Source organism: Helianthus annuus, chromosome 9 (genome assembly GCF_002127325.2).
Source record: "Helianthus annuus cultivar XRQ/B chromosome 9, HanXRQr2.0-SUNRISE, whole genome shotgun sequence".
In the NCBI taxonomy this organism is placed as follows: Eukaryota; Viridiplantae; Streptophyta; class Magnoliopsida; order Asterales; family Asteraceae; genus Helianthus; species Helianthus annuus.
Genome location: NC_035441.2, coordinates 63,317,527 through 63,389,615, shown reverse-complemented (window position 1 = coordinate 63,389,615; position 72,089 = coordinate 63,317,527). Strand labels below are relative to the sequence as shown.

The 72,089-nt window shown below is 39.2% G+C and overlaps 2 protein-coding genes and 1 long non-coding RNA gene across 30 annotated transcripts; 2 read left to right on the top strand and 1 right to left on the bottom strand.

Annotated features, from left to right (window-relative positions):
* The first annotated feature begins 16,652 nt into the window (after nt 1-16,652).
* On the top strand, nt 16,653-22,826 carry LOC110877876 (stromal 70 kDa heat shock-related protein, chloroplastic). Its single transcript, XM_022126097.2, has 8 exons — nt 16,653-17,258; nt 19,033-19,285; nt 19,370-19,449; nt 19,537-19,679; nt 19,769-19,867; nt 19,957-20,146; nt 21,054-21,452; nt 22,229-22,826. The coding sequence occupies exons 1-8, from the start codon at nt 16,746-16,748 to the stop codon at nt 22,619-22,621; spliced, it is 2,070 nt and encodes a 689-aa protein (XP_021981789.1). The 5' UTR covers nt 16,653-16,745; the 3' UTR covers nt 22,622-22,826.
* Nucleotides 22,827-41,933: 19,107 nt separating this feature from the next.
* On the bottom strand, nt 41,934-44,093 carry LOC110877875. Its single transcript, XM_022126096.2, has 2 exons — nt 43,812-44,093; nt 41,934-42,925 (listed from the first exon to the last, which is right to left on the bottom strand). The coding sequence occupies exons 1-2, from the start codon at nt 43,981-43,983 to the stop codon at nt 42,150-42,152; spliced, it is 948 nt and encodes a 315-aa protein (XP_021981788.1). The 5' UTR covers nt 43,984-44,093; the 3' UTR covers nt 41,934-42,149.
* A 677-nt stretch (nt 44,094-44,770) lies between these two features.
* On the top strand, nt 44,771-50,837 carry LOC110877874. Of its 28 annotated transcripts, none has more exons than XR_004866745.1 (15): nt 44,773-44,901; nt 45,029-45,082; nt 45,192-45,243; nt 45,649-45,767; nt 46,570-46,594; nt 46,660-46,722; nt 46,802-46,937; nt 47,046-47,196; nt 47,286-47,350; nt 47,605-47,781; nt 47,850-47,896; nt 49,505-50,251; nt 50,341-50,412; nt 50,496-50,567; nt 50,650-50,837. It is a non-coding gene; the product is annotated as an uncharacterized LOC110877874 (long non-coding RNA). The 28 variants fall into 28 exon arrangements; XR_004866747.1 differs by having other exon boundaries at nt 46,655-46,722; XR_004866742.1 differs by having other exon boundaries at nt 45,192-45,240; nt 46,570-46,722.
* Nucleotides 50,838-72,089: the final 21,252 nt, after the last annotated feature.

Below are 72,089 nucleotides of genomic sequence, written 5' to 3'. Positions count from 1 at the left end.
AGAATTGTCGGGTTGAATCATGCTTAGACATGTTCAACTAATATTTACCAAGTCATTAAGTGACAAAACTGATTTTTATAACTTTTATATCATTAGTTATGAATTTTATTTAAAACAAACCCGATTAACTTTAATTTGACCCGACAATTAAACTAAGTAAACGTGGTAATTAGGAGGTGCCCTTTAGAGGGTTAAATACCTACCTAATTACGATCACGTAGCCACGTTCCACGCGAACAATGGCTCAACCGATTAAAAGTCAAAGTGTTTATTGATAACGCTTGACTTTTCGGTTCAAACGCTAAACAAATAACTAAGCATGAAAGGAATCACTTACATAAGTCCAAAGGACTTGGATGAGGTTCTCAAGAAGCTCAAGACCCTCAAGGAATGCAGAGAAATCAGAGAGCAATTCAGAAATGAGAAGAGGTGCAAGTGAAACCCAAAACAAGGGGGGTATTTATAGGATTTTGAGAGCCGTTAGGATCGTTCCTCGGTAAACGGGATTCGATCTCAGCCCTACAAGTATACCCACTGATTTAGAAAACCTTGGGTGTCCCTAAGTCAGCCCATAGAATCAAGAATTGTGAGAGGGAAGCAAAACCACAGCTGGTTTTTAAAATTCTGGAACTGGGCAAGCTATACGGACCATATGGTCCTGTATACGGTCCGTAAGGGACCTGCACAGCACATGCAATCTTTCAAACTTGACAGTTTTGGCCCCTGCACTTCCAAAAGTCATTTCCGACACTTCTAAGGCCCGATAAACCATTTTTAAGGCTCTATAATGATGCCTAAGAATAGGGAACATGAAACATGCTCAAAAATATGCTGGATGTCGGTTCGTTTGGTCGTACGGTCCCGTTGTTCGGCTAATTACGACGAAACACGGACGGACGCTAAAAACGAACCAAATTACGCGACGAACGGAATTTTATCAAGCCAAACACTAAAATAAAATATTTTAGTGCTTACATAAATTTTTGGTTGTCCGGGGATATTCAGAATGCAAGATATGCGCGAAAATGCAAACTTGTGCACTTTTTGACACTTTTAGTCCCTGCATGACATAAAAGTTTATTTTTGCGCACCAAACACCTCTAAGCCTATATCTAAGCTATATTAAGGTTAAATTGAGTATTCTAAACTCATGGTCATATTCCGGAAGGTCCGACACCTTACGAATTGACATACTTTTGCGGTTTGACGCTTTTAACCCCTCGCATACGAATATTGTCATAACTTTCTCATAATTCATCGAAACCTTGTGAAATTTTTATCACACATCCTTGTGAGTATAATTAACCATTACAAAGCTTTGGGTTTGCTAAAAGATCACTCAGAGGTATACTTTAAACATGTTGACACATTTAGCCCCTGTAGTTTGTAATTCCTCACTTTCTTTCACAATTAGCTTCGTATGATCCATGATTTATTCGTTTAAGGGTATAAACATCATGTAGGGTTATTGAAAGATATATTTACTCATTGTTGACATTTTGAATCCTTTTACGCACATAGATTTCTTGTTTGTCAACTTTAGTCCCTCAAAATCAATCCTTTACACGTTTTAAGTCCATGACACGTGTCGATACATTATTGGACATAAATTTTCGAGGTGTTACATCGAGCGTAGGAAAAAAATGAGGAAGTTGCAGCAGCAACGGGCCTTAGCAGCAGCAAATAGGGAGATGAATGCCCAAACTCAAGAAATACTCAATAGGCGATTAGCTAACTTTCACATATTAGCTACCACTACTACAGACCCAAACTTAGAACAAATCATTGCACCACAGCCACTACCACTGTTTCCAACTCAACCCATGGAAATCGAACCTAATCCAGGAGACCAGCTTCCCATACCTGCCTTCGACCCAAACGAAATCCATAGAGTCCCAGCACCAAACCCTCTAGCTTATGACCCATGGAACGATGAACATAGGGGTTATCGAGAACTCTACCCACCGGAAGAATCCATACCAAACCCAGTAGCACCATACCCTAACCTTGATCCTCTAGATCCATACTTGAATGCTGATCAGTATGTTCGGGAAATACTAGAAAACCTATACCCATATGAAGAACCCGTACCACCGTACCCTGACCCGATACCACCACTGTCACACCCCGACCACGTAAAACATCAAATCGTGGCGGAAACGTCAGGGAGTGTTGTAACAGAATTTTTGTTTCACAACCATGGCATACAAAGTCATATTTTATTCATCAAACCAAAGAGTTACATTGTCTTAAACAAAATGAAACAAAGAGTACATAACAAGTTTTAACTAGTCTAGCTTCATTTTATGTCACTAAGGCCCAAGTCCACCCTAGCGTGTCACAAACATCCTATGCATTTGCTCCTGAAACACATGTGAAAATAGGTACGTCAGCATAAAAATGCCTGTGAGATGCATAGGTTTTGTGAAAATAGGATTCATGACTTAAGTTTAAGAAAATGTTTAATAAAATTCAGTCATGAAACTTGTACATTGTTTTGTTTTGTAAATCATTTGAAAAGCGTTAAAATCAGATGATATGTATAAGTAACAAAATAATGTATGGTTAAATGAATAACCAAGTAAAATAAGTTGTATAAACTATTTTGTAAAACAAAGTCTTGTGAAAAATATGTTATTTGTGTAAAAATGTATAAGTCCAAATTGAATGATTTAAATAACGTTACGATATGTAATACAATACAAGCACTTATATATAGGAAGTACCAGCGGCGTATCCACCATGCTTGTATCACATTATACACGTCTCGTTACCTAAATCACTTACCCAAACAAACCACCAATGTAAAAATGTTTATGTAAAATCAAATGTCAAAGTGTTTGTGTGAAAAACCATGTTAAAATGTTTATATCAAAATGTAATCCATGAAATGTGTATATGTCAATATTAAAATGTCTATGTCAAATGTCAATCAAGTAATGTGTAAACAAAATGTCATGTATGGCAAGTGAAATATGTATCAACTAAACCATAGGTAAAAATGCACAAAACAATGTGTTGAAGTAAAACGTGGTTTAAATCAACGTTATGTTTTGTGGAAATGCATGTTATACTGATACAAACATCTATGCGGTATGTGAAAATGCATACATTCAAGCCTTGCGACTGTGGTGATTAACCTTTAAACAAATTAAAGGTTTATCTGAGTTATGTATATCGAATTCGGTCATTCCTTTCATCCAAACATACCTAGGATGTCAGGAATGGGAGTTGTCAATTCCTATGGTACCACTACCTACTAACGAACGACGTGATCAATGTTAATGAATGTATTTTTGTCCCATTTAAACAACCAAATGTTATACCAAAATGTAAGCATGTGAAAACAATGCACTAAGTATGCAATCAAATGAACATACATAGCGTGTAATGTAAAACAATGTACTAAGTATGCACACAATGGACATACATAGCATAAAATGTAATGTAAAACGATGTACTAAGTATGCACACAATGGACATACATAGCATAAAATGTAATGTAAAATGATGTACTAAGTATGCTACAAAGGACATACATAGCAAAAACACAATGAAATCATGTACTATAAGTGTACTATTGAACATAACAAGCATATGATATGAAAACATGGAAAGCATGAAAGTAACAAGTAGGCACATGTGTTTCACCCCAAAATGTTTGAAAAACAGTAAAAGAGGGGTCTATGTACTCACTTGAGATTGCTCAATAGACTTTAGATATCCACCAAGCAAAGCTAGAAGATCACGGATTCAAACGACACCTAATATAGGTATCTACATTAATAAACGGACCTAACGGAGGATCGGGTAGTATGAGGGTTCGTAAATCAAATGAGTGTAAGAACTCATGTAATATGGTTTAACAAAGCCTACATACTAAAACGAAACCTATCCTAAGTGCTTTTGACCCGTTACGACCCGTTTAGGTAGCTTATGCCACTTTAACGCGTCGTTCGCGTAAAACGCGTTCGGAATGCCTAACTAGTCCTATGACAAGTAAGATATGCCTTAACATGTTTAATATTGTTTCCAAATTAGTTTATATGTCAAAAGTTATGTTACATAGGTTTAAAATGAATTTTGGCGCAAAAAGGGTATTTTGGTAATTTTCCTAAGGCATAAGAACTAATTATCATACAACTACTTAAACGATGTGACCATAAGGTATAACATCGGAAGGTTATTCCCTATACAACTATGGTCACCTAAAGTGTTTGGTCGGATCCTAAAGATCGACCAAATGGGTCGGGTTTGAAAGTATAAGCGATGGTTTAGATCGCTTACCTTTATGACCCTAGACAAGCACAAATCTAAAAAAAAATGATGAGCTAAACATGCTAGAACATGTTTAGTTAAGTTAGAAAACAGGTTTGGTATCAAAACAAACGGTTTTGATACCCTAGAGTAGTTTGGTTACAAAATACGCGAGAAGACGCATTTTGGCCGAAACTACGACTCGTCACTGAGCCTAGATAACGTGGTAATCCGTAGGTATAGTCACTAGGGACTATAACCATCGTGATTACGCTTACGTTTTGAAGTTCAAACGAACTTCGCGTTGACCATAAACTGGTCAATTCAGAAAGTCAAACACAGTTTGACTTTAATACTAAAACGAATGAAAAGCATGAAAGAATACTTACAGAAGGTCCCCGCAAGATCGATTTCCAAGTATTTCTCAGGTATGAAGTGATAACCACTCCAACTTAGAGAAAATCTCAGAAATCAAGTGGGTTGGAAGTGAATTCATGGAGGGTATTTATAGATTTCGTAGAACCGTTAGGATCGTTTCTTGAAATCCGAGCTTCGATCTCAACCCTCCATGTGTGCCCATTGTTTTACAAACCTAGGGGCATCCCAAACCAGCCCACAAGATGCAAGAAACCATGGGTAAAGGTGGGTAACAGCTGGAAATGGCTGGAAAACACATTCTGCTGTTCTGGGGGTGCTTTACGGACCGTATGAGGTCCTTTACGGTCCGTAAGGACCCTGCAGACCAGCAAAGTTTCAATTTTGGCAGTTTTGGTCCCTGTGCGCGTATGGTCGTGTTTTGGCACTTCTAACACCCGTCAAACCCATTTTTAAGCTTCACAAGGATGTTAAAGTATAGGGAACATGAAACATGCTCAAAAATATGGCGGATGTCGGTTCCTTTGGCCGTACGATTGCGTTGTTCGGTTAATTACGACGGAAGTCGTAACAGATGCAAAAACGGTCCAAATTGCGCGACGAATGGATTTTTGACAAGCCAATCACTAAAACATAATATTTTAATGATTACATAAATTTTTGGATGTCCGGATGAATTCAGAACGTAAGTTATGCGCGAAAATGCAAACTTATGCACTTTTTGACGCTTTTAGTCCCTGAATGACCCAAAAGTTTATTTTAGCACACCGAACCCCTCAAAGCCTATTTCTAAGCTATGTAAAGAATATTTAGGGTGTGTTTAACTTATGGGCATGTTCCGGAATGTTTGTTACAGTTCAAATTGGCATACTTTCGCAGTTTGTCAATTTTAGTCCCTGTAAGCGAATAAACTTGATTTTGCCATACCAAAGCCTTAACTTATTTCTAAGTTATGTAAAGGTTATTTAAGGTATGTTAAGCATAAATTGATGTTCCGGAGTATTTGTCGCATTAAACTGAGTATGTTTACGCACCAGTTTGCGTATAATTCTCCAGAAAGCGATATAGAGTTTGAAATTGGATAAAAGTCAAAACATGAAAAACATCAAACACAAATAAACAAACATTGGGATCAAATAACTTTATTTCATTGATAACTGAATTGTTCACAATGATTACAAGCACAGATGTCACAACCACCACCACCACCACCCATGAATACCGAAAACGTGCAGGAACTCCGTAGCTTTGGTGAGAAGTTATTAGATGAAAGTGAAAGAATAAGGCAAATAGGGGAGAGGCTCGTTTGGAAGTACGACGAGCGCAATATGCAGCACTGGATGAACCCCTAATAATAGTAATATTAATAATATGTATAAATATATATATATATATATATATATATATATATATATATATATATATATATATATATATGCGAGTAGTTTGAAAAAAATATCAACTAAAAATAGATACTCCACTACCTACTGATGCATAGTTAGTATTGTTGTTGGTGCACTACATCTGTCGACTTCGTCTTGTATCGAGTCATAGTCTTAGATTGTTAGATCAGGGCACATCTTACGAGAAAACAGGAGTTTGTATGTATTTTAAGAGATAGTTTCGCTCATAGGGACACAGGTAGTTTCGCTTATGTGTCAACATAGTTTCGCTTATATGTCAGTCAGAGGATTCGCTCATACAACATGTCTCTTGGAGCGAAACCTCATGCCCTATATATAGTGTCATCATAAGCAAAACCAGAGAACAGTCTTGTAACTCTTACCGAAGTGCTGCCGGTTTGAGATTCGGATGTAATTGTTGTCAAATCAATACAGAAAGGTGTTTAAAGTGATTTGCTAGTTGTTCCTAAGTCAGATACTTATTTTCCGTATCTGTATTTGGTCAAAACTCCTCTGAACGACTCGTTTGGGTCGAAACACGATCCTACAATTGTATTTTAAATTTCAGTTGCAGCTTATAATATATAAATATATGAAATAGAGTAAATGTCACAATGTACGACGATTTTGATCAATGTGTTTGTTTGTGTGATTGTTCGCATTAAATATTGTTCTGTGATATTAATATTTGGTAAATGTTTATAATCCAGATGGACAATGAAGTGAATCAGGAAAACCCGAATAACGATAATAACGGGAACCAATTAGATAACAGTGTCATCCAACACATAGTGGCATAAGGGATTATAGACGCTATGCCATATATTATCAAAACGGTTAAGGAAGCAGAAAATAATAAAATACTAATGTAAGTAAGCGACCACCTACTGAACCCAGTCACAACGTAAACAATGGACCGTTACTTCAATTGCCTATTCCGAAAAGAAGAAGAACCATGTCATATGGTTGTTCTTACAAAGAATTATGGTCTTGTAAACCAATGGAATTCTCGGGCAATGAAGGAGCCATTGCAACTCTACATTGGATAGAAAAGACTGAAGCCGTATTAAAAATAAGCAAGTGTGCAGAGGAAGATAAAATCATGTTTGCTTCCAATTTTTTAAGACTGCAGCTCTAGAATGGTGGAACACTATTCTCCAGTCTAGGGAAAGTGACAGAGTCTATAGTATGGAATAGAATGAGTTTAAGAACATGGTTGAAAAGAAATTCTGTCCTCCCAATGAAAAGGAACAAATAGCTAATAAGTTCTTAAACCATAGAATGACTGGAGTAGACTGTAAAGTTTATACTACCGTATTCTTCGAATATGCTAGAATTGTGCTAACCCTAGCCTCACCAGAACCAGTATTAATCTCCCATTACATCTGGGGATTAATCAGCGAGATTAGACATGTAGTCAAGGCAGCTAGACCACAAACTAAAGAAGAAGCTATTGAACTAGCCAATACCTTGACTGATGAACTAGTACGTACACAAGAAGAAAACCAAAGGAAGAACCTAGACCAAAAGCTTACCCAAGAATTTCGCTACGGTAATTCCAACCGTGGGAAAAATATAGGCTCTACCTCTACACCTTATTGTAATGCCTGCAAGAAGAAACATTCAGGGAGATGTTCTACATACTGTAATTTCTGGAAAATACCGGGACACAAGGAAGAAGATTGCAGAAAGAAACCCAGCAATGGAGTATGCTTCAATTGTGGAGAAAAGGGGCATATTAAACCGAATTGTCCGAAACTAGCTCCAGCCATGAACAACAAGACTACTAAGAATGCTAGAGCATTTGTTCTGACTGCAGAAGAAGCCAAGATGATTCCGGACGTGATTGCCGGTACGTTTTTAGTTAATGATGTTTTTGCTAAAATATTATTTGACTCTGGTGCGAACCAAACTTTTAGTAATACTTCATTTTGCAAACTTCTCAATCAACCATTAACTAAACTCCAACAAGAATGTCTAGTAGAGACAACAAATGGAGAATCCATTAAGATTACTGAAATCTTGCAGGGAGCAAGAATAGAAATTTTACACCATAATTTTGTTGCTAATCTTTATCCAATGAACCTGGCTGGATTTGATATTGTATTAGGAATGGATTGGTTAATAGCCAATAAAGCCAGCATTCTATGTGATCAAAAGTCAATACAAGTAAATTCACCAAAAGGTGAAAAGATCACAATTAAAGGAAATAAGCCAACTCGATCCACAAAATTCATCTCTGTGTTGAAAACAACAAGTTGTGCAAGGAAGGGATCCCTAGTGTATATGATTTCCATAATCATTAACACTAAAAAAAAGGAAATTGAAAGATATTCCTATAGTATCTCAATTCTCAGATGTGTTTCCAGAAGAATTACCTGGATTACCGCCAGACAGGGAAGTTGAATTCCAAATTCACCTACTACCAGGGACAACACCGATTGCCAAGGCACCTTACCTTTTGGCACCCGCAGAGATGCAAGAACTGAAGAAACAGTTAGATGAACTTTTGTAAAAAGGATTCATATAGCCTAGTTCATCACCGTGGGGAGCACCAATCTTGTTTGTCAAGAAAAAGGACGGGTCAATGCGTATGTGCATCGATTACCGAGAACTGAACAAGGTCATGATTAAAAATCGGTACCCATTACCGAGAATCGATGATTTGTTTGATCAATTACAAGGAGCTTGATTCTTTTCTAAAATCGATTTACGTTCAGGATATCATCAACTGAAGGTAAAGGAAGAGGACATTCCTAAAACTGCCCCCAGAACAAGGTATGGCCATTATGAATTTACTATCATGCCATTTGGTTTAACCAATGCCCCAGCCGCATTTATAGACATGATGAACAGAATATGTAAACCATATCTGGATAAATTCATAATTGTCTTTATAGATGATATTCTCATTTACTCTAAGAGTAAAGAGGAACATGCAGCGCATCTGCATGCACTCCTTACATTATTGAGAAAAGAAAAGCTTTACGCTAAATTTTCGAAATGTGAGTTTTGGTTAGAAGAAGTGCAATTCCTTGGACATTTAGTTAATCATGAAGGAATTCATGTAGATCCCACAAAGATCGAGGCGATTACTAAATGGAAAACCCCTGAGTCACCAACGGAGGTGAGAAGTTTTCTAGGACTGGCTGGTTATTATAGATGGTTTATCCGAGATTTTTCTAGAATAGCCATTCCTTTAACAAAACTGACCTATAAATTTGTTAAGTTTGAATGGGGACCAAAACAGGAAGAAGCCTTTAGAATTCTTAAGCAAAGATTAACCAACGCACCCATATTAGCGTTACCGGAAGGAACTGAAGACTTTGTAGTCTATTGTAACGCGTCTAAGTTAGGTTATGGATGTGTGTTGATGAAACATCAAAAGGTTATAGCCTATGCCTCTAGAAAACTTAAGAATCATGAAGAAAATTACACAACCCATGATCTAGAATTAGGAGCCATAATTTTTGCCCTTAAAATTTGGAGACATTACCTTTATGGTAGTAAGTTTACCATTTTCACCGATTATAAGAGTTTAAGATATGTTTTTGGGCAAAAGGAGTTAAATATGAGACAAAGACGCTGGATGGAAATTCTTAGTGAATATGATTGTAATATCCAGTATCATGTAGGAAAGGCTAATGTAGTAGCTGATGCTTTAAGTCGAAAGTATCATGAAAAGCCAAAAATAGTACGTTCTCTAAAATTGAATCTGCAGATAGATTTAAATAATCAGATTAGAGAAGTACAAGAATCAGTAATCAAGGACGATACTGAAAAAATGAAAGGAATGGTTAAGGAATTAGAACAAGGAACAGATGGAATTTGGAGATTCCGTAAGAAAAGAATTTGGATACCCAAACAAGGAAACCTACGCCACCGAATATTAGAAGAAGCCCATAAGTCTAAGTATACGATACATCCTAGAAGTGATAATATGTATCAAGACTTAAGAAAGAATTTTTGGTGGACAGGAATGAAAAAGGATGTAGCAGCTTATGTTGCCAAGTGTCTAACCTGTTCACAAGTTAAAGCTGAACATAAAAAACCCTCAGGTTTATTACAACAATTAGAAATGCCAATATGGAAATGGGAATTGAAAACAATGGATTTTGTTACCAAATTACCAAAACACAAAAGGGTAATGATACAATCTGGGTGATTGTAGATAGGTTAACCAAGTCTGCTCATTTCTTACCGATGAAGGAAACTTTCAGTATGGAACAATTAGGCAAGTTATATGTAAATGAAATAGTTTCATTACATGGAATTCCTTTATCAATTGTTTCTGATAGAGATAGCCGTTTTACTTCTCATTTTTGGACTAGTTTCCAAAAAGCAATGGGAACCAAGTTAAATCTAAGCACATCTTATCATCCCCAAACAGACGGACAAAGCGAAAGGACAATTCAGACAATGGAAGATATGCTTAGAGTTTGTGTAATTGATTTCGGAGGAAATTGGGATGATCATCTACCATTAATAGAATTTTCTTACAACAATAGCTATCATACCATGTCACACCCCGATTTCCACGTGTATCACCGGTGGGCCCGGTGGGGGATTACCGTGACGTAGTTGGCAACAATATAGTCAAACCACACAATATATGAATGCACAGCGGAAGCATAAAGATAAATATATTTCAACTATCGAATGTAATATCCAAGTATCACAATCGTCGAAATATAATCCACAGGGGATCAAAATAAAATAGAAAAATAATTGTTCAACAGATATTGGCATCCCAAGCTTGCGAGACTCTAACGATGCTAAGGAGTGGCCAGCCTATTACGTGTAGAACCTGCATTAATCTTTTTGGGGAAAATACGTCAGTTTACACTGGTAAATACATTCAACCGACACTTTTATAAAATGTTAAAAAAATTGATTTGAATGCACAAGGCACAAACTCTTTATAACTTGGGATAATTTATAAATCAAATCATGTAAAAGAATTACATGTTCACTATGCGTTCGGTCGCCCGGGTCGTGCCGGGTTAAAGGTTAATAGACACACCACATAGCATAAAACCGTGGAGGGAAAACCAACGGCTATACTTTTATAATTATGGACACATTGTCGGGTGTACGCCTACACCCGCGTGTCAAGGTCGTGGCCATTTCGTAAAATGCTGCCAAGGATATCCGGGACATGGTCATTAAGCTCCCAAAGGCGTAAAGCCAACAAAACCAATTTTTAAACGGGTCACATTGATAATACCCAACTACTAATGAGTTGGGGTCAATTGCCCGACTAAGCGGTATTTTAAATACCGTAACCCAAGCCAGTATAACGAAAAATAAGTTAAAAGTATTTACCTGAGCAAGTAATAACCTCAATCAAATAAATGCAAGTATCTTTTACTGGTCTCCTATTCTGGAACGAAGGTTCATAACAACCTATTAGAATCCTAACGGGTCTTTAATTTAGCCTTAGCTTAGACCGGTCAGTTTCAAAGGATAATTACGGTTTAATCGCCTGAAAGGCGAAAACCGGGAATGGAATGTGGTTTGGACCCAACAATTTTGAAGACTTGTTTTATGTGGGTATAATAACCACACTCTGGATTTTGAAGTGAAAACGATAAGGTTTGACCCGTTTCGGCTAGTTTATGTAAACTAGTTACATAAACCGAACCGTGCGCGCAAAAGGCGTAACGGGTAACCGTAAGAGTCCTATACAGATTTCCTAAGTTAATATGCTCTAAAGAGGTTGTGGTATCAGTAGGATACCTTCCATAATGCCCGTAACGAGTTTAAATCCATTATATGCCCCGTAGGGGTATTTTGGTCATTTTAAAGATTATAAAAGAGGTTTCTGAGTTCTACAGGAAATCTGAGTTATTCCGAACAGTTTATAAAGTCCAAAATACTCTATTTATTATTTAAAATCAGTAGCAACTGGAATCGGCTCAAAATACCATGTAGAACTCAAGTTATGCCCGAAAAGGGTATTCGGTAATTACCGAACCGATGCCATAACCGCATGTTATGAGCAGGTTAAAAATAATTAAAAATCTTTAAAAATCTCAAAATATTATTTTACATCAGTGTGTAAAAGGTTTGGTGTCTAAATTTGGGTTTAGATAGGCTTTATGCTAATTGCACCGTTTAATTACTAAAGTTTCCGTAATTGCGCTATTTAGCATAACTCCCATTCTAGACCTCGGATTGACGTGAATTTTAGGGACACGCTTAGAAATCAGTAACTAAGGTTATTGTCCCTTCACATGTCCAAAATTCTCGTTTTAAAGTTAAAAGGGCGTTATGGTCAATTTTTAGGCGTTTAACGGAAATGTGCTAAAGACTCGGACAAACAATGAACCGGTCACAGAGGGTTATACCATCATGTAACCTGGTCCTAAGAGTGTCCTAAGGCATATCTAAATCATACCATAACGGGTCAGAACTTAAGTCAAAGCAAAAGTCAAAGTTTTGCGACTTTCGGTTCCGAACCGGGTCAAAACAGTAAATGGTCGGATCAAACAAGCTTAGACTAGTTAATATACTTATTATCATGTTGTATGAGTGTTAAAACAGGTTATACACCATCTACATTACTGATTATGCATAAAATCGCAAATTAGTATTCTGTTGACTTTTTCCAAGCAAGTTTGACTCGACATTCGGACTAGTTAGAGTGGGAATCAGATGGTGCCCTTTTAGGGGTTTAAAGCCCACATGATTACCAACATATAACTACCTTTGATTCGGCTAATCACTGGACCATTTGTGATTAACCGTTAAGTCAACCGTTAATTACGACGGTTTGACTTTTAAGCTATAACTAAGCAAAACTCAACTAAGAAAGGTTAAGGGTGCTTACCAAAGTCCTATGCACGACTAGGGATGGCTTGGTTCTGCTTTGGAGCTCCAGAAATGATCAGAAGTGCAAGAGAAAGGTGTGAAGAACTTGTTGCACATGAAGGCCTTTATATAGTGTTCATAAGGCACTAGATTGTTGACAACCAAGTCTACCCATGCTCATTGATCATCAACAAGTGTCCCTAAGGGCCCTAAAGCATGTAGGGGGCGCCCATGCTGCTATATTAATGGAACTAAGTCGGTTTAGAGTGAAGAGGCAAGCATGGAGCAAAAGAAAAAGACCAGACAAGCCCTCGCATGACGCGAAGGACCCCCCCTCGGGCCTCGCGTCGCGCGACCCCCTTTTGCACCAGATCTTCAATTTTTGATTTTTGCGATTTGATCCCTGGCTCTTCAAACTCTGATTGGCCATCATTTTCTTGCATATTGAGCCCTCAAAATTGATGTTTAGGGGCTTCAAGACTTATACCCATTTCGTTAAGTCCCCGGTTAACTTTATTGTTACCCGAAAAGTCCTAACTTTCAACGTTGACGTTTTAATCCCTCGCATACGAATTTGATCACAACTTGCTCGTACGATAACGAAACTTTATGAAATTTTTGTTGAGTATTCTAGTGAGCATAATTAACCGTTACAAACCTCCAGGTTTGTCAAAAGGTCACTCGGAGGTATAACTTAAACATGTTGACACATTTGACCCCTGTAGTTTGTAATTCCTCACTTTCTTCCACATTTCGTTCCGTACGATCCATGATTCATTCGTTTGAAGGTACGAGCATCATTTAGGGTTACCGTACAGTATATTTATCCCTTGTTGACATTTTTAACCCTCGAATTTGCATACTTTTAATGTTTGTCAACTTTAGTCCTTTATTTAGTATTTAACACCACGTGTAAACCTAAGACACGTGTCAATACATTATTGGACGCAAAATTTCGCAAAAATTTCGAGGTGTTACATCCTCACCCCCTTAAAAGAAATCTCGACCTCGAGATTTATTGAAATAAATGAGGGTACTTTTCTTTCATCGGGACCCCTACGGGCATCCCATTTTACCTTCACAATCGGTATATACTTCCTGCGAAGTTTCTTAACCTGTCAATCCTCGATCGACATAGGTTTTTCAACGAACTTTAAGCTCTCGTCGATATGTACATCTGTATGCGGTATAACCAGTGATTCATCAGCAAAACACTTCTTCAAGTTACAGATGTGAAACACTTTGTGGATACCACTGAGCTCTTCCGGTAAGTTTAGTTTGTAGGCAACCGATCCGACACGTTCGATTACTTCGAAGGGTCCAATATATCTCGGGCTTAACTTGCCTTTCTTACCGAATCGCATCACCCCCTTCCAGGGTGATACCTTAAGTAATACTTTGTCGCCTACTTCGAAATTGAAAGGCTTACGCTTCAAATATGCGTAGCTCTTCTGCCTATCTCGGGCAGCTTTCAATCGATCGCGAATTTAGACAATCTTGTCCGTTGTTTCAAAGATAATATCAGGTCCTGTCATCTGGACATCTCCAACTTCTGCCCAACAAACGGGTGTTCTACACTTTCTACCATATAGGGCTTCAAAAGGTGCAGCCTTAATGCTTGTATGGTAGCTGTTATTGTAGGAGAATTCGACTAACGGTAGATGGTTATCCCAACTGCCACCTAAGTCGATTGCATATGCACGAAGCATGTCTTCCAACGTTTGGATCGTACGCTCACTCTGTCCATCTGTCTGAGGGTGGTGGTAAGCCGTACTGAAGTTCAAAAGTGTGCCCAAGGATTGTTGGAAGCTTTTCCAAAAGTGTGACGTGTATCTGGTATCTCTATCAGAGATAATAGACACAGGCACGCCATGAAGGGCTACAATCTTGTCTACAAACAACTGGGCTAATATATCGGAGCTATGAGTCTCCTTTATGGGTAGGAAATGTGCTGACTTAGTCAGTCTATCAACTATTACCCATATTGTATCATTTCCCTTCTTTGTCTTTGGCAACTTGGTGATGAAATCCATCGTCACCATTTCCCATTTCCACTCGGGAAGTTCAGGCTGTTGTAGCAAGCCTGACGGCTTTTGATGCTCAGCTTTCACTTGTGTACAAGTCAAGCACTTTGCTACGTAGGTGGCTATAGACTTTTTCAAGCCTATCCACCAAAAGTTTGCCTTCATCCACCACCCACCACCACCATAACACCATCATCCACCACCATCATCCATTGTCCATCGTAGAGTGTGTGAGTCGTCTCGGGATCCAAGATTGATAGTAAGAGTTCTTGACAATCAAGGCCATGTTTGCCTAAGTCTCTTACATCACTTGGTGAAGACAAGTGTTTAGTATAATACTTTTTATTTTTAATCTTTTGCACTTTTTATTTGGTTTTGTATTAATGACTTTAATAACTAGTTGCTTATGTTGAAGGTGATCTTTCCTTATCGTTTGTCCGTGGTGTCTTGGCATTATTTTACTGTCTATATAAAATAAAAGATTTTCACCATTCATATCTCCACGGTCTATATGGAGGTATGTTGGCTACCTGGTCGGGGGTTAAGGGAACGGTTTGGTAAGGGTCTTGCCCTTGTTCAGCGTTTAGAGGTCCTGCAAGGGACCTGGGTCAAATTTAGTAGGATCTCCTTCAATGCCCATAGGTATTGGATGGCGGGGATCCAAACTCTTTGACCCCCTCATAAGTTAACTACTATTAATACTATAACCCGGCTATTTAGGACTGTATCCCTGCTGACTCAGACTACTCAGCCGAGGGTAACGTCACCGCCAAAAGCGGGGCCTACCATAATTTGCATTAATAACTTAATTCATTATCTTCCAATAATCCAACCTTTTAGGATTGTATCCTTGCTGACTCAAACTACTGGGTTGAGGGTAACGTCGCCTTCAAAAGAGGGGCCTACTACAATAACTAAGATAATCTCTTAAACAAGTGCAAAAGTGCGAAAATAATCAAAGGTTATACTAATACACGAGTCGGATCCAAGTGATTCATCTTGTCTATCTGTTTTTATTTTATTTTTATTTTTCAGCATTTAGTTAGTTTTTATTTTCTTAGTTTAAAAACATTTTCTAACCTTTTGATTTGATTAGACGTTGAGGATAAACCGGTACTAAAAGCTCTTGTGTCCTTGGACGACCTCGGTATCTTACCAACACTATACTACGTCCACGATGGGTGCACTTGCCCATATGTGTGTTTAGTGTTAGTAAATATCGTGTTTTATAAATTTAAAACTTGGCTAAAGGTGTAAAAAGGGCTTAATTATACATTAAAAATATATACACACCGACACACATCATTCGCCAAATTTATTTGTGTTCGTTTGTGTTCGTGAACCGTTCGTGAACACGCTCATTTCCTTAAGGAACGAACACGAACATAAAATCTCGTTCGGTAAGTGTTCATGAACCGTTCGTGAACGCATTTATTTCCTTAACGAACGAACACGAACAAGGCTTTGTTCGTGTTCGTTCGGTTTGTTTACAGCCCTACTTGCAGGACTGGGAAGGGCTACAAACGATACCACCTTGTGAGAAGCTTTTAGCGTATATGAGTAGCACCGTCTCTTGACGTAGCTGATCGGTCCAACCTGTTCGACCAGTAAACCAATGGAGCGTGGATGACCGGTCTGTTTTGAAAACATTGCTTTTGAGTAATAACTAATAAACTTTTAAAAATGAGAAAACCAACCCATTATCCTGACCACACAAAACAAAGAAGAATCTAGAGCCGTTAACGTGTCCCCACCTAACCCTCTCCTCCCAATCTCCGTCTCCCTTTTTATCCCCAAAACCTCACCACTCCCAATCTTCGTAACCCCCTTCCTTTTATACTTACCGAAACCTCAACCTCCATTTCTAGCAACAATGGCGTCTTCCACCGCTCAGATTCACGCTCTCGGATTCGCTTCAAATCAAAATTCACCTAAAACCGTCTTCTTCGGCAAAGGATTAACCAAATCCATTTCCTTTTCACACCAAAAATCCTTCGTAAAGTTGAAAAACAGTAGAAGAAATAGAGTAGTGGCGGAGAAGGTGGTCGGAATAGATCTAGGAACGACGAACTCTGCGGTGGGAGCGATGGAGGGAGGGAAGCCGGTGATAGTGACGAACGCGGAGGGGCAGCGGACGACGCCGTCGGTGGTGGCGTACACGAAGAACGGGGACCGGTTGGTAGGGCAGATAGCGAAGAGGCAGGCGGTGGTGAATCCGGAGAATACGTTTTTCTCGGTGAAGAGGTTTATTGGGAGGAAGATGGCGGAGGTGGATGAGGAGTCGAAGCAGGTGTCATATACGGTTGTTAGAGATGAGAATGGGAATGTTAAGATTGAGTGCCCGGCTATTGGGAAGCAGTTTGCTGCTGAAGAGATTTCTGCACAGGTATATTTAGTGACTGAATTATGGTTTGTTGGTGACCGAATTAGTAATCCTGTAGTTGCCTCCTATTATTGTTGCTAACTTATGGCTTAATTATCATTGAGTATATTTATTTAGCAGAGCTGTCCCCGAAAACTCTTGAAAAAGTTTAGGCCTCGGTCAACAAAAAGAATTGGGCCCAAAATTATGGTTAAGGGTAAATGAATTACAAAAGTAAAAACTTAGTGATAGAGCAAAGACTCGTGCTTGAGAACTTTACATTATTTTGAGATGGTTTTTGCCACTACACCATTACTTTTTTGCATAATAAACGGACAAATATACTAAATATATAATTTAATATATATATATGTATATATATATATATATACACACACAGATACATATATAAGCTTATAAAGACTTTTCGGGCCCTTTGAAATTTTGGGCCTCGCACGGGTTTGCCGGCCCAGAGCCGGCCCTGTTATTTAGGATTGTGAACAAACCGAACTTTTAATAAATAAATAAAATGAACATAAACAAGAATTTTTCGTTCAGTTAATAAGTGAATGAGCATGCACATATGTTTCGTTTTAAGTATTCTTTCATATTTTTGTATTACTTATGTTACTTCAAAATTTATTCATTTTCACATTTCAGAGCCTTTTGTTTACTTTTGTTTTGTTGGTTTAACTATCCGTTCATATTTATTTACTTTAAAGTTAATTTGATTTTCACAGTTTAAAATCCTTAGTTTATCGTTACTACTATTCCTATTTTAGTACGCCTCTCTATTATCTGGGACAATAGAATGGTTTGCTCTCATACCACCCTCCCGGATCCTACAGAGAGCTTGCTATGAGCTTGGTTTTAAAAAGCGAGAAGCGCACAAAAGCGATGAGGTCTAAAAATGAGGCGCAAAGCGCAAAAGCGGTGGGCTTTTCGTACCCGGGGCGCAAGAAGATTATATAAATTTTTATATATATCCCATAGGTTTTTAGCATCCCTTATCCAAAATATAGTTGTAAATAAGGTTTGTATATCATATTACCTACATGTACAAGCCAATAAACCCATTGTAGAACACTTTCATGCATAAAAACAACATAAAAACGCCCAAAATACATAAGGCGCGCGCCTCAGACCTCAAAAAAACCCAAAAAAAAGCACTTTTCTTGCGCTTTGTGGAAAAAGCGCGCCTCGGTGCCCTGAGGCGCTGAAGCCCGCGCCTTAGTGCGCCTCGCGCCTAGGCGTGCCTCAGGCGCGCTTTTTAAAACCCAGGCTATGAGTGGGATTTTACTGGTTACAGTTGCAAGTTATTTACCTTTGTAATATTGGATGTAATGTTGACGGTGTTTTAGACTTTAATTTGGATATTCTTGTTTAATCTATTTGGTGTTTGTTTATGTTCGTGAACTGTTTATTTAGAATATTAACGAACGAACATAAACAAATACGAACACATTTTTCTTGACAAGTAAACATGAACGTGACAAGCTTTTTGTTTAAATGTTCTTGTTAGCTCTTTTGTTTGGCTAAAGTTAAACAAACATACATGAACAAGCCCTTTTGTGTTCGGTTCGGTTCGGTTTGGTTACATGCCTAACTATATTTGCAGTGTTAACACATGTTCATGGTTTATTGCTGTTTTTACAAGTATCGTGATTAGGGTCGTGTATATGTATGAAGTGTACATCTAAATGTAAAAAATATGTTATTGCTTCTAAGTGAGGTTTAGTGTGTGTGGAGTGTTTTGTACATTTTGTTGGGTATGATTGATCATTTGGAATCTAAACAGGTTTTGAGAAAACTTGTGGATGATGCTTCCAAATTTCTGAACGACAAGGTCACTAAAGCTGTCGTGACAGTTCCTGCTTATTTCAATGATTCTCAAAGAACAGCAACCAAGGACGCCGGTCGAATTGCTGGTCTGGAAGTTCTGCGAATTATCAACGAACCTACAGCTGCTTCGCTAGCTTATGGTTTTGAAAGGAAGAACAATGAGACTATATTGGTTTTTGATCTTGGAGGTGGTACTTTCGATGTTTCAGGTAAGGGTATCAAGCTTGACTGTAATGTTCATGTTTCTCACCAAAAAAAGTGTCGATTGTATAATGTTTATATCTCATATGCAGTTCTTGAGGTTGGTGATGGAGTCTTTGAGGTTCTGTCTACTTCTGGAGATACACATCTCGGTGGTGACGATTTTGACAAGGTAGGTATCGTTAAGGCCCAAACATCGTCGTACAATTGTACATATGATATATCTGTTGCATAACTTGTGATCAATGAATTTATGTAGAGGGTTGTTGACTGGCTTGCTGCAAGCTTCAAGAAAGACGAGGGCATTGACTTACTAAAAGACAAGCAAGCACTGCAACGGTTGACCGAAACAGCTGAAAAGGCGAAGATGGAACTTTCAACTTTGACACAGGCAAATATTAGGTACATGAATCAGCTGGAGATTTCATGATTGTGATACCACATTTCTATTGCATTATTTTACCGACTTATAATCTCTTTTTTCTTCTTAGCTTGCCGTTCATTACAGCCACCGCAGATGGCCCTAAACATATTGACACTACCCTTACAAGAGCAAAGTTTGAGGAACTATGTTCAGACCTGCTGGATAGGTACATCTTTTAACACCGAAAGTTTGTTGCTTCAACTGTGTTAACGAAAAAAGGCTGATGAAATTGTTGTGTTTTTGTTGTTGTTTTAGGCTTAAAAGACCAGTTGAGAATTCTTTGAGAGATGCCAAGCTGTCGTTTAAAGATATTGATGAGGTGATCCTTGTTGGTGGCTCAACACGTATTCCAGCTGTTCAGGAAGTTGTCAAGAGCCTTACCGGAAAGGAACCGAATGTTACCGTCAATCCAGATGAAGTGGTTGCCTTGGGAGCTGCAGTCCAGGTATATATCCTATACCATCTTTGTAAAAAGACCGAATACACCTGGAAAGACCAAATCCTTTTAAGTTAACAAAAAGGACGAAAATACCCCTGACTTAATGGAGAAAAATGGATGGAGTTAGCGAGCCGGATGAAAAATGACAAGATTTCAAACTATTTGGATCCAGATGCGGAAAAACAAACCTTTGGATGAAAATCGCAAAACTGGCCAAACCTTAGGGGCAAAATCATGGTTTTAAAAAACGGTTGAGGCGTGCGCCTCGAGGCGCGCCTCAAGGCGAAACGGCCAAAAACGATTTTGAGGCGCGCCTCAGGGGGTTTGTACTGTATATGCGCCTCAGAGGGGCTGAGGCGCTAAAAAGGCTGCGCCTCAGGGGTTTTTGATATTTGTTTTTGATGTTTTTGAGTTTGTGTCAATTTCAAGCAATTTATGTCTTTTTTATGTGTGTTTTTTATTATTTTGATGAGTTTGATGATGAATTTAGTTAGTATTACTATTTTTATAAGATATATAATATTTATATTTATTTTTTAACTTCACCTCGGGCTTACGCCTCGGTTCGCCTCGAGGCTTACGCCTCGTGAGGCGAAGGGAAAACGCCTCGAAACTCGTTTCCGTTTTTTTAAATCTTGGACAAAATGGCATTTTACTCCAAAAAATCTAACAAACTTTTTCGACACATCACGTATTATTTTATAAAAAAATGAAAGTTGGTTCTAATGTTGATTTGGTTAATTTTGTTGTTTATATACATATGAACCATAAAATTCGCTATAAAAAGTCATGACCCAAAAATCAGTTTTCAGTCGGTTCGGTTATTTCTTTAATTTATGCTATGCTTCGTTATTTGGTCTTTCTGCTCACCCATACATCACATAATTGATATGTAATTGTTGTTGGTGTCTAGGCTGGTGTTTTGTCTGGAGATGTGAGTGACATTGTTCTTCTAGACGTAACACCGTTATCCATTGGTCTAGAAACTCTTGGCGGTGTGATGACAAAGATCATCCCAAGAAACACAACTCTTCCAACTTCAAAATCAGAGGTTTTCTCTACAGCTGCTGACGGGCAAACAAGTGTCGAGATTAACGTCCTTCAGGGTGAGAGAGAGTTTGTTAGAGATAACAAGTCTCTTGGTAGCTTCCGGCTTGATGGAATCCCGCCTGCCCCACGTGGGGTCCCCCAAATTGAAGTTAAATTCGACATAGATGCAAACGGTATCTTGTCTGTCACCGCCATGGATAAGGGCACCGGAAAGAAACAAGATATCACCATCACCGGTGCTAGCACATTACCTAGTGATGAGGTATGTTTCATGAGAATACCTGTTTACCAGTTGTTCTTTGCTGCTTTTTTTTTTTTTTTCAAAATTATAGTTCTTTATTAAATTTTTAGAATGATAAATATAAGGGTAAATTGCATTTTACGTTTGTTAAGTTTCAGCAAAATGTCGGGCGTTGTCCGTTAACTAACGGAATTACAGCGGATGTTCTAATTTCTTTACAGGCGGTGTCGTTTATGTTTTAATTTCTTTACAACGGGTGTCCTTTATTTTTGTAATTATTTTACGGAGAAAGGACGCCACCTGTGAAAAATTAGAACATAAAGGACATCCGCTATAATTTCGTTAGTTTTAGGACAACGTCTGAAATGAAATTTTGCTGAAACTTAAAGGACGTAAAAAAACTATTTACCCTAAATATAATAACAATACATATGCATAACTACGTATTCCAAAAAATAAAATATATAAATAATAGAAGGTAAACTGCCAACTCGGTTTACACATCCGGTTTTAAACCGAGCTGTGAACCAAACTGTTTGGACTTTGGATCTCAAACGAGTTGAAAATTATATACATATAGTAAAAGTTAAACGGCCAGTTCAGTTTACACGCGAAGTTTCAAGTTTGGAACGCAACCGAAATGTGGATCAAACCATTCGGATCTCGAACCGGCCGAGTTGCTTTGGTTTGGTCGGTTCGATTGCGTTCAATGGTGTATGGATACCGCTTGTTTGTGGTGTCTTAGTAGGCTAGTAATGAAAATATAACTTAATCTTGTTGTATTGCTGATTAAACAGGTGGAGAGAATGGTTAACGAAGCCGAAAAGTTTGCAAAAGAAGACAAAGAAAAGCGAGACGCTATCGACACAAAGAACCAGGCGGATTCGGTCGTGTACCAGACAGAGAAGCAGCTGAAGGAATTAGGAGACAAGGTTCCTGCACCGGTGAAAGAGAAGGTCGAGGCCAAACTCGGTGAGCTGAGGGAGGCTATCAACGGTGGGTCAACACAAACCATAAAAGATGCGATGGCTGCACTTAACCAAGAGGTGATGCAGCTCGGCCAGTCCCTTTACAACCAACCCGGTGCACCGGGCACACCACCGGGTGCCGAGCCGGCTGGATCATCGGACAAGGGACCCGAGGGACCTGAGGGTGACGTCATTGATGCTGATTTCACTGACAGCAAGTGAGTCATGCTGTTCGAATAGGTTGAATTTTTGGACACGATTGCGTGAAAGGGTGTTGGTGTGGCCATTGATGAGTTTGAAAGAAGTATAGGATGATGATGTTAATTAATTGTAGAGGTAGAGGACTTGCAACAAAATGGATGGTGAGAATGACCATGCCATGGATTTTTTTGGTGGAAATTTCATATGATTCATATTTAGTAATTTATATTAATTCTACGTAGAAATAATGAAAATATGTACCATGACAAGTGGACCAATAAGATGTGAGTGCCACTAATCGGAAAAGGTAAGGCTAAAGGGTGTGGGGTGGCGCCCCTTCAAATGGAGGCTTACGATAGGTGGTAAATCCTGCGACCCCAACCCACATCTTAGTGTTTGTTAAGCCATTCATGAGCCCATCTTTGGCGCCCCCTTTTCAGCGCCTTTGGCGCGGTGTACCGGGTGTTAACATGCTGATGTAGAGTGGACGAGGTGACAACCGACACCCTTCAGCCTAATTATCCCATATATAAATTTACAACTTTCTTATGCATCATCACTTGTACCCTATGCTTTGGGGTTTTTTCAAAAAAAAAAAAATTTGATTTTCCACTTTCTACCTTCAACTTTTATCTTTTAAATTTTAACCCATTACTTGATTTTCCACTTTCAACCTTAAAGTTTTATCTTTTTCATTTCAACCCATTTGAATTTTTACTTTTAACTCAAACTTTTCATTTTTTGAATTTAACACAACACTTTATTATTTACAACTTTGGTCCCCATACTTTTTATCTTTCGCAAGTTTTTCGTTTTACATTTCGTTCTAAATTTTGCGAGTTAACATGTAGTGACGTGCATGTGAGTTTCAACGTTTTTTCTCTATTTTCCCATATTTGACTGACCCGTCGCAACGCGTCCATTTTTTCCCTTTTGAAAACTTCGCCGCAATGGGCGGGTCCTAGATCAACCAAGTTATTATTTTCTATGTTTTACGTTTTCGGTTAATTTCTTCGCATTAACACACTATAACGGGTGTGTGTGGTTCAACAATTTTAGTCTCCTTTTCGTTCAGTGTAATTTTTACCATTTTATCTATTTTATTTTTACGATGTTGAGAGTCGATGTCGGTGTTGCATTGGTGCTACTTAGCACAGTTTTACGAACGGTTTTAACCTATTAATTTATTTACTAATATTTTGTTTCGGTTTACCTCTATACTTCCTTTACTTAAAAACTATTTTTTACGTTCATATTTTATGTACGGGTATGTATAAATATGATTTCTTTTACATTCCGACGTAAACTTTTTTTATAGACGAGTCAGGTCAAATATAATACGTTTTCGTTTAAAGAAAACCATTTTTACGTGCATATTTTTATGTACGTTTTCGTTTAAAGAAACCACTTTTACGTGCATATTTTTATGTACGTTTTCGTGTAAATTCAAGTTATTGTTCGATATGAATTTCATTTACTTTACGTTTGATCCAATGACAATGCTTATACAAGTTACACTGAGTTCAACTAGATACGTCGAAATGTGTGTTTTCATATGATTAATGCATCATATAATGTTTGGACTAATCAATTCAATGTCTACGATGTACCCGCGCCGCAACGCGGGCGGATCTTTACCCCTAGTTGTTATAATATAAATAATTTTTTTTTTTTTTGAAAATCTACAAAATAAACAGGTTGACTATCTATCAACATGCCCTGAAACCGAAGTTTGAATATGTAATTTGGATCGGTTAAGGCCAGCTAATTTACCCTCATTTTCCCACAAATTCACCCAAGGTTAGATTTTTTTTAACATACAAGTATTCAACATATAAGTTCATTTTTTTTTAATGTTATGATGCTATTTGTAATATTACGAGTTGACGCTAACCTGTGCGTTGCGACGGGATGTTAATTATGAATGTCTTTTGTATCACTATATAAGATGTGCACGTTTTTAAGTTTATTTAAAACATTCTTTCATTTTGCCTAACCTCCAGACTACAATAGCATACTAAAGCATATTACTCTAAAACATTCTTTTCGTTTTGACCTGCGCAGCCTACAATACCATACCACACTTGCCAAAATATTTAAAAGTAATTATTATGTATTCAAAAATTAGAAAAAATAAAAGAAATTAAACAAATAGTAGTTAGATAATGCTTGAGATAATCATGGATTTCCGCATCTGCACAAAAAGAAAAAAACCCTTAAGACTGGAAGGTATGGTGACGGTGGATGGGCCGCCACATCACCCGCCACGTCATCGGAAGTGAGGATGGGCGTAAAGGGGATGAACCAAGGGGGTGGAGGATGGGGCTATATATATATATACATGTATGTATGTATAGTTATGTGTGTGGAGGAGAGACACGTCGCTTCCGTCCTTGGGGCGACGGAGAAGCCGGGACAAAGCTAAGGGGGGTGGTGTGGGGTGCGGCGCCGGGCCTCGCCGGGCCAAGGCCGGCTCCCATACCCTCCGGTCTAACATTTTTAATTTTTTTTATCCACTTGTTCGCACCATGGGTGCGTCATCATTATGAGGTCTACCACTTGCAAAACTTCCCGCATACACATCCACCGGTGCAACGTACTCAATCGGTAACATGGACCCCCTTGCAACGCCGTCGAATAACCCTAACGACGCTTCCAATTCCTCCTTGTTCTTCTCTCCAAATAGAGGCATGGTAAATCTGCCTATGCAATTGCCAAATTTATATTCTTTAGATTAAGATTTTTTTTTTTTTTTTTTATGAAATTCATTTGAGATATCATTCAATAAGTAGGAAAATGAGATTGATGTTCTATTTCTGTGATTATAAAGCCTCATAAATATGCAGAATCACATTCAAGATTACACAACAAAGTGAAAGGGTAGAAACCGATATTTCATATCAATGTTCCACTTCTTCATTTGCAGCATGTGTTAATTCAATATGTGAAATATACATCGTGGCAGAAATCGCAAAACCTATTATGTGCTCTGCATCATCTTCTTTACCACATGCCTTCGAGATTGATTTTGATTGTTCTTTGTATCGACTCTCATACCAATTGTAGAGAATTGAAACACATGACTAGAGGTTTTTGGTGATGGTGGTGGTTATATTGGGTGTGAAACGGTGGCAAACGATGGGGAATAGGTGGATGAAGTTGACGCGTCTATTTGATTCTTTTTCGAAGGCGGATGGGTTTGGTTGTCGATGGTTTTTGAATGTTTAGAGTGAATGTTTTGAATGCGGAAAGTAACGACGGTTTTTTTGTGTGTTTCGAGTTTTGACGATGGTTTTTTGAATGTTTCAAAGACAAGTGGGTTTGTTTTGTTCATTCGGTTCCATTTAATTTATTTGTGATTTAAGATTTTGAACAACATGACCCTTCACAACTTAAGTATGTTATTGTAGGCGGGAGGTTAGGCAAAATGAGAGAGGGACGCTTAGATTTACTGCTATTCAAAAGTGTACTTCAACACTACGAGGCCGTGGTATAATTGTCCAACCGCATGGCGAGGTCAACACAAACAAGGTGACCAAAAAGGACCAACGGTTATTCTTCAAGCGGTTACCTCACATGACCTTTGAGTTTGGTCAACGTACTTTAGTGTCGCGGGGTCATGCAGTGACATAAACATTTTTGAACAGTCACCAGTCGTAGATGATTTCATTTCTGGTAGAGCACCAAAAACATATTTTTATGCTAACGGAAACTACTACCCACACGGATACTATTTGAGTGATGGAATATATCAGAAGTAAGTATTCGATTATTGTGAAAGCGTTTAGGAATCCGTACGATGAAAAAAGAGCACATTTTAACAAAGTTCAAGAGTCTACGCGAAAGGACATTGAGAGATGCTTTGGGTTCTTCAAGAACGTTGGCATTATTTGATAAATCCTTATCGTGCATGGACCAAAGAAAAAATGAAAAATGCTATGTATGCTTGTATGATATGATATTAGAAGATGACGGAAAATGATATGTCAAAATTATATATCGGACCCTGTTCACAAAAATACGCAAGCAACAATAAATGAAAGAGTGAACAATGTGAATCAAATGCGTTCAGAATCAACACATTCCGTGTTAGCGATGGATTTGATCCAACATAAATGGTCGGTTCGGTATATTCCAAACGAGGGTGAAGAAGATGAAAATTAAGACGATTTTTAATATTTGTGCGTTTTTTAGTTTTTATCTAACTAGACTTTATGATGTAATATTTACTATTTAGGAAAAAAGGGTAAGGTGACATTCTTGTAAATAAGGGGAAATTCCTTATAACCTTGTGCCTATAAATAGATGCCTTAGGGTTTAGTTTTAGAACTTTTGTCACATTTGAGACTTGGAGCTTTCAAGGTTAGAGATAGAGTCTAGAGAAAGAAAGTGACAAGGTGATTCACGGTTCTTTGTACGGTTTCATATCATCAATAGAATCACCGATTATATTACGTCTCGTGTGTTCGGTCACGTTCGTGTACGGATTCCGCACGTCACACGTTCGTTTCGCAATCGTTCGGAGTGAAAACCGGTCCTAACACTTTCACAGAAGTTGTCACACCCCCAAAATCCCACACGCGGAGTACCACCGCTTGGAGGCGTGACTGACCAGGATCAAGCCATCAATCATATCAAACATAGCATTTAATAATAATAGATACGATTGATGTTCCAAAACCAAACACTGTTTAAGTAGCGGAAGCATTAAATGTAAAACCCAAAACATAAGTATCAATGTGTGAATGTAAAAGTGTTTAATAGGCATTCCCGAGTTCTTGTCCACAACGACCCGCCTCTCCTCTGGTACAAGCTCCAAGTATACCTAAGGCCCTGCAAGGCATGCAGCAAATAATCAACAAACTAGTTGAGCGAGTTCACAGGAAATAAGTTTGTAATAATCATGCGTAAGTTCATCTAATAAGGCTTCCCAAGCAAGCGTATTCTATTGGTGAGGAATTCTCACGTTTATCCTTTATAACGGGCTTCTCATTATGGTACTTACTAGACTAACTTCCGACCATGTGTTCTTCTTTACCGAGAACAGGAATACGTACAGGGTCACGTAGGCTTTACGTGACGTGCCCTTCCCCGAGGACATGGTACGCGTGGGGGCTACGCAGGCTTTACGTAGCGTGGCCTTCCGACCCGGAAGCCAGTAGAAGGTATTGGGTTACGTAGGCTTTACGTAACGTGTCCTCCCGACCCGGGAGACAAATGGCAAACATACTGGGTTACGTAGGCTTTACGTAACGTGTCCTGACTAACCTGAGGACGATGGTCTATAGTCTGGTGTATGCGTAAGTACGAGTAACTCCTTTTACAATAACATATCCAACCCAATTCCCAACCCGGGAATCCCATGCCTTGGCTGTGTGAACTCACCTTGGTTTGCTCGGCAGATACACAAATAAAAGACTCTTGACTAACAGGTTAACCACGTCCTAACAGGTTACCACGTCCTAACAGGTTACCACACAAGTCAGGTTCGGTTCAAATATTGCACGTATGTATCATACAGGTGAACACGTTGTTAGCACGTAAATATCATGGCAACCACGTATGTATATCATAGCAACCCGAAATCAGTCAAACAATATGGTTAACATGTGTGAAGTAGAACAAGCCCAATAACATGCATAAGAGATCCAATATAAATCGGTCCAAACAAATCAAACATAGTGGTCTCGGCCCAACAAATAAAACACAATAGCGGACTTGTGCGGTCCAGCTTAGGTTGTGCGTTCGGACAACTCAGCCCAACAAACCATCCGGCCCAACTGTTAGGCAAACGTGTGGCTTGTGCGACTCGGCAGCCTTGTGCGATTGGGTACTTGGGCTGTCCGGCCCAAATCAGTTCATGCGCTCATGATTGGGATTGGGCCTAAGGTCCTTGTGCGATTAAGAGCACCTTGTACGACCATGTGCCCTTGTGCGGTTGGACCAGCATGTGCGGCCAGCCCAGTTGTGCGATCGAGGCAGCTTGTGCGTGTTGTCCATTTGTGCGATCAGTTAAATCATCCCATTAATCAAGTAATTCGGTTACAATCATTTACCAAGTTTCCTTATTCACAATTATCAATCAACAGTTTCCAATCATTTGCTTAGCACAGAATCGATCAAACAATGGCAATTACCCTTTATTCCATATGAACAATAACACATTCATAACTCGTTCATACCGTCAATCTAAATCATCAAACAATACATCAACATACTAACAACCTAGCATTCATGTCCAAGCCGATTGTATGAACAATATAAATCATAACAGCCGATTTCTTTATATCATTACATTCGATTCTAAGCTAACCACAACTACAATCTGATTGTATTTATCATCATAACAATCATGCTAGTAGCTTATATTCAACCGATTACTTGCAAGATATCAACACATAGATCATATTTTCATTAAATCAACAACCCTAATCGATCTAGTTTCAAGCATGAGATCATGAAATCATCAATAAACAAAATGATACAACACTAACCGGTCACTAGTAGGAGAGAATGATCCGAAGCAAGGGGTTGATCTTGTGCCGTCGGTGTTCACGCAAAAGAGAGAGAGAGAGCTAGGGTTTCAGAGAACTTGTGTGTGTGATACGTTTGTAACAAATGAGAGAAACAACAACCCTCAAGGTTGTGTTACACGGCCAAAAGGAGAAGGAATGGGCCGGCCCTTAATGGGCTGCCCTTGAAGTCCGATTATAAGCAAAACGGCCCAAAGGCTTGTACGAGTGTAAATGTTGTGTGGTTCGGGTTATTCAAACATACACGTATTCGCACATTCATAAGTCATAGAGTTCACATAATTCACGTAATCACTTAATTAGTAACATTTACATAATTATACATCGTAACGTCATAACATTCAATCGATCAGTCAAGTTCACATGCTCACATATTTATTACAAGAACGGGTTTAAAATACGAGTTGTCACATTATCCCCAACTAATTGGAAATTTCGTCCCGAAATTTGGTATGCACTCACTGAGGAAGCTAGGTAAACTGCACTGTTTACTGATTTTCCTGGGGTGTCACATCCTCCCCCCGTTGATCTGGAATTTCGTCCCGAAATTCCGAAGTAGTAGCTTCAGTCTCAGTAGTGGTTGTACTGTTCGCGAACAATTGGGGGTACTTTTCTGTCATCCTGTCTTCGCGTTCCCAGGTGTACTCTGGGCCACGTTTGGAGTTCCAACGAACTCGTACAAGAGGGATTCTCTTGTGTTTGAGGACCTTCACATCCCGGTCCGTGATTTCTACTGGTTCCTCAACGAACTGCAACCGCTCGTCGATAGTGAGTTCCTTAAAAGGAATGATGAGTGTTTCGTCCGATAGGCACTTCTTTAGGTTCGATACATGAAAGACGTTGTGAACTGCCCCGAGTTCAGCTGGTAGGTTCAACTTGTAGGCTACCTTGCCAATCTTTTCTATAATCTCGAATGGTCCGACGTACCGCGGATTCAGTTTACCCCGTTTGCCAAAACGAACCACACCCTTCCAGGGCGAGACTTTCAATAAAACCCGGTCCCCGACCTCAAATTCCAATGGCTTTCTACGCTTATCCGCGTAGGCTTTCTGACGGTCGCGTGCTGCCGCCATGCGTTGTCGTATCTGTGCAATCTTTTCTGTGGCGTCCACTACAATCTCTGGACCCGTAATCTGACTATCCCCCACCTCTGCCCAACAGAGAGGTGACCGGCATTTACGCCCGTACAATGCCTCGAATGGAGCGGCTTGAATGCTGGTATGGTAACTATTGTTGTAAGAAAACTCCACCAAAGGGAGGTGCTTTTCCCAGCCGTTGCCGAAATCAATAACGCATGCCCGAAGCATGTCTTCAAGAGTTTGAATCGTTCGCTCAGACTGCCCATCCGTCTGAGGGTGATATGCTGTGCTCATGTCTAACCTTGAGCCAAAAGATTTGTGCATTGCTTGCCAAAGTTCTGACGTGAATCGTGCATCGCGATCCGAAATGATAGACGTGGGCACCCCGTGCCTCGAGACAACTTCTTTAAGATAGACGTCTGCAAGTGTGGAGAACTTGTCCGTTTCCTTAATCGGTAGGAAGTGTGCAGACTTGGTGAGTCGATCAACTATGACCCATATTGTATCGTTCCCACGCTGGGATCTAGGTAGGCCTGTAACGAAATCCATGGAAATTTCTTCCCATTTCCACTGCGGTATCTTAGGCTGCTGAAGTAGGCCAGCTGGTTTCTGATATTCGACCTTGACTCTTGCACAGGTCAAGCATTTTCCAACGTACGTAGCGATGTGGGCCTTCATGCTAGGCCACCAATAAGTAGTGCTAATATCGTGGTACATTTTATCCGACCCTGGATGTACCGAGTAGCGAGACTTGTGAGCTTCATCCATTACAAGTTCGCGTAGACCGCCATAAAGTGGGACCCAAATCCGGCCCGTTACATAATAGGCGCCGTCTGCCTTCTGTTCCATCTGTTGTCGTGAGCCGCGTAAGGCTTCAGCCTTGACATTTTCGGGCTTCAATGCTTCTACCTGAGCATTTCGTATCTGTGTAGGAAGGCTAGACTGAATCGTAAGCTGTAGCGCTCGCACGCGCCGTGGTAGAGTGTCTTTCCGACTGAGGGCATCAGCCACAACATTGGCTTTGCCTGGATGATACTTAATAGCACATTCGTAGTCGTTAAGTAACTCGACATATTCAAATCCTTCTGCTTAAGGATATGCTCGAGACTCCTGTGATCGGTGTAAATCGTGCACCTGGTACCGTACAGGTAGTGTCGCCATATCTTAAGCGCAAAAACAACAGCTCCCAGCTCCAAATCGTGCGTCGTGTAGTTGCGTTCATGAACCTTGAGTTGACGAGAGGCGTAAGCGATAACCTTGTCACGCTGCATTAACACACATCCAAGTCCCCGAATGGGTGCATCACAATATACCACGAAGTCATCTGTGCCCTCTGGCAATGAGAGGATAGGTGCACTGCAAAGTCTATCCTTTAGGTGCTGAAAAGCAGTCTCCTGGGGCTCTCCCCAGCGATAGGTAACACCCTTCTGTGTCAGTAGCGTAAGCGGCTGAGCAATCTTCGAAAAGTCTCTAATAAACCGTCTGTAGTAACCTGCCAGACCCAAGAATTGTCGTATTTCTGTCGGCGTACGCGGTGCAGGCCAGTTTCTGTTCGAGTCTACCTTGGACGGATCGACATGGATCCCATCCCTGTTTACCACATGGCCTAAGAAGTGGACTTCACGAAGCCAGAAGTCGCATTTAGAAAGCTTGGCGTACAACTGTTCCTTCCGAAGGAGTTCCAAAATGAGATGAAGATGTTGCTCGTGTTCCTCCTGACTCTTGGAGTAAATCAGAATGTCGTCGATGAATACTATGACGAATTTGTCAAGATAGGGTTTGCACACCCTGTTCATAAGATCCATAAATACAGCAGGCGCGTTCGTTAACCCGAATGGCATGACGAGAAACTCGTAGTGACCGTAACGAGTTCTGAAGGCGGTCTTGGAGACATCCTCATCCCGGACTCTCAGCTGATGGTACCCCGACCTCAAGTCTATCTTCGAGTAGTAGCACGACCCTTGCAACTGGTCGAATAAATCGTCGATGCGCGGAAGAGGATAACGGTTCTTCACCGTCACCTTGTTGAGTTCACGGTAGTCGTTGCACATCCTGAACGTACCGTCTTTCTTTTTCACGAACAGTACTGGAGCTCCCCAAGGCGAAGAGCTTGGACGGATGAAACCCTTTTCCAGGAGTTCTTGTAGCTGTTTTGACAATTCTTCCAATTCAGTTGAAGCTAAGCGGTACGGTGCGTGAGCTATAGGTGCTGTCCAGAACTATAGGAATGAGGTCGGTAGGGAACGTCCGACCAGCGAGGATAAGAGTACAACCTTGAACTAAGTATAGCTTCTAGACTTTTACAATTAACTAACACTACGACACGTTGGGTGTTCAAGGGAGTTGGTGTATGATTTATCATTCGACTAACTTCGAGGACATATAATTGGTATTCACACCCGAATCAAACAATATAGTAACATAAGAGTCGACAAGAAGTAGCTTACCCATTATTACGTTAAGATCGTCCCTTGCATCACTCTGACCCATCCCAGACACACGGTCGTGGGCGTCATTGTTTCCATGGTTTCTCCCGCTGCTAGCCCCATTGCCGTTCCTGCTTCCATGGTCGTGGTTCCGGTTCCAGTTCAATTGTGGATAGTGTTTCTCATAATGATCCTTTGTACTATACCGAAAACATTCTCTGAAACTTTGCTGCTGCCACTGAGCCTGTGGGGCTTGAGGCTGTTGTTCCTGACCTACAGGACGTGAGTTTCGACAATCCTTAGCTTCATGACCAATCTTAAGACATCTCTGACATCGTTCCTTGCGACACCGTCCACCGTGGTGTCTGTTACAATGGTTGCACCATGGGTGAATTCCTAGATATCGTCTCTGCCCATGATTACTAGTAAACTGCTGTTCGGGCCAATAGTAGTCATCCAAAATCAATCCCGTGCTCTGGTTTTCGTCCCACTTGCGTTTGTTATCTCTAGAAGCACATGCAGTATCAGTCTCAGCACGCTTCGGTAGTTTGTTCTGTTCTACAGCCTGGTCTGTGAGACGATGAGCCAGTCGAGTGACTTGCTGGATAGTGCCAAGGTTAGCTGTGGTCATAAGACTCTGAATTTCGGGCACTAGACCCTTGAGATACAGTTCGATGCGCTTGGTGGGAGAGTCTACCATAGTAGGACAAAATGTGGCTAACTCGTTTGATCTACTCGTATAAACTTCAATTTCAGACCCCACCATCTGTAGGTTGAGGAACTCTTCCTCTAGTTTGTGGATGTCTTCTCGACTACAAAACTCTTCCTTAATTAAGTCCTTAAACTCGTTCCAGGGAGTGGCATTAGCAGCTGCCAGCCCTAACATCTGAACCTGTGTTTCCCACCAGGTTAATGCAGCACCTTCGAGTGTCCTAGTAGCAAACTTTACTCTACGAGACTCAGGGCAATCATGCACCTCGAAGTCAGTTTCGAGCCTTACGAACCAATGGAGGAGTCCAACCGCTCCCTCCGTGCCGCTGAAGGTACCTGGACGACAGTCCATAAAATTCTTGAAAGTGCAGACTGGTTGCTGTGTTGGTTGACCTATTGTGTACGAATAGGACAAGGTTTAATTACAAGGGCTAGTTTAGGAGTGTAGGATCTAAAGATCCTAGTGTGTACTATAACCACAGGATATACCTCCTGCTTGTGCGGCTGCAAGTGCCGCAGCAACTTGAGCTTGAACGAGAGCCTCTAGCTGGGCTTGTGTCATGTTGATTCGTCCAGACATGATCTTCATAGTAAAAGTAACGTAAATGAGAGTGGTTCGCGAGTAGGTCGATGACAGAAAAGTGTAAGCACGTAGGGATTCTCATGCTATAGTATCATGTGTATCTAAGAGTAATGCGAGCAAAGTTCTAAGCAGTTCTAGCAAACAGGCAATAAACATAAACCTTATTACCTAGGATGTCGAGTCTTGCACGTGGAGCGAAGCGTCGTTGTGGATCGTTGAGAGCACTGTTCTGGTTATAGTCTGGTCTTAATAAAAACATTTTCCCATATTAAAACCAAGTTCTCTATAACCAATGGCTCTGATACCAATCTGTCACACCCCCAAAATCCCACACGCGGAGTACCACCGCTTGGAGGCGTGACTGACCAGGATCAAGCCATCAATCATATCAAACATAGCATTTAATAATAATAGATACGATTGATGTTCCAAAACCAAACACTGTTTAAGTAGCGGAAGCATTAAATGTAAAACCCAAAACATAAGTATCAATGTGTGAATGTAAAAGTGTTTAATAGGCATTCCCGAGTTCTTGTCCACAACGACCCGCCTCTCCTCTGGTACAAGCTCCAAGTATACCTAAGGCCCTGCAAGGCATGCAGCAAATAATCAACAAACTAGTTGAGCGAGTTCACAGGAAATAAGTTTGTAATAATCATGCGTAAGTTCATCTAATAAGGCTTCCCAAGCAAGCGTATTCTATTGGTGAGGAATTCTCACGTTTATCCTTTATAACGGGCTTCTCATTATGGTACTTACTAGACTAACTTCCGACCATGTGTTCTTCTTTACCGAGAACAGGAATACGTACAGGGTCACGTAGGCTTTACGTGACGTGCCCTTCCCCGAGGACATGGTACGCGTGGGGGCTACGCAGGCTTTACGTAGCGTGGCCTTCCGACCCGGAAGCCAGTAGAAGGTATTGGGTTACGTAGGCTTTACGTAACGTGTCCTCCCGACCCGGGAGACAAATGGCAAACATACTGGGTTACGTAGGCTTTACGTAACGTGTCCTGACTAACCTGAGGACGATGGTCTATAGTCTGGTGTATGCGTAAGTACGAGTAACTCCTTTTACAATAACATATCCAACCCAATTCCCAACCCGGGAATCCCATGCCTTGGCTGTGTGAACTCACCTTGGTTTGCTCGGCAGATACACAAATAAAAGACTCTTGACTAACAGGTTAACCACGTCCTAACAGGTTACCACGTCCTAACAGGTTACCACACAAGTCAGGTTCGGTTCAAATATTGCACGTATGTATCATACAGGTGAACACGTTGTTAGCACGTAAATATCATGGCAACCACGTATGTATATCATAGCAACCCGAAATCAGTCAAACAATATGGTTAACATGTGTGAAGTAGAACAAGCCCAATAACATGCATAAGAGATCCAATATAAATCGGTCCAAACAAATCAAACATAGTGGTCTCGGCCCAACAAATAAAACACAATAGCGGACTTGTGCGGTCCAGCTTAGGTTGTGCGTTCGGACAACTCAGCCCAACAAACCATCCGGCCCAACTGTTAGGCAAACGTGTGGCTTGTGCGACTCGGCAGCCTTGTGCGATTGGGTACTTGGGCTGTCCGGCCCAAATCAGTTCATGCGCTCATGATTGGGATTGGGCCTAAGGTCCTTGTGCGATTAAGAGCACCTTGTACGACCATGTGCCCTTGTGCGGTTGGACCAGCATGTGCGGCCAGCCCAGTTGTGCGATCGAGGCAGCTTGTGCGTGTTGTCCATTTGTGCGATCAGTTAAATCATCCCATTAATCAAGTAATTCGGTTACAATCATTTACCAAGTTTCCTTATTCACAATTATCAATCAACAGTTTCCAATCATTTGCTTAGCACAGAATCGATCAAACAATGGCAATTACCCTTTATTCCATATGAACAATAACACATTCATAACTCGTTCATACCGTCAATCTAAATCATCAAACAATACATCAACATACTAACAACCTAGCATTCATGTCCAAGCCGATTGTATGAACAATATAAATCATAACAGCCGATTTCTTTATATCATTACATTCGATTCTAAGCTAACCACAACTACAATCTGATTGTATTTATCATCATAACAATCATGCTAGTAGCTTATATTCAACCGATTACTTGCAAGATATCAACACATAGATCATATTTTCATTAAATCAACAACCCTAATCGATCTAGTTTCAAGCATGAGATCATGAAATCATCAATAAACAAAATGATACAACACTAACCGGTCACTAGTAGGAGAGAATGATCCGAAGCAAGGGGTTGATCTTGTGCCGTCGGTGTTCACGCAAAAGAGAGAGAGAGAGCTAGGGTTTCAGAGAACTTGTGTGTGTGATACGTTTGTAACAAATGAGAGAAACAACAACCCTCAAGGTTGTGTTACACGGCCAAAAGGAGAAGGAATGGGCCGGCCCTTAATGGGCTGCCCTTGAAGTCCGATTATAAGCAAAACGGCCCAAAGGCTTGTACGAGTGTAAATGTTGTGTGGTTCGGGTTATTCAAACATACACGTATTCGCACATTCATAAGTCATAGAGTTCACATAATTCACGTAATCACTTAATTAGTAACATTTACATAATTATACATCGTAACGTCATAACATTCAATCGATCAGTCAAGTTCACATGCTCACATATTTATTACAAGAACGGGTTTAAAATACGAGTTGTCTGTTATCTCCTTCTGAGAAGCATCAGCAAGCACACGTTGGATCTGCCTTAACGATCTGTGCCATTTCTTGATCTCAGCATCAATTCCGTTGTAGCGAGCAATGCTTTTCAAAGCTGCAGAGCCCAGCTTCTCAAAGAGCACTTCCAGGAAGGCAGAAAGCACGATTTCAGCCATTGATTATGAACTTATGAAAGATTGTAGATGAAAAGGGTGATGTTGTGAAGAGTTGTGGATAGTTGTTTCAGTCATTTAATTGTTAGGCCATCCGTAGTCATAAAGCCCCTTGTGGGGCGTTATGCGACACGTGTCATGCCACGTCACACGGGGGCTTTATGAGGCGTTATATCACTAGAGCCCGTAGTCATAAAGCCCCTACTCATCATTACCTAATTCTTAATTTTCAATTTTATTAATTAATTATAAAAACCTTGCTTGTTTGTGATTGGTCCAATCTTTAAAAACCTCCCCCATACCGCCGCTATATATCTCGCGCCCTCCCTCCAAATTGCATTCATAACGCCGAGAGTTTTGGTGTTCGGGGCGTTTTTCCGGCGCTATCTACGGGCATAACGCCCTACTACGGATCACCTTATGATCTTAAGATCTGGAATATTGTTTTGGTCAACCATGGAAATCACTATCAGCCAAAAAGAAAAAGGAAGGAGTAGATAACCTAATCAAAAATGACAATACTTTTCTTTGTTGTTTACTAAAAATGGTTTTGAAAAATAAACGCGTCCTCCAAAGTCACCTACACCACCGTATCCACTTTGATATCTTTAATTTTGTGTGGACACGAAATAATATAGTTTTTGTTATATTAACTTTTAAGTTAACTAGTTGATTTTCTGCCCGAGCATTGCGACGGGGACCTAATATTTGGAAAACGCGTGTTGGCAAAGGCAAGTAGATAGAGAATATCAAAACATAAATAAAAATGACGTGGTAATGATAGTCGCTCCGTCCTAAAAAAACGATTTTAAATAATCTAATATATAATAATAGAACCCACACGTCCTACACGTTGGAAATGCGATTGTTTTCGGTTTAGTTATTACGGTGCTAAGACGTTAAAATATGGATGAGCTCGGTACCGGTAACGGTACCGAAAGTACCGATCCGGAAAATCATCTAAATTAGGTACAGGCACCGAAAATGTTCGGTACGATACGATATGTTATGGTATTTGAAGGTAAAAATCAGTAAATACATGTATGGTGCTAAACCGATGTCGAACCCAAAGTAACGATTCTGAAAACGCCAAAAGGTGGGTACCAAATTGGTACCGAAAATGATTGGTATCGTAAATTTGGTACCGATACGATACCGGTTAGATTACAGGATTTGACACGATTTGCTCATCAATAATCTAAATATCCAAGTTAATTTTACATGCTACAATTCATTCATTATAGAAAAATACAAAAAAGAAAACAAAATAAGTTCTTTTGTATATAAAACCTCATTCAAACGAAATACAGTTTACTACGGTGCAATTACTTGCGTTGCTACGTTGCTACATGATTTGATGAGCTCGGTACCAACCGGTACCGAAAATACCGTTACCGAAAATCCCCAAAAGTGGATACCGGTATGGAATATACCTGGTACGGTACGGTTCGGTACCGGTCGGTACTGGTACTGTTCCAGTATTTGAGGGTAAAAACCGGTGAATATCGACGCCAAACCGATACCGAAAATGTCAAAAATCGGTACCGAAAGTTTGATAAATTTGATACCGGTACCCGATACCATTTGCTTATACCGTTGATGAGGGTAAAAACTGGTGAATACCGGTGCCGAACTGATACCGAAAATGTCAAAAGTCGGTACCGGTTCGGTACCGAAAATATACCCTTTTTGATAAATTTGATACTGGTACCCAATACCATTTGCTTACACCGTTGACGATGTTACTATTCATTGTGTTTGAATTTTAATATATAGAGAATTTTTATTTATTTAATTATTTAATAAAGTATTATTTGTTTTATTTTTCAAAAAAAATTATAAATAAATAATTGTGTAATCATTGCAAGGGGCGTTATACCACTACACCATTTTTAACTTCAAATCCCATAATGCCCTTTTCCTGACTAGGTAGCAACATGTTGGATCATGCCCAAGGGAGGAGCTTGAAGTTCACCCACCACTACACATGGTCTTAGAAAATTAACATGTGAAGCGTATGAAGCCACCAACAAGCGACATGAGGCCTTCCGCGTTATAGTTCCGCACAATAATAAATAATTACGTATGAAGTGATAGAATTACGCAACTTGTATAACTAATTACGCAACTTATATAACATAATTATGTAACTTATGTTAATAATTATGCAATCTATATTAATCCTTTGTACACTTCGCACGACCCTTTGTTTAAATCTTTTCTTATAATATTAACGACATTTCTAAAATTGAAGAGATTTTTTAGAGTAATATAGGTACCAATTGATTCACACAAAAGCTGGTTTTAAGAGTGAGGGAGATGATCAAATAAGAAGTATAGTTTGGGTAGGAAGGATATGAAGCAATGAGGTTGTGAGATGTGGTAAAATTGAAAAATAAAAGGAAAGGATATTTTAGTCAATCGTATCTCATCTTCTCCCTTCCTCTTTCCCTGCAACTTCAAAACCCATTATTTTCAAAAACCCACCATCTTAAACTTTTTCTTCACTTTCTATTCAATAATTACTACATCATAGTGCGATTTTCGTCATCAATCAGTGATTCAAACACTCAGTCAACGTGTTCTTTAACTTGTTTGAAGAAACCCATTTTAATTTTATACAATTTCTCATTTTTTTTCTCGTGATTTTGAAGTAAATCACTCGATTCGTTCAATTCGATCGTTGATAATTGTTCCTAACATTCAAATTTCGTCAATCGTTGAAGAAATCCGAAGAAATCGCCTTCGATCTGTGTAAGAAATTTTTGAATTACGTTTTACGATTTTGAATTAATTCATTGCGTTTTATAAAAGAATGAAAAACACATTTTTTTTTTGTTTTTAGTCCATTGCGTTTTAGAAACAACACAATTCGTTGTTTTAAGTCCATTACGCTTTAGAAAAAAAAAGACATTTATTTGTGTTTTTAGCTTATTGCGTTTTAGAAAAAGGACATTTATTTGTGTTTTTAGTCTATTGTGTTTTAGAAATAAAACATTTCTTTGTGTTTTAGGTCAATTGTGTTTTATAATATAATAAAAAATAAGTTTGTTTTATGCTTTTAATCCATTGCGTTTTATAACACAATGAAAAAAACACATCTTTTTGTGTTTTTAGCCCATTGCGTTTTAGACCTTGAGTGTACTGGAGTGGTGTTGAAACAAAATTATGATCATTTTAAAAGAGAAACATGGCCATGTGAAACCTCATTGCATTTTAGACCTTGAAGGTGAGGTACACTAAACCGACATGATCATGTTAAAACAAAACATGATCATGTTGTTAAAGCCAACCCATTGCGTTTTAGACCTGGAAGGAAACTAATATGATCATGTTAAAACAAAGCATGATCATGTTGTGAAAGTGCGTTTTAGACCTAGAAAGTGAGGTACGTTTTAGAACTAAACTGAAATGATCATGTTAAAACATAAAAATGATTATGTTATGAAACCCAACCCATTTAGACATGGAGTAGAACATGATCATGTTTAACATAAGCATGATCATGTTGAAACATGATTGCATTTTAGACCTCGAGTACGTTTTAGAAACTGAAAGAACATGATTATGTTTAACATAAGCATGATCATGTTGAAACAGAAACATGGCTATGTGAAACTCAATTGCGTTTTAAGACCTGGAGGTGGTGAGGTACCTTCTATTAAAGAACATGATCATGCTAAAAAAACATGATCATGTTGGAATAGAAACATGACCATGTTAAAACTTATGCAAGACTATGTTAAATAGAAGCAAACCCCATTACATTTTAGACCTAAAGTGTATGTTTTAGAGACCTGGAATGTAAATGTACGTTAAAGAAGAGGTCCAGGTTTAATCCTGGAATAATATATAATTATTGGTGTAATAGCATTTTCATTAAAAAATTACACATCAACCATAATTAAACGTCACTTAAAATTCCTTTTTAAGTAGCTCTATAGTTACATAATGGTTATTAATTATAGTGTCTCATGCAAATACTTTTTCTTTATATTATCCACTAACAAATTTAGAGTTAAAATTAAATATTTTGATATTTTTTTTTTCTAATTTATTAGAGTTGTTTTTGGGTTTATGTGGGGGCATACCCACCCGATCCTAAGGTGGGCGGGCACACCCCTAGAAAAAAAAATTTAATGCTATTATCCGTCGAAAATTGCGGCCGAACCCCTTGGATTTTTTCGTTCGCACCATTGAAATTTTTCGTCCGCACACCTTAGGTAAAAAATGTTATCGATTAATATTTTAATTTTTTTTAATAAACTTTTGATTTAAAAAAAAAAAACTACCTAAATTATATAAACTTATACTACCCAACTTAACCTACATACCCAATACCTTAACCCACTATTTCATTAAACATAACTAGCCTATTAATTCCTAGCCCATTATCCAAATCCAACCTAACCTAAGTTCAAACTATAATAATTAAAATAAGCCCAATAGTCCCCTAGAATTCCTCCCGCTCTCTCTCTCTTGCGTCGTCTCCTGCCAGCGAACACACAAGAGCATGTCATCAGTAGCCGCGAACCACCGCTGTCCGACACCAAACCAACCGGAATCCGATAAAGGGTAAGTTTTTATGTTTTTTTTATGATTTTAGTTGATATTATAGGAGAAAAAGGGTAATAAAATTCTTAAATATGTTTGAAATTTCATGTGTTTTGACTGTGTTTATCATTGTTTAGATGATTTTTAGGGTGATTACACACGATTTCTAGGGCTTGAATAATTGAAAATTAAAATTGATGATTATATAAATTTAGTTTAATATTCTTTTGTTTTACATGACCCGACCCGACCTGAATCGATCCGATACGAACCGATTTTTTTTACTTATATACCTAGGGATCTAAAATTTTTAAAAATGTTCCGCACCCATAGGAAAATTTCTGGGTCTGCCACTTATGTGTCATAATTAATTTGAAGTTCGTCTTGAATTCGATACCTAAACCCACGAACATAACCCGTTGAACCCAAACTCTAATTTAGTACACCATAATAATCATGATTCATGATGCTCAACATGATATATTGTATCCTCATTTCATACTTTCGTGAAAAAAATGCTAGCTTTTGAATATAACAATCAAGGTAAGGTAATTATAACAGATGATAAAATATCAACATATGTCAAACTGTTATAATCTGTTACTTTCTTCATTCATTCATTCATTCATTCAGGTTATAAGTTAACTCATTTATCAAAATTCCAGCAAAAAATCCAAGCAATTGAACCCAATCCACAAACATTAACAAGGATCAAAATTCAAGCTCACTTCATTCTTGTTCATCATCCCTGCAAAACCAGCCTTCATGTTCTCAACATCCACCAATCGAAACACGGTTAACGACTTCCAGGAGGACTTTCTCGATCATACCTGTTATACGCGTGGTACTCATCGTAAGGTGAACCTTTTTGGTAACCCAAATGCGCGCTTCTGCAAGAGTTTGGTGAATGGTTTGTTGGTCTCACCCTCATAAAATGGTCAGGACCAGAATTCTTGTGAGGGCTGGGATCTAGTGGTGGTTTGGGATATGGCTGTAGAAGGTAGTGGTGGGGTGGTGGCGGTTGGCGGTGATACGGGTATTGCTGGTTAGTCATCAGGCCCAGGTTAGGTGAGCTGGCACCAAGGCTGCACAAGTTAGGCGAGCTGCGCGCTCTGGGCATTGCGCCACCCTTACGAAAACCGCCTAATTCAGGGCTCGTAACATCAGCAGCCACTGTGGGAATGGCGTTTTCGGATGGTGTTCTAGGGGAAGAACAGGCAGATGAAATGGTGAAGCTTGTTTGGCTAGTGTTAACTGTGGGAGGCCTGAAGTTTCTGTTATACATTGGTATTGGATTTACAATAATGCCATTGACAGAATTGATGTACCGCTGCTCGAGAGAGTAGCGGTCCATCGGTCCCATCGGGTTCTCAACAATGATTGGACTTGCTGGGAAGAGAAAAGTCCTGAGTCGTGGTGTTCCGATGAGCTCTTGGCGGTCATATTCCTCAAACATGTGGCGGAGATCTTCATCGGATTTTACAGTAACTAATGCATCAAGGTCCTCAGGGATTAATCGGTACTTAAGTATCACATCACCTTCTATTAGGCTGCTAAGCTTCTTCATTAGATCTAAAATGTTAAATAAGTAATAAGAAATCAAAGAGTTTCTGATGATGTTCTCATAAGTTATCACGGGTCGTATAAAAGTGATAAAAGATTATACTCGCCATATAAAGTTTAAAAAAATCACACGGCCCCTATAAAAGGCGAAAAAGGGTCATATTGGGCTGTATGGCATATCTTAGTGCTGCATGCTTTCAAATTAGTCGCTTCTGTGTCAGTCAAACACATCATACGCCCTTATGATTTGTAAAAATGCCAACTCATATTGCCATATAAAACACTATGGCCTGCATGATTAGTCGGTATAAACAGCATAAGACCCCGCATAACCCCTCATACAGCCCGTACGACCATATCTGTCAGTGGTTTGTGTTAGTATGTCACTGATGTGCGTATAACCTGACCCGTTATCATTTCAAAGTAAGAACAATAAGCTATCTATCGACATTTCTGTAATCATAAACGCTCGAGCATAACGATGACAAATTAACGAAATCGGAGCAGATTTTTCCTATTTTCTTCCATCATGAATATGATCAACGTATTCATGATTCCAAACAACTGTCATTTCTATGATAAATTAAGCAAATCGGAGCTTAGTTCCACTATTCATCATCATAACCGTTTCAAATTCTTGATCAGATAATGTATTATTCATAGATCACGTATGGCTTCGAAAAACCGTCATTTCTACGACTAAAACACAAACAATAACAACCTAATTCCACTATCTATCGTCATAATCGTTTCAAATTCCTGATCAGATCGTATATTATTCACACATCATGTATAAACAAACGATTCGAACGATTATTACGTTAAAGTAAACCCTAACAACATTACAATGCGATTCACGAACAAATTAGGGTTTAAAAGGATGAGAGAACGATACCGGTGAACGTAATGTTGCGAAGAACAGAGATGACGCGAGTCTCGCCGCCGACGTATTTGAGGTGGCCGTCGGCAGGGCGAGGAAGAATCCGGCCGCCGTGGCTGCAGAGGAACTTGACCTTGCTTACCGGAGACACCACAGCCGGTGCCGGTACGTCACCGGACGTCGACATAATGTATATTGTCAACGTATGGTGTACGTATTATTTATGTGTACATATAGTGTGATCCGCAGTGGAAACTCACTCTCTACACCGGTACGATATAACACTTGGTTTAAAGTCAGAATACAATATGATAATACCAACGTTGTCATTGATGTTAGTATCAATAGTACTATTTTGTATTAGACTCAGTTTTCGACAAATTTATACCGAAGTGTTAAGAAAAAAGTATTAAACCCGCTCGAGTATTCGTTTTTTTTAACAAAACACAAAAATACATGAGTTACAAGAAGAAAATCAAAATAAATAGCAGCTAATTGGATCAAAAGTATATATTATGCAAAGTAAGGAATGAAATTACATAGTAAAAAGATTAATCTAAATATAAATATAAATATATAAATATAAATGAGATGGATTTGGGCTATGTGGCATGTGATTTTGAAGCTTTTTGATGATGTGGCAATCTATGGTTGAGGTGTTTTGTGAGTTTGGGAGGGAATCCATTTCTAAATACACAAACAAATATTGGACGCGGGATCCGTTTCTTTTTCGGGTCGGAATCTGGATTTGAGTCACCCACATATATATTCTCTTTTTTTTTGAACGGCCAACAAACTCAATCCCGAGCACTCTCGGGGCACCCACTGGACAAACGGAGTACTCCGAGAGTAACCCGAGTCCACCACCAATTCCGGGGAAAACCCGGTAACCCACCCGCCCGTAGGCACGACGGTGAAATTACCGGTAAAACCCGTTTGGCTCAAGGATCCAACCCAGGTTTTCCTAACCCTAATTTCCTCCTCCAACAATTGACAATTGATGCCACTGCTCGACATCGTCTCCTATTTCAAACCCTAAAGTATCAATTTTCTTTCTGATTCTTGTCTAACAACTTCAGTTCTTGTAATAACAACTTCAACACAGGTAATAACAACTTCGATTCTGGCATAAATGTTCGATTGATGTTAACTTTTATTTTATTGTCTTTTTTTTTCAGATTGATTTTGTTCATCCTGTGTTTCCTCATTGCTAAGTATTGTCTATTTTTCAGATTGAGGCTTCGAAAATCTCTACTGAGGATATCTGCAAGTGAGGTATTCTTTAGGTTAGGGTTCTACTCTATTAAATCTTTATTTTTCAGATTTGGAGTTCTATTTTGTATTATTCATATTAGGGTACTTATACATGGTTGCGTGATCGTTTAATTATTGAAGAACGATACAAGAAGATGAAGCCGATGGCGATTCAAGCCGATTGGATCATGTGGTATTGGCTACATTGATTTGTTAATATTATTGTTTATTTTTGTTCATCTTACATTCTTTTTTACCAATTAGTTCATATTAGGGTTTTAATTTGTTAAGTTATGTTACATATATTGAGATTATCAAAAGAAAGCAGTGTGGGTGTCGGGTCAGGATTCAAAGTTTTTAGAACATCAATTTTTTATTCTTATTCATGATTCAAGGTGAGGTACTCTGTATACACTTCTATTCAACTAAGATTTCACATGTTTTTTTTTTTTTTTTATCATAAAGATGATAAGTTATAATAGAAAATGATGATGAATTTCAGGGTTTTAAGTTGTGGGTATATTTGTCAAATTAATTTACGAGTTTCAAGATTTAAGAGTTTTAATGGATTTTTTTATTGATATAATTGAACTTGCAGAAACCTTGATGGAAGGTAGAATAAGAAAGAGAGGGGAAGATGGAGGAATAGAGAGAGACAACGAGATATTTTCTAGAGTTGTTAACTCAATCGTCGTGGTCGAATCGATCAAATGCTAGGTATATTTTTTTATTTTGGTAAGACTTAATTTGACAGCTTTGTTTTTCTCAATTCGTATATCTTTCATTTGCATTGTGATAGAGCGAGCGAGAATATAAAAGTTTAGGATAAAGCTTTCTAATGTAGCAAAGTGATGAATACTTCCTTCTTGGCCATTAGCAATTAATTTTCATATCATAAATAGTTTTGATTATACAGTAGTTGTTGTTAATGGAATCAAACAATAGTTAAAGCCATTTTGTTATGATTTGTCATCTGTGCATATACATTTGCTATTTAAAAAGCCTATTTAAAAAGCCATAACTTTTGAAAGCTTCACATTCTATGATACAATTCTCAAATTGCAACACGAACGACAATAATATCCATAAATTTCACAAGCAGAAGGTAACTCATTTGACCTGCAAAAGTCAAATACACGCATCTAGGGACAAAAAGAACTTGACATCCAACATTAAGACAACTAAAATTATTTTAATTCAAGTTCCCATACTGCTATAGTTGACCAAACTATTGATTTGTTTCATAACAAGATTCAATTAACCCATTATTTAAACTAAGTTTGGTTTGTGTCACTCTGCACTTACCTTGGGATGTGCTCTTGATTGATCTCGGACGTGTACTACATAGTTGCATAGTAGCATGCATCTTTCATCGTAATTACAGATAAAAATGAAATATAATGCATAGAAAAATAACTATAACTATTCATGTCTACCTGAAAAATTTGATTATGCATAACATGCATCACAAACTGATTATATCATTGACTTACATGGATGACAATGCTGACCCGCATAGAACAAACAAAGGTGCTCCTGAACTGGTAAGTGCAATCTTTTATGTTAAATTTGAATAGATTTACCTGACCCTTTGTTGATGCAAGGAAAGTTAACGCGATGATTGATGAATTTGTGGAATGTGGATTGCATTTTTTTGGCTATTGCAAAACAGGTCAGCATTTTTTTTTCAAACACCCTTCTATAGTTTTATGTTTCATCATGATTCCTTACTCATCGTGATAAATTTGTAGGAACGTATGACAGTTCTGAGACCAGGTGATCCATGGTAGTTTGTTGGTTTGTTGTACTTTTAGTCGTTTAGACCCACCTAGGCATGACAGTGCTAAGAGCATTGCCAAGCTCTCAATCTTGTGAAGATGATTACTGGTAAATAATTATATCTATTTATATTGGAAATTATTATTATTATTATTATTATTATTATTATTATTTTTATCTTTTTATTTTATAACTAAATCATGTCTTTTCATTAAGACATAGGTGATCAACTTGCTATAGTTGTAGACGACTTGGTATGGGAATGAACATGTACCCTTCTTATTTACTGCATATGGGAAAGCAGCCACATCTCGGATGGCTATTGGCTCTGGATTAATGGCCCAAGGAATACCAAATGATGTCACGTGTATAGTACTTTTTCATTCAAGTTATATGTTAGTTTTATTTTTATCTAAGTTATTAATTATTAATTTGCCCAATTTCTTAATGCTGCAGCAGGTATCATGTATTGGAATACATGTTATCAACATGCTAGAGTGGATAATCAGACATGCGTTCTGGTTAGTTTTTTTTTTTTTTAAATTTTTAGTGCTATAGTAATATGAATCATCGTAATTCATAAACATTGTGTATCATAGCTTGGTTTTTTATCATCATTTCATTAATTTGCTTAAAAGTGACCCACAACTAGACTTTTATTGGAGACGAAATTTGTGGTTTTCTAAGCTATGTGCCAGCATGGATATCTTACCTGGGTTGTTTTTGATGCCGATTCAATAATCTGTCGTTTGCTGATGCCGATTCAATGATTCAGGTGATATGATGTGAGTTTTTGCTACTTTGTGATTTCCCGATATCAAGCAGTCACCTCGTAAGTCGCAACCATTCTTCTTTTAGACAAACCTTTGCGATTCCAAATCTCAGTATCGGTCTGCCGGAAATTGTTCGAGTTGCTCGGAATTTCTCTGCTATGATCAGAGTTGAGGGCCTGGTGAGCTTATTTCAACTTCACACTCCCCCTTTCTATGCTAACACATATTTTAAACCTAAATTCAATAGGTCCTAAAAGGGTTAAAGATGAGAAAACATGCTTTCCATCATTACATGTAAGTTAATCACACTTTTGATCTTTGTTTTTGTTTGGACTTATATCTAGGAGCATAGGGAGTGCTTTAAGCATTTAGGATATGATTCACTAGCATTTATGGTTTGAGGGCTTGTGATTCATCAATTGGAGGCATAAGCAAGATATTTGACAAGATTGAGGTAGCCAATAGCTAGCGAAACAGATAGGTTGTGTGGGTTTAATAACTGGCAAAACGTGTCTAGGCGAGTTGGACCAACTCACAAACATTTATATCTGTTTTTTGAGTTTGTAATGAGTGGATAATGTGTCACATGTATGATATAGAAACTACATATTACTAGAGTATAATCAAAGTATATTCAATGTAAATGGATTAAGAAGGATCTATGCACGGGAGTAAGCATTTTTGTGAGAGCTGAATTTGGAACACCCAAATCCTTGGGTGGAGTTTTATGATCCAGGCATATGACAAGATGGTCATTGGGTGTATCAAATTTGGTGTGTTTCTCTTACTTTCACAAGCACGAGAAATATGAAATTTTTACGACTCGCGATCTATTATTGATAGATAGATGATATAAACCAATTTGCGAGTATAATTAGCTTTCTATAAGACATGTAGGGAGTGATTAAGCATATGGCTTAATCGATGTACATATAGTACCTGAAGTACATCAGTCAATATGGAGACTTCATGATATATGACCAATGGGTCAACCCCTTTTTTCTTTAGCTAAGTCTTCTATAAGACATGTAGGGAGTGATTAAGCATATGGATTAACCATGCCTTTTGTTATGTTTGACAAATTAAAAAAATTTATGCCCTTTTTATTCACATCAGTCAATATAGAGACTTCACGATATATGACCAATGGGTCAACCCCTTTTTTCTTTAGCTAAGTCTTCTGTAAGACATGTAGGGACTGATTAAGCATATGGATTAACTATGCCTTTTGTTATGTTTGACAAATTAAAAAAATTTATGCCCTTTTTATTCACATCAGTCAATATAGAGACTTCATGATATATGACCAATGGGTCAACCCCTTTTTTCTTTAGCTAAGTCTTCTATAAGACATGTAGGGACTGATTAAGCATATGGATTAACCATGCCTTTTGTTACTGTTTCAAGTATTCATGTTTTATTTTTTATTTTCAAAAATGCTCTCCAACTTATAGTGCCCTAATTTGTTTTTTTTTTTTAAATTATTTTTGTCTTTTTTTAACTTTAGGATGAAATGAATTGAAGACTAAGATAAAAAAAAAGTGAATGGATTGTTGGACTGAGCTCATATCGTTTAAGATTTGTTATACTTAACAAAACACTTTGCAAGTTTATTTATTCTATTAACACGATATGCACATTTAAAGTGCAAACCTGTATTTCTTTTCTCTATCATAATGAACATATGTAAATTTGTAAACCTTATACAAAGAATCTAAATATTTTTCAAAATACTAAGCAAGTTAACGAGGCAACCCATTTTTAGACTGTTTGAGTTAGCCAGTAAAAAATACAGCTTTCTAACATTCTTAAATATAATCCTAAAATTGTTTCTCGTGTGATTCATAAAAAAACATTACTTAAGCTTTCTAACATTCTTAAAAGTATTTTTATCTTATGTAGCCATGAGAGTATCATCTCATGACCAAGTTCCAGCTTTGACATGGCATTGGAGGAGGGAACCGGTAAGTGAAAATGATGTTGCGGACTAGAACAGTGCAAGGAGATGCTACAGGAATCTCTGTAACTGAGAATAGGGAATAGTGGAAGTCTTCTTCATCTGGTGAGAAGTAGTCTTTACATATTTTTATTTGTTTTGATCCATTAGTTATAGGTAATTGTTTGATTCTCAATTAAGTGTTCAATTGTACCATCAATTTTTACTAAGACACGGAGTGGTGCATTATTTGTTCATGCTTTTACTTATTTCTAAGCTTTTTCATTTATAAATTCAAGAAAAGTAGTCAAATACTTGAACTTGGCATTGGATGGTCTAACTTTCTGCAATTAATTAATCGAAGAACAAATGTCACATTGCCAAGTTCAAGTATTTTTGGTAAGCGATTCTATACTTGACTCATGCAGGCGCTTGCGGTTTTGTAAGCGATTCTATACTATTTTTGGTATTCACAACATGAAATTTATGGTTTTAGTTTTTACCAATGTCGTTGGTATTATAGGGACTTGAGTTACAATAATTTAAGTGGGCAAATTCCTCCGATAATCGGAAACTTGACGTACACCGACAAATTGTAAGAAACTAAAAACATGGTTTGATTTATGTTTTTATACGGTTTGGAATCTTTCGTCAAACAACATCGTGGGTACTATTCCGAAAGACCTGTCTCGGATTGGTAACTTGGATACATTGTAAGTTGTTCTAAACCGTTGATGACTTTAACGTGATCGAACTATCGGTCTTTTGGTTGTGATAACTGTTTCTTTGTTTTTTTAAATAGGGACCTTTTTAACAACAAAATTAGCGGCCCGATCCCTTTGCCGCTTGGTGATTTGGAATATCTTTTGAAATTGTAATTTTACTTTCAATAACTAACCTTATATATGTCATCATTATCCCTTAATCACATATTTTTGTTTTGTTGTAAAACAATAGGAATCTGAGTCGGAATGAGTTCTCCGGGTATCTACCAGCCGAGTTTAGAAACTTAAGAAGTGTCATGGACACGTAAGTGATCATACGTCCATTCATACGCTTCATTCGGTTTGAAAACGTAAAAAATAATTATTAAAAAAACTTCTTTTTGCAGAGATCTTTCGTACAATCATCTCTTGGGTGTAGTGCCCCAGGAACTCACGCTGTATGTTCCCACACGACTTGCATTTTACAATCTTGTGTAACGTTGCAAAATGACATTTTTCTTTGATTAATGCATTGCAGAAAGTTAGAAAGTAATAACGTTAAAAGTGTTATTTATATACTTTTATTTGTTGTAAATTGAATTTTCCTACCCGGAAAATTTCCGGGTTATAACCTAGTATTATATATAAATAACACTTTTTACTTTCCAATTTGTTGTACTATATATGATAACTAGGATTTAACCTCGTGTTGCGGCGTGCTAAATCGAATTGTAATGAATTACCTTGAGAATGAGCGGATCTAGAGGATATAGCTGTGACATCTTTAAGAATCTCGGAAATCTCCTCTTGATTACTTGCCTTGGTGAATAATTATTGCAATAAAAAAGATTGGAATGAAAAGAAGGATACCCGATTGAGTGGGTTAAAACGAGAACTCTTGACATGTTTGTGGGTGCACTGGCAAAACGCCATGCTGGCAAAAAAGTTAAAAAGAAAACTGTTAAGAAGGCTGTCACACCCTCAAAATCCACCTGCGGAGTATTACCACGAGGCATGTGACGACCAGGATCTTAGCCACTAATTATTTTGAACGGGTTAGTTATTGTCACTAAGGGTATAATTAGCGACCAATTTAAATTTTTCAAAACATAGTTTAAGTTTGCAGCGGAAAGGAAAGGAGAGCATATCTTAATTCAAAACCACAAGTTTATTAATTGTGAAACTTACAAACCACGCACTCCAGCCGATTGCAATGTCCGTCCAAAACTGTTTCGAGCAACCTGCAAAGCATGCAGTAGGGTGTCAACATAAAGTTGGCGAGTTCACGAGTTGTCCGGTTTTAGTTTTTCGAAAACGTAAGTTGTTTAGATATACCATTTATAATCACGTAATGGGGAGCTACCCCATCTGTAAGCTTACTAAACTGGCGATACCGAAACTGTTGACGGAAAGTTGTTGTGCCCCGAGTCAATGTCTATCATCATTGACCAAGTTGCAAGGTCTACTATGTCACACCCCGAAATATCAGAGCTGGCGTGACTGGACCGGTATCTTCATTGCACAGCAGAAGCAATTAATCTAAGACTTCTAGAAAATGAACGCCGCTAAGTACTCGAATTCCCATGGGTTCTCCTATTCCAACCGTTCCATAGTTTTGAAAAATGCAACCTGAGAAAGAACATGCGAAAAAGTCAACGTAAAGTTGAGCGAGTTCATAGTTTGTTTTAAAAAGATTTAAAATAAATCTTTTTGATAACCGGTTTTAAAGTTGTTGAAAAAATATAGTAAAATCATTTTCTTGGCATGATATATGAGAACTGTGAGTCTAGCCCACGAGAGTGTTTGTGCATTGCACGAGAGAGAATGGGCCGAGCCCAGACGAACCTTTGTAAGCAGGATCAGCGCTTCCTCTTACTTAGGTATAACTTAAAAACGTTACCAAAGTTTGTAATTCATGTGTTTGTGAGTTTCCATCAAATGAATCTTATGAATATATGAAAGTTTTAATGTTGTAAATGGGTATGTAAAGCGTCTATGAACAGGTTGATCGTTAATGTTTCGCGAGGACATTAACGTATGCGGCGACATAGGAAGTACTCAACCTGTGTAGACGGTTTTTAGTGTCGAATCACCTCGACTGTGTCGAATCACCTCGACTGTGTGAATCACTCGACTGTGTCGAATAACCTCGACTGTGTGAATCACCTCGACTGTGTCGAATAACCTCGACTGTGTCGAATCCCCTCGACTGTGTCGAATCACCTCGACTGTGTCGAATCACCTCGACTGTGTCACCCGTACCCATTAGAAAATCATGCACGTTTCGTAATATGCGGATCAAATTTGTAAAACCGGTATGTTTGATCGAAATCATTCGTAAACCATTTAAGTTCCTTGAAATTCATTCGCAACACGGTTTATAAATATGAGTTTTCGTTCATCGAAAAGTTATTTACTTTTGCAAAAACTTGCATGTCTTTCCACCCCCGAAAACATTTATAAGAATGTAAAACAGTAAAAAGTGGGGGTTATGAACTCACCTGGACATTCCTGTGCGAAGCTAGCTTAGCGTGGTTCCGTGATGTCATTCCAAGAATGTGTATTTAGTTAGCGTGCAACTATAGTGTTCCTAATCAAGGAATAATTATGAGTTTCTAATAAAACAACGTAGTTAAACTACGTGTCCGAGCTCTACCGAGTCGTTAACTAAACGACCCTAAGGTAGTGTTATCTTGACTTAGATTTACCAATCTATGGTTGTTTGATCCCGTTTATAATCGGGATAATAAACGACTTAGTTTTCCGAAAGATTTAGGATATATATTTATATATATAAATATAAATACTTACGAAGTTGTGCTAGTAGTCGCGAATAGAAGGCGTATATGAAATAGTAACACGACTACTCTTAGTTTTCGTAAGGTGTAAGCATATATAATATATATACTTGTTATCAACGAACTCGGTTAGTAAGTTGTTATAATTGTGCGATACGTGCCGTGATCGGTTAGATGTTTGAAACGAATAATCTTATAAGAGTATTCGAAGTCTCGACACTCGAAATAAATATAAATAATTATATTTGTTTTGTAAACTTTCGAGTCGTAAAGGTTGTCAAAATAAATACTCTTATATTTATTTGATAAAGATACCTCAATCTCGCTGGATGTCGTGTTTGTGTTATGAATACGTTTCGTATTACGAATTTTACGAAAAACGGACAGAGTTTTCTCTGTTTTTGGACTATCCCGACAAACAAAGTGTCGATATTTTTATCAAAATTCAACAATATTTCAATCAAACAATATATTTATATGATTTTCGCCAAAATACGCCAAAATTAAACGTGTATAATAACTAAATAAACGATGGTTCGAGCTCGGTCACGTAAACTAAAAATCTACGAATCTACATATAAAGTTTAACGCTTCGTTAAAACTTTACCATTTCTCGTGTTGTTTCGCGGAAAAAAAAAAGTTGACTGAGTTGACCGGGTCAACTGAGTTGACCGAGTCGACTCACCGAGTTGACCATGTTTGACCGAGTCAACCGAACTGAGTCGTCTGACTGAACCGTGCGAACCGACGTGTTGACTCGAACCCGCTGACTTGTTGACCGATCTTGACCCGTTGACTTTCTTTGACCAGGGTTGACCGCTGTTGACCCGAGTTGACTCGGGTGTTGACCGAGTCGATTCCCATCTAAACCGAGATAAACCTACTGAACCAGTTGACTGTGCCCGAACCAAATCTTGATTCCAACCCAAACGTGAAGCTCGAACCCATGTTCACCCGCCAACATCACTGCCACCATCGTCGGCCGTCGGGGTCGTCGGGAACAGAAAGAAAAACAACACACCAAGTTCCACTGCCGTCAGATGAACAAAAATAAGAAAAATGAAAAGAGTAATTAAGTAGAATGTGAGGAGCTCACCGGAGCTCTACTGCCAAATCGAACCGTCACCGGCCGTCGCCGAATCCCACCGTTGACGCCGTCTCTTTCTCATCTCACTGATCTATGAGGTGTGGGTGTGGCTGAAAACGGTGCCCTGATCCACTATCAACATCATGTCGGAGAAACCTAAAAAGAATCGGGTCAACCTGCTGACCCGTGCCGCACCCTAAACTGATCTCCGTGACTGAACTGAAACCTGAACCGAATCACTTATCGCCGTCGTGTAACATCATCATCATCATCATCATCGCCATTATCACCGGAGAGTCGCCGGCGAACCGTTGCCGTAAAAACGACTTTGGCTCCGCCGTTTGTCTCTCTCCCTCGTTCTGCATCCCCTTCCCTGTCTTTGTGTCGTGTGCCGCCATAGACGGCGTTTCTGATCCGCGAGTATAGGTGGGGTGTGGGTGAGAAGGGAGAGGTAGTCACTTACCAGCGAGAACAGAAGTACCGAAGGCCGATCGGACCTCCGGCTCCGCCGGTTCTCTGTCGCCTGACGTCGCACAGCCAATGGCTTCACCGGTGGTCGGCTGCCCTAGATGGAGAGAGGAATGAGGAGAGGTGTTGGGTGTGTTTTTTGAGGAGATTGGAGGTGGGGGCTGGGGTGAGTGGCCGGAGAAACAGACGTCCGGCAGCCGGATGTTTGCCGGTAAGGAACGAGAGAGAGGGGGAGGTGAAGGGGGGAATCTCAGTGTTGTGCGTGTATTGTGTTTTGTGAAATTGTGTTCCTTGTCTCTGTGTATACATCTACAAGCATGTATAGATAATAAAAAAAAAAATATAAGCATGCATATTTGTTGGTTGAGTGTGTCAGTGAGTAAATTGATTGTATTTGTCTTTGGCAATTCTTTCTCTTTCTTTTCTGAATAAATGAGTTAAGGGAAGACCATACGTTTCATGGTATGGTGTGGTTATCATATCTTTAAATAATAATAGATTATAAAGAAATTGATATCTACTAAAAACCAATAAAATAGTGGGGAACAAAATGGCCATATGTATGACCTGATAAATAAAATAAAATTAAAATTGATCTTTAATCTCTTTATTATGTTTAATAAGATCAATTTTGTAAGTCTTAAGCTTTTACATGTAACATGGAACATGGTGTTTTAGGATGTTCAAATCTGTATAAACTAATTAAACAAGAAGCTCGTAAATATATATAAAAGATGGAGATCTAAAAGTTTAAAAGACTAGAAGAATTTGGGTCTTTAACTTTTACCATGTAATTACGAGGTTTAATGATAACCATTTGTAAAAACAACAAATTAAATCAAATACATGGAATTTATAGTTGTGCATATCCGTATGTTTAAGTTATTCGCATAACATTCGTATTCGTCGGCATTGTCAGTATTTTGTACGGTGTCAGTTTGTTACCGCTTATCGTTCCGCAGTTGTTCCGAAAATTACCATACGCGCACTGTAGCGTCAGATAAGCGTTCCTAGGCATTCCAATAGTCTAATTAAGTTAATTCACGCCTCAAACACCATTTGCTATCGCCTAAACATTTGTTAATTGCGTAATTAGAAGCCGTTAATTACCGGTTGTCACATTCTCCCCCTGTTGCAGAAATTTCGTCCTCGAAATTTAGTCGATGTTATATCCTCGAAGTTGTATCGTTTCACAAGTAAGTCCGAAAAATTCCAAAGTGAATGACCGTATAATCGAACCAAAATTTGTTCAGATTACGTGATTGCAAGAGCATTTTGCATCAATAGGAACCCAACAGTTTAACTGAGTTTGTTCTAGAAATCGATGTCAAGTGAACGAGATGTTGTGGTACTATCACCAATGTGACTAGGTTTACTGGGTTCAACAAAAGAGGAAATTCGACCAATGGAATTCCAAATGAACGTTCACAAACTGTAAATCGATTTTTGAAAACACAGAATTTACTACCAACGAAATCTAGCGTTGGTTGTTGTATAAGTGAAACTCGAATTCAACAAGCTCAAATAAATAGAATCACAAAAAATGATTTGTCAACTATCGAACCAATAAATGAATAAGATAAAATCAAGGTGTTGACATTGTTGAGTTGCAAGGATATACCGAAACGAAATACAACCGAACCTGGTGTATCATCGTCTTAATACATAATTGCATTAAGACTATTTAAACGATGTGTCAAACGAAAAGCATATATAGTTTCGCATGAACGACTGATCGTGATTAGCACAAGCTACAAGTTTATACCGACACCACAAGGTGTCGTAGTGAGTGAAATAATTCAATAATAACGGTGATCAAACAAGTTCACCATGTTTGAAATCTGATGAAAGGTTCAACGAAGTAAATTTGAATCTTTGTTTTAAACAAATCTCATAGGATTTTCGATTGAAAATGAAACAAATAAACAATGTTTTCGAGCGAAGATGAAAAACAATAAATATCACAAAATGTTCGCTCGATGGTGAAAGAACCATTAAGAGGTACACAGAAATATTTAACACGAACTTGGGTACCATTATCTTAACACACAATTGCATTAAGACTGATTTAATACAATAAATCGAACAAGCGGATTTAATATTAATAAACAAATAAATAATTAAATCCGTACATGATGTGTGCAAACGAGATTAGCGCAAGCTTCAAATTTGTGAGTACGTCACCACAAGGTGATCGTGATCAACGAAACAATTCAACGAAGTCGAAGACCAAACAAGCTTATTATGATTCGATACAACTGAAGTGCCTGTTGAAATTATTTCGAATTTGAGGACACAAGTCCATCATATGGAATCTTGAATTGAATATATATTACGAGCAAGTTCGAACAATTGAACTTGGTTTAAACACAGTCCAACAATGGGTGCATGTATCAACCAGAAGATTTCGACATGGTTACAACGAAACCATGTATGTGGCTTGAAAAGAAAAGAGTTTCAACGAGTTTCGTTGACTCGATATCAAAGAGTCAACATTATGCAATAATAAAGTTTATCTAGATCACAATGCAAGGAGTGAGTATAGCGAAATAATATTTGAACTTGGTAAAGCAACAATTTCAAGTGGAGTCACATGCGTAACAAACAACGCATGTATAAATATGAATTAATCAAGAATGAAGCAAATGAGCATTCGCTATTATGTAAGAATATTTTTGTGATGCAATGATCATTAGGGGGAGTAGAAATGTAAAAAAAAAAAATCTACTCACTAGATGCAAAACTCGGAATTTCAATAAAAGAAATTTAAGGACTTTACCTGGAATTTCGTGTGATAGCCGGTTGTTAGGTGACATTACCATGGAATGTCGAACGTCGCATATTTGCCATAAATGAAATAGGGGGGAATGCAAAGACGTGTGACTTCTTTTGCAGCGCCAACCATTGTAAGTCTCTTTAGACTAAGTGTCGACTGTTTTGAAATCTTGTTTTAACGTACCTCAGGGTGACTCGTCATTTGCAGGAGCACGTAGCAAAGTGCCGAATTTCGGTTGTTGTTTCTCCCGCTAACGGGATTAGCATCGTTGTTGTCGTGACCATTTGTGGTTTCCCCAAGGCCTTGCCTCGAAAGTCGTGCATGATGTACTCCGACGTCCGCTGACGTATAGTTTAAGTTTCCTGTGTATTCACGTACTAGCGTTTCGTCCCACGTAGATTACCTGCTCGGGTAATTAAAATTACATAGACGACATAATATGATGGCGTGTGCTCGAGTTTATAGTCGCAGTTCCTATGTAATGACCTTTAATAGATTTTGACATAAATTCTCACAAAGGTCCTAGATGCATGTTATCAAAACTCTCAAGGTTTTGCTTACTGTATGTAATCGTTTCGTGCATCGTGTATCAAACGCAACTCTTGTGCATGTTTAAAATCAAAACAGTTGACTCATTGTTCTTGGCAACGGTTGGAACCCATATTCGAGTCTTAGGCGTTCTGTATGTGCTCAATTCTTGATATCTATGTCCCAGAGAAAAGTGAGGTTAAAGCCTAGGTATCTCTAAAGAAACCTAATTCGCTGAAACCTATAGCTCTGATACTAATCTGTCACACCCCGAAATATCAGAGCTGGCGTGACTGGACCGGTATCTTCATTGCACAGCAGAAGCAATTAATCTAAGACTTCTAGAAAATGAACGCCGCTAAGTACTCGAATTCCCATGGGTTCTCCTATTCCAACCGTTCCATAGTTTTGAAAAATGCAACCTGAGAAAGAACATGCGAAAAAGTCAACGTAAAGTTGAGCGAGTTCATAGTTTGTTTTAAAAAGATTTAAAATAAATCTTTTTGATAACCGGTTTTAAAGTTGTTGAAAAAATATAGTAAAATCATTTTCTTGGCATGATATATGAGAACTGTGAGTCTAGCCCACGAGAGTGTTTGTGCATTGCACGAGAGAGAATGGGCCGAGCCCAGACGAACCTTTGTAAGCAGGATCAGCGCTTCCTCTTACTTAGGTATAACTTAAAAACGTTACCAAAGTTTGTAATTCATGTGTTTGTGAGTTTCCATCAAATGAATCTTATGAATATATGAAAGTTTTAATGTTGTAAATGGGTATGTAAAGCGTCTATGAACAGGTTGATCGTTAATGTTTCGCGAGGACATTAACGTATGCGGCGACATAGGAAGTACTCAACCTGTGTAGACGGTTTTTAGTGTCGAATCACCTCGACTGTGTCGAATCACCTCGACTGTGTGAATCACTCGACTGTGTCGAATCACCTCGACTGTGTCAAATAACCTCGACTGTGTGAATCACCTCGACTGTGTCGAATAACCTCGACTGTGTCGAATCCCCTCGACTGTGTCGAATCACCTCGACTGTGTCGAATCACCTCGACTGTGTCACCCGTACCCATTAGAAAATCATGCACGTTTCGTAATATGCGGATCAAATTTGTAAAACCGGTATGTTTGATCGAAATCATTCGTAAACCATTTAAGTTCCTTGAAATTCATTCGCAACATGGTTTATAAATATGAGTTTTCGTTCATCGAAAAGTTATTTACTTTTGCAAAAACTTGCATGTCTTTCCACCCCCGAAAACATTTATAAGAATGTAAAACAGTAAAAAGTGGGGGTTATGAACTCACCTGGACATTCCTGTGCGAAGCTAGCTTAACGTGGTTCCGTGATGTCATTCCAAGAATGTGTATTTAGTTAGCGTGCAACTATAGTGTTCCTAATCAAGGAATAATTATGAGTTTCTAATAAAACAACGTAGTTAAACTACGTGTCCGAGCTCTACCGAGTCGTTAACTAAACGACCCTAAGGTAGTGTTATCTTGACTTAGATTTACCAATCTATGGTTGTTTGATCCCGTTTATAATCGGGATAATAAACGACTTAGTTTTCCGAAAGATTTAGGATATATATTTATATATATAAATATAAATACTTACGAAGTTGTGCTAGTAGTCGCGAATAGAAGGCGTATATGAAATAGTAACACGACTACTCTTAGTTTTCGTAAGGTGTAAGCATATATAATATATATACTTGTTATCAACGAACTCGGTTAGTAAGTTGTTATAATTGTGCGATACGTGCCGTGATCGGTTAGATGTTTGAAACGAATAATCTTATAAGAGTATTCGAAGTCTCGACACTCGAAATAAATATAAATAATTATATTTGTTTTGTAAACTTTCGAGTCGTAAAGGTTGTCAAAATAAATACTCTTATATTTATTTGATAAAGATACCTCAATCTCGCTGGATGTCGTGTTTGTGTTATGAATACGTTTCGTATTACGAATTTTACGAAAAACGGACAGAGTTTTCTCTGTTTTTGGACTATCCCGACAAACAAAGTGTCGATATTTTTATCAAAATTCAACAATATTTCAATCAAACAATATATTTATATGATTTTCGCCAAAATACGCCAAAATTAAACGTGTATAATAACTAAATAAACGATGGTTCGAGCTCGGTCACGTAAACTAAAAATCTACGAATCTACATATAAAGTTTAACGCTTCGTTAAAACTTTACCATTTCTCGTGTTGTTTCGCGGAAAAAAAAAAGTTGACTGAGTTGACCGGGTCAACTGAGTTGACCGAGTCGACTCACCGAGTTGACCATGTTTGACCGAGTCAACCGAACTGAGTCGTCTGACTGAACCGTGCGAACCGACGTGTTGACTCGAACCCGCTGACTTGTTGACCGATCTTGACCCGTTGACTTTCTTTGACCAGGGTTGACCGCTGTTGACCCGAGTTGACTCGGGTGTTGACCGAGTCGATTCCCATCTAAACCGAGATAAACCTACTGAACCAGTTGACTGTGCCCGAACCAAATCTTGATTCCAACCCAAACGTGAAGCTCGAACCCATGTTCACCCGCCAACATCACTGCCACCATCGTCGGCCGTCGGGGTCGTCGGGAACAGAAAGAAAAACAACACACCAAGTTCCACTGCCGTCAGATGAACAAAAATAAGAAAAATGAAAAGAGTAATTAAGTAGAATGTGAGGAGCTCACTGGAGCTCTACTGCCAAATCGAACCGTCACCGGCCGTCGCCGAATCCCACCGTTGACGCCGTCTCTTTCTCATCTCACTGATCTATGAGGTGTGGGTGTGGCTGAAAACGGTGCCCTGATCCACTATCAACATCATGTCGGAGAAACCTAAAAAGAATCGGGTCAACCTGCTGACCCGTGCCGCACCCTAAACTGATCTCCGTGACTGAACTGAAACCTGAACCGAATCACTTATCGCCGTCGTGTAACATCATCATCATCATCATCATCATCATCATCGCCATTATCACCGGAGAGTCGCCGGCGAACCGTTGCCGTAAAAACGACTTCGGCTCCGCCGTTTGTCTCTCTCCCTCGTTCTGCATCCCCTTCCCTGTCTTTGTGTCGTGTGCCGCCATAGACGGCGTTTCTGATCCGCGAGTATAGGTGGGGTGTGGGTGAGAAGGGAGAGGTAGTCACTTACCAGCGAGAACAGAAGTACCGAAGGCCGATCGGACCTCCGGCTCCGCCGGTTCTCTGTCGCCTGATGTCGCACAGCCACTGGCTTCACCGGTGGTCGGCTGCCCTAGATGGAGAGAGGAATGAGGAGAGGTGTTGGGTGTGTTTTTTGAGGAGATTGGAGGTGGGGGCTGGGGTGAGTGGCCGGAGAAACAGACGTCCGGCAGCCGGATGTTTGCCGGTAAGGAACGAGAGAGAGGGGGAAGCATGTATAGATAATAAAAAAAAAAATATAAGCATGCATATTTGTTGGTTGAGTGTGTCAGTGAGTAAATTGATTGTATTTGTCTTTGGCAATTCTTTTTCTTTCTTTTCTGAATAAATGAGTTAAGGGAAGACCATACGTTTCATGGTATGGTGTGGTTATCATATCTTTGAATAATAATAGATTATAAAGAAATTGATATCTACTAAAAACCAATAAAATAGTGGGGAACAAAATGGCCATATGTATGACCTGATAAATAAAATAAAATTAAAATTGATCTTTAATCTCTTTATTATGTTTAATAAGATCAATTTTGTAAGTCTTAAGCTTTTACATGTAACATGGAACATGGTGTTTTAGGATGTTCAAATCTGTATAAACTAATTAAACAAGAAGCTCGTAAATATATATAAAAGATGGAGATCTAAAAGTTTAAAAGACTAGAAGAGTTTGGGTCTTTAACTTTTACCATGTAATTACGAGGTTTAATGAAAACCATTTGTAAAAACAACAAATTAAATCAAATACATGGAATTTATAGTTGTGCATATCCGTATGTTTAAGTTATTCGCATAACATTCGTATTCGTCGGCATTGTCAGTATTTTGTACGGTGTTAGTTTGTTACCGCTTATCGTTCCGCAGTTGTTCCGAAAATTACCATACGCGCACTGTAGCGTCAGATAAGCGTTCCTAGGCATTCCAATAGTCTAATTAAGTTAATTCACGCCTCAAACACCATTTGCTATCGCCTAAACATTTGTTAATTGCGTAATTAGAAGCCGTTAATTACCGGTTGTCACATACTACTTCACGCCCGATCTCCCCCGGTCACGGTGTGAGGTTGTCAAACCTAATAGCGCTATCAACTAATAACCCGTTTGCCCCCGGCGATTAATCGGTATTGTAAGCAGGGACTTAGTGTGATAGAGTTTCGTTTAGTTTTGCTAGTTGTGATTTATAAATAATATCCAAACGTATCTCCCCCGGAGATAGTAATTTAAAAGTACCCAATCGTATTTCCCCCGGAATTAATAGTTCGAAAGTCATTTTTCCAAATATGGCAGTTTGCCCGTGTAAATAACATCCAATCGTATCTCCCCCAGAGATAGTAGTATAAAAGTACCCATTTGTTTTTCCCCCGAAAATAATAGTTCGAAAGTAAGTTTTCCCAAATATAGCAGTTTGTTCGTGTCCCACCCTGGGACGCATGCTTTTAGTGTGTGAACTCACCTTGGTTTGCTCGGCAGACAATTTACTTGTGTTTGGTTGGTCAACCATACCCTATTATGGTTATATAGATTTATTAGGTTCGTACGCAAGTAGTGTCACACAAAATCCTACACGTATCTAACACGTAGCACGTAGCATGCATGTCATACAAGCATACACGGTATTGGGTCTATTCTAGCATGTAAACAGTCAAACAGTTAAGCAACAATAGTGGCACATAGCCCAAAACGTAACATTACATGGCGCGGCCCAATAACGGATTTAAGTAGTCCAGTCGAAACCGGGTAGTCTCGACTCGAGACTATGAGGTCTCGAGTCGCAACCACTAGATTCTAAGTCGAAACAGTTGGTCTCGAGTCGTGAATATTGGAGTCGCAACCGTAGAGGTCTCGAGTCAGGCTTGAGTCGAGATCATGAGATCTCGAGTCGCAACCGTGCCGGTCTCGAGTCCTTATATGTGAAGTGCCTGGTTTCGAGTTGTCATTGTAACGATCTCGAGTCGCAACCGTAAGGTCTCGACTCGCAAACTATGGAGATGCTTCTAGAATTTTCAGAATAGTACTATCCAATCAAATTTCATTAACATGCTTTCAATACCATACAATCACTAAATCAGATCAAACAACGAATTTCAAATATTTTTGGCATCATTCAAACAGTTCATTATCTAGGGTTTTCACATTTATATTCATCCAACATTTCTCCTATGATCAGTCAACATTTCGTATCATACATTATTACCGAAACAAGTTGCGTATCAATCGTAGCGAGGAACATCAAAACATCAACAGTTGCAAATCATCATTCATTTTAACCATTCAACCAAATCATCTATACTAAAAATAGATAACACTTTTGCACTAACAGTCCTTACTCTTCTACATTAATCAACAGATTATTTACAACATTCTTTCAAATAAAAAGCCACAAAAGGGTTATAAGATAAATAGGCACTAACCGTCATTTTTATACATACTCTCAATTCACAAATTCATCATCGTTCAGTATATGAATTCCTAATTAATCATTCATACAACCATCACATATATAAAACCCCAAATCACATAAATAGATCGAACCACTGTGCAGAATTAAATAAGTAGTAAGTCAACATATACCCAACTAAAAATAAACACAAGGATGCAAAATAATCGAGGAAAATTATGGACTGACTAAAGGGTTATGAAGAAACGAGTGTGCGTGTGTGGGCTGCCATTGCTCCTCCGTGCTGCCCGAAACCCACCTCCAAACCCACTGCTGATGCTAACGTAGCTGCTCAGATTGGTTTTTACCGGAACCGCTGTTGTGAAGGTCCACCTGCCACCATTGCCAGTGCGGCCGCCGTTGCTGGCGCCGCCGCCGTTGCTGGCGCCACCGCCGCTGCTGAGGCTCCGCCACCAACGTCGCCGCTGGAGTAGTGGGGTCGGCTGTCCAGTTTCGGAAGAGAAGATGGGGCTGTGAGGTGAGGACGAGGAATTGTAAGGAGGAGGGGAATGGAGTGTACGCGTGTGGATGTTCTCGTCGGAGGGGTTGTCACCGGAGACGGCCGGAATAACTCCAGTCATCGGAATTTTGATCGGACAAGAAAGGGGGAAGGAAAAGGGGTTATGATGTGCGGCTGCCCAATTCTTTAGGGTTTTTGAGGTTTTGAAGTGAGGGGGGTGAGGGATTAGTAAGGTTATATAGGCTAGGGATTTAGGTGGGGCTATGGTGAGTTGGGTTGGGCCTAGCCCAAGTGCGCGACCCGTTAAATTTTTGCGCGTCTCGTTCAATTACACTAGCCCGGTTATTTTAAAACATAACCGTGGTGTGTAATTAAATGTCTAATCGCGTGTGCTATTATTTTGTAAATACTTAATAAATAATACTAGTAATAATAATAATAATAATAATAATAATAATAATAATGAACGTGCGTATTACTAAAATGCCCTTCTCTCGACAACGAGAGTACGGGTTGTCACATTCTCCCCATGTTACTGGAATTTCGTCCTCGAAATTTAGACAAAAGTCAAACGATACGCTTTATGTGTATACACACACTTCATTACCGTACGTAGATACAAGCAGTTTCACGAAAGTCCACCAAAACGAACATGTAAATCTCATAGCACATAAGGTCACATAGCACGAAAAATCACATCGCATTAGATTCACAAAGTCGTATGTATCTCACACAGTATGAATTTTCACAAAATTAATTATAGCATCTAAGAAACGTACAGGAGAACCCGAAGTGTCACATTATCCCCAAGTTCAGGAAATTTCGTCCCGAAATTTAGCACGCAGCCACTGACAAGCTAGTGTGTTTAAACGTTTTCGTGGGGTGTCACATCATCCCCTTGTTGGCTTGAAATTTCTTCCCGAAATTTCAGTTGTAGCTTCAGTGCTGGAAGTAATGTTTGTAGACAACCGGGGATACGTGCGCATTAGCTGCTTTTCCCGTTCCCAGGTATACTCTGGGCCATGGCACGAGTTCCAATGAACCCGGTTGGTTGACATCTGGCTATGCTCGAGGGTCACGGTCTCAACCGGTTCCTTAATAGGGTGGTAGAGCCAAGTCTATCATCTACATCGAATGCTAACCAAAAATGGACAGGTATTCCTCGCGGGAATAGCAGTCTTAAAGGCATTCCTCCCAGGAACAGTAGTTTAAAAGTATTCCCCCCGGGAATAACGGTTTGTTTGACTATTTGTATTCGGGTGAGCAGCGATGCTCATGCCTAACTGTGAGCCAAAGGATTTGTGCATAGCCTGCCACAACTCGGAGGCAAAACGTGGGTCTCGATCCAAGGTAATAGAAGTTGGCACTCCTTGCCTAGCAATTGCTTCTTACAAGTAGACAGCTGCAAGTTTCAAAAACATGTCGTTCCCCTTGCTCACAAGGAGGTGTGCAATCTTGGTTAAACGATTTATGATCCCCCGATTGGGCCTTGAGGTCGTGATGCATCTTGTTCGCGTCGGGATGTATCATGTGGACTTCTGTGCTTCGCCCATCACAAGCTCTCGAAGATTCCCGTAAGATGGAACCCAGATACATTCCATGAAGTAGTGAGCGCAATTGCCCTTGAGTTCGAGCGGCTTTTCCATGCCCCGCATGGACTCATCCAAAGAATTTTTTGCTTGCAGAGTTTCTACTGGAGCGTTTAAGGTTTGATCAGGAGGTTCGAAGGAATGGTAAACTGTAACGCACCTACCTACTTAGGTTGAGTCTCTTGTTAGCCTAGTCCGGATGATGTCTGATCGCGCATTCATGATCATTTAGGAGTTCGACCCCGTCGGTGCGGCCGCGTGTTCAAAGACTGTGCTGGAGACTCTCGTGATCGGTGTAAATCACGCAGTCGGTACCGTACGAGTAATGTCTCCTCATTTCGAGCGCAAGGAAAACGGCTCCAAATCCTGAACCGTGTGTAGAGTAGCCCCCTTTCGGGGACTTTGAGTTGACGAGAAATGCGAGCGATCGAGAAAAGCGAGCCTTGCGATGCCAAAAGTCGAGCGTTGAAAACTTAGCGTAAAGCGGTTTGTGTCATAGAGATTCTAGGGTTAAGCGTGAGAGTCGTTCGGATCACCTACTAGTTCTTGGAGTAGGTTCAGATGTCATCGAAGGAGTCAGGCGTCAAACTTTTGACAAGGTGGGATAAATTCGAATTCGTGACTGGGTGTTGATCGTATCAAGTTCGAAGGACCGTGCTTGCGATATCTTTACCTCCGGGGCATCCTTGGCTCGTTGCCCCAACGAGTAACGTTCGTAGAAAGTAATTCGTCCAAACGGAAGTTTGTGCAGAATAGGGTAGGATAAGAATTCGTGAAATTTGTGAAGCATCACGCGGGTAGCAAGAAATTATGCAAGAAGGGTAGTCGCAATCAATGCGTTCAATTTGGGGCAAACATGAAGGCTTTGGGATCAATAAGGATTTATCTGATGTTGATGAGGTAGCTGGTCGTACACAAGTTGCATGTGGTTAGAATAGAGAACGTCGCTTGCCGATATGGAGTGTTACGTCAATGTGGCTAGCATAGTAAGAAGCAGCTAGAGAGGGATTGTCACCGTGCGGGTCTGTAGGTTTTAGGAACTACTAAGACGTCTGGCAGGATATGATTTCTCAAATCACTAGGAAATCAAGCTTGAGTGTGTTGTTCTAAGTCGTGCGATTGAGTTCAAAGTAGCGCTTGCGTCGTCGAGAGGTTTCGATGCGAAACTTCCGAAAACAGGTTTTAGAGAATGTATGATTGAAGTAATACATTGTTGAATATCAAGGGCTGGAGAGTTCGCCGACTACAGGTCGAGTTTGTTGAATTCATTAAACTGAAGAGAGATCTGGTCAAGGCTTCTATATGAAGAAATGTGGATGTTGCTATAAAGAAACGCCAGAAGTGAGGATACCACCCCAAACAATAATTTGCTGGTTCGTACAAAAGCTAGTGAAAGGATTCACATAATCAGAAAAGTCGTCAAAGAATAGCGGCTCTTGGAAAATGAAGGATAAGGTAAGCATCTAGGCCACCGTGCTCGTCGCTGGGTTGTCTAGTTTATCTCTTCGTCGTGTCACGCCCCCAGCTCTGGCGATTTGTAAGAAAGATATCAACTTGTGGGGTTTTGGGGCGTGCTGAGGTATAAGGTTGAACTGGAATAAGGTTTCACCACGTAATCGAGGAATTTGGGGAACCAGCTTCGTGATCGGTGGGAGCGCGATACGATCGTTGGCACTACAATGAGAAGCATACATCGCGCATGCTCCTTGTGTTTGAGACGTGCAAACAGAAATCCGAAAAGTGTAGGCTTACTAAAGTGCATTAAGAATCCATGTTATCGGTCGGATGAGCGAACGCGTCTCAATACTCAAGTCGGGAAAGAAGTACGCGAATGCAAAGGATGTGAATGAAGTTGTCGATCCTACTAATCTTGGCTAGTTGCTCCACACATGAAGCCAAATAGTTGTGCTATTGCGCCATAGCAGTTTGTTTCCCCCCCAATAACGCCTGATTTAGGACTTGCCATCCCGTGTCGCTTTGCCCTCGAAACTTCTTTCTAGGATCCGCAGCGGGCTCCTAGAGGTTCATCGCGTCGGTTTGTTCTAGCCCATAATGGAAATCGGAAAGAAAATGCGTGGGCAAGAGAGTTAGGGATAACTGGTTCCTTGCCCTCAACGTGTCATGATTTCGAATTAAGGTTAGGAGATTCCACTCCCGCTTAGCGCACATCAGGGTTGCGTAGTTTCCGTATGATTTACAGTATTGAATACCAACTATACAACTACGTATTTACGCACATATGCTACATATATACACACACAGTTACACATATATGTGTGCACAAGTAAATGCCGATGACTATAATTACCACGTGAGTACCTGAATCTGATGAACCTTGTAATCCGGAGTGTGGTGTCGTTGTGGTTTTCATTAAGGAACGGTTATAGTCTGGTTTCCATCTAAAAACATTTTTCATCTTAAAAAATATTTTTATATCTTAAACCTAGTTCACTATAACCAATGGCTCTGATACCAATCTGTCACACCCTCAAAATCCACCTGCAGAGTATTACCGCGAGGCGTGTGACGACCAGGATCTTAGCCACTAATTATTTTGAACGGGTTAGTTATTGTCACAAATAAGGGTATAATTAGCGACCAATTTAAAATTTTCAAAACATAGTTTAAGTTTGCAGCGGAAAGGAAAGGAGAGCATATCGTAATTCAAAACCACAAGTTTATTAATTGTGCAACTTACAAACCACGCACTCCAGCCGATTGCAATGTCCGTCCAAAACTGTTTCGAGCAACCTGCAAAGCATGCAGTAGGGTGTCAATATAAAGTTGGCGAGTTCAAGAGTTGTTCGGTTTTAGTTTTTCGAAAACGTAAGTTGTTTAGATATACCATTTATAATCACGTTATGGGGAGCTACCCCATCTGTAAGCTTACTAAACTGGCGATACCGAAACTGTTGACGGAAAGTTGTTGTGCCCCGAGTCAATGTCTATCATCATTGACCAAGTTGCAAGGTCTACTAGTTCACGCCCGATCTCCCCCGGTCATGGTGTGAGGTTGTCAAACCTAATAGCGCAATCAACTAATAACCCGTTCGCCCCCGGCGATTAATCGGTATTGTAAGCAGGGACTTAGTGTGATAGAGTTTCATTTAGTTTTGCTAGTTGTGATTTATAAATAATATCCAAACGTATCTCCCCCGGAGATAGTAATTTAAAAGTACCCAATCGTATTTCCCCCGGAAATAATAGTTCGAAAGTCATTTTTCCAAATATGGCAGTTTGCCCGTGTAAATAACATCCAAGCGTATCTCCCCCAGAGATAGTAGTATAAAAGTACCCATTTGTTTTTCCCCCGGAAATAATAGTTCGAAAGTAAGTTTTCCCAAATATAGCAGTTTGTTCGTGTCCCACCCTGGGACGCATGCTTTTAGTGTGTGAACTCACCTTGGTTTGCTCGGCAGACAATTTACTTGTGTTTGGTTGGTCAACCATACCCTATTATGGTTATATAAATTTATTAGGTTCGTACGCAAGTAGTGTCACACAAAATCCTACACGTATCTAACACGTAGCACGTAGCATGCATGTCATACAAGCATACACGGTATTGGGTCTATTCTAGCATGTAAACAGTCAAACAGTTAAGCAACAACAGTGGCACATAGCCCAAAACGTAACATTACATGGCGCGGCCCAATAACGGATTTAAGTAGTCCAGTTGAAACCGGGTAGTCTCGACTCGAGACTATGAGGTCTCGAGTCGCAACCACTAGATTCTAAGTCGAAACAGTTGGTCTCGAGTCGTGAATATTGGAGTCGCAATCGTAGAGGTCTCGAGTCGGGCTTGAGTCGAGATCATGAGATCTCGAGTCGCAACCGTGCCGGTCTCGAGTCCTTATATGTGAAGTGCCTGGTTTCGAGTTGTCATCGTAACGGTCTCGAGTCGCAACCGTAAGGTCTCGACTCGCAAACTATGGAGATGCTTCTAGAATTTTCAGAATAGTACTATCCAATCAAATTTCATTAACATGCTTTCAATACCATACAATCACTAAATCAGATCAAACAACGAATTTCAAATATTTTTGGCATCATTCAAACAGTTCATTATCTAGGGTTTTCACATTTATATTCATCCAACATTTCTCCTATGATCAGTCAACATTTCGTATCATACATTATTACCGAAACAAGTTGCGTATCAATCGTAGCGAGGAACATCAAAACATCAACAGTTGCAAATCATCATTCATTTTAACCATTCAACCAAATCATCTATACTAAAAATAGATAACACTTTTGCACTAACAGTCCTTACTCTTCTACATTAATCAACAGATTATTTACAACATTCTTTCAAATAAAAAGCCACAAAAGGGTTATAAGATAAATAGGCACTAACCATCATTTTTATACATACTTTCAATTCACAAATTCATCATCATTCAGTATATGAATTCCTAATTAATCATTCATACAACCATCACATATATAAAACCCCAAATCATATAAATAGATCGAACCACTGTGCAGAATTAAACAAGTAGTAAGTCAACATATACCCAACTAAAAATAAACACAAGGATGCAAAATAATCGAGGAAAATTATGGACTGACCAAAGGGTTATGAAGAAACGAGTGTGCGTGTGTGGGCTGCCATTGCTCCTCCGTGCTGCCCGAAACCCACCTCCAAACCCACTGCTGATGCTAACGTAGCTGCTCAGATTGGTTTTTACCGGAACTGCTGTTGTGAAGGTCCACCTGCCACCATTGCCAGTGCGGCCGCCATTGCTGGCGCCACCGCCACTGCTGAGGCTCTGCCACCAACGTCGCCGCTGGTGTAGTGGGGTCGGCTGTCCAGTTTCAGAAGAGAAGATGGGGCTGTGAGGTGAGGACGAGGAATTGTAAGGAGGAGGGGAATGGAGTGTACACGTGTGGATGTTCTCATCGGAGGGGTTGTCACCGGAGACGGCCGGAATAACTCCAGTCATCGGAATTTTGATCGGACAAGAAAGGGGGAAGGAAAAGGGGTTATGATGTGCGGCTGCCCAATTCTTTAGGGTTTTTGAGGTTTTGAAGTGAGGGGGTGAGGGATTAGTAAGGTTATATAGGCTAGGGATTTAGGTGGGGCTATGGTGAGTTGGGTTGGGCCTAGCCCAAGTGCGCGACCCGTTAAATGTTTGCGCGTCTCGTTCAATTACACTAGCCCGGTTATTTTAAAACATAACCGTGGTGCGTAATTAAATGTCTAATCGCGTGTGCTATTATTTTGTAAATACTTAATAAATAATACTAGTAATAATTTTAATAATAATAATAATAATAATAATAATAATAATGAACGTGCGTATTACTAAAATGCCCTTCTCTCGACAACGAGAGTACGGGTTGTCACAAAGGCTAAGGAAGCCGTATCCAAGAAAACAGAAAAAATGCAGGTTGTTGATGAAGAAGATGCTGATGGTGATGATGTTGAGAATGAAGATGATGTTGGCAATATTGATGAGCATGTTGATATTGATGATGAGGAGGTTGATGATGATGATGGTTTTGATCATGATGATCATTATGATTATGCTGAACTCGACCCTGAAGTGCAAATGCCATGCACATCAATGATGGGAATGAGAATGATGAGCATGAGAATGAAGAGAATGGGGATGAAGAGGCTTTGATTCAAAGGATTGTGGCTGAAGATATAGAAAGCCAAAACATGATGTTTGAAGTTTCTGCATCAGGAAACCATGCTCTGATCAGAGCACTAACACAGTACGAAGGCAATGTTGCTGATGAATAACAACAAAACAATGAAACTAAGAAGGTATATTGTTTGAATAATAAGTTTAATAAAAAGCACAAAATGCCATATTTAATAAAATCCTTTTTTTATTTAACAGTCAATGGCTGATAAGTTGGATGAGGCATATAAAGAATTGGAAGACTGTTACAATAAAATGAGCACATTGTTAGAACATTCAAAGATTGAACATCCAAACAACCTCTTGGTACACATTAAATACTCACAATGTCTGACATTGTTGGAGAACATATCCAAATTTGTTAATGAAAACACCAAGGAAGTGGTAGCTGAGAGAGAAGAAGGTAAAAATGAAGGTGAGGTTGAAAAAGAAGTTAAAGGTGAAAAGGAAAAGCAAGTAGGAAGTGAAAATGAAGGAGAAGAAGGGGGGATATGGCTGGAAAACAAAACGCCATAGAAGTGGAAACAATTGATGAAAACGACAATGAAGTTGAAAAGGAAGGAGAATGGGAAGGGGAAAGAGAAGGGGAAGGAGTATGAGAAGGGGAAAGGGAAGGAGAATGGGAAAGGGAAGTAGAAGGGGAAGCGGAAGGGGAAAGGGAAGGGGATATGGCTGGAGACCAAAACGTCAAACCCTCAACTGCTACACCAACACTCATAAATGATGATGCTCATCATGAAGATCAAAGGGACACTGAGGGTGGTGATGAGAATACTATATTCTCAGATGAAGATATAAACGCAAATGATATTGAAAGATGGGTTTGTGATTTCAAGACACTTGGATATCACATTGC

What these genes read in the sequence shown, in the direction of transcription:
- LOC110877875 (XM_022126096.2), bottom strand. Translation starts at nt 43,983, where the DNA reads ATGTCGACGTCCGGTGACGTACCGGCACCGGCTGTGGTGTCTCCGGTA. An exon ending in TCGCAACATTACGTTCACCG is followed by an intron (nt 42,926 to 43,811) that starts GTATCGTTCTCT and finishes TTAACATTTTAG; the next exon opens with ATCTAATGAAGAAGCTTAGC.
- LOC110877876 (XM_022126097.2), top strand. Translation starts at nt 16,746, where the DNA reads ATGGCGTCTTCCACCGCTCAGATTCACGCTCTCGGATTCGCTTCAAAT. An exon ending in TTGACACAGGCAAATATTAG is followed by an intron (nt 19,680 to 19,768) that starts GTACATGAATCA and finishes TTTTCTTCTTAG; the next exon opens with CTTGCCGTTCATTACAGCCA. An exon ending in GCACATTACCTAGTGATGAG is followed by an intron (nt 21,453 to 22,228) that starts GTATGTTTCATG and finishes CTGATTAAACAG; the next exon opens with GTGGAGAGAATGGTTAACGA.